The following is a 72089-nucleotide window of genomic DNA, read 5'->3' as shown; positions in this document are numbered from 1 at the left end:
AACTGAACTACCGTCAGACATTTGACAGCCAGTGTTTGTTTCCGGTCACACAGCTAACACACAACCTCGTTGTCTGTTCCTTCTAGTTCATGGATAAAAGGGCGCCCAGGAATCCAAAATATCAACATGTCAAAACCAAGTGTAGTAGTGGTCACGGATTACCCGTGATCCGTACGGATCAACCCTCACTGGTCGGGATGGACGTGATCCGCGGATCAGCTGACAAATAATAGTTGCGCGTTCACGTGATCGGCACATGCATAATTAATTAGGCTACTTAACATTTAGCGTGGAAGCATGGCGAGCGGCGGAGCGGAGTTGGAGAAGCCTCCTGCCTCATTTAAATCCGCTGTATGGGAGCACTTTGGCTTCCCTGTGCACCATGAAAACGGGAAAAGGTTGGTGGACAAAACGGCCACGGCTTGTCGGCACTGTGGCACCAGAATGGCCTACGAACACGGCAACACCTCGAGCATGGCCAGCCACGTGAAGCTACATCATCCTGGCGAGTCGGGAGTAAAAAAAAAAAAGACGCGCAGCAACCGCTTCTCCGCGATGCATTTAAGCAGTGCTTTGTTTCAAAATATAACCATCCTTTAATAAAATCACTTTTTTTTTTAACAGTTTCCGTAATCCCTCTGCGATGTGTCTGTCGTCTCTCTTCATTAATTATTGAGCGTTTCATGATGTGTAAAACAGCGCCCCTCTAAATGTTACGGGGTGAATGAGCGTTGAAAACATGTTACTGCACCCTGTGCCTTGGTGAAAAAAATAATTAATTATTATTATTATTATTATATTATAATTATTTCTTTTTATTATTTTTATTTGTAGGAGAGAGGCGGAGTATCCGCGTCTCTGATTGGCCAGTGAAACAGCGCTGACAAACCGCTACTGAGATCATTAAACTTGGACGTTGACGTTCGCTTTAGGTTTGCAAGGATGTCGTTCTACCATAGCATCGGCAGTAACGGATTACCCGTGATCCGTACGGATCAACCCTCCCGGGTCAGATGGACGTGATCCGCGGATCAGCTGACAAATAATAGTTGCGCGTTCACGTGATCGGCACATGCATAATTAATTAGGCGACTTAACATTTAGCGTGGAAGCATGGCGAGCGGGGGAGCGGAGTTGGAGAAGCCTCCTGCCTCCTTTAAATCCGCTGTATGGGAGCAATTTGGCTTCCCTGTGCACCATGAAAACGGGAAAAGGTTGGTGGACAAAACGGCCACGGTGTGTCGGCACTGTGGCACCAGAATGGCCTACGAACACGGCAACACCTCGAGCATGGCCAGCCACGTGAAGCTACATCATCCTGGCGAATCGGGAGTAAAAAAAAAAAAAAAAAAAAAAAAGACGCGCAGCAACCGCTTCTCCGCGATGCATTTAAGCAGTGCTTTGTTTCAAAATATAACCATCATTTAATAAAATCACTTTTTTTTAACAGTTTCCGTAATCCCTCTGTGATGTGTCTGTCGTCTCTCTTCATTAATTATTGAGCGTTTCATGATGTGTAAAACAGCGCCCCTCTAAATGTTACGGGGTGAATGAGTGTTGAAAACATGTTACTGCACCCTGTGCCTTGGTGAAAAAAATAATTAATTATTATTATTATTATTATATTATAATTATTTATTTTTATTATTTTTATTTGTAGGAGAGAGGCGGAGTATCCGCGTCTCTGATTGGCCAGTGAAACAGCGCTGACAAACCGCTACTGAGATCATTAAACTTGGACGTTGACGTTCGCTTTAGGTTTGCAAGGATGTCGTTCTACCATATCATCGGCAGTAACGGATTACCCGTGATCCGTACGGATCAACCCTCCCGGGTCAGATGGACGTGATCCGCGGATCAGCTGACAAATAATAGTTGCGCGTTCACGTGATCGGCACATGCATAATTAATTAGGCGACTTAACATTTAGCGTGGAAGCATGGCGAGCGGGGGAGCGGAGTTGGAGAAGCCTCCTGCCTCCTTTAAATCCGCTGTATGGGAGCAATTTGGCTTCCCTGTGCACCATGAAAACGGGAAAAGGTTGGTGGACAAAACGGCCACGGTGTGTCGGCACTGTGGCACCAGAATGGCCTACGAACACGGCAACACCTCGAGCATGGCCAGCCAACCGCTTCTCCGCGATGCATTTAAGCAGTGCTTTGTTTCAAAATATAACCATGCTTTAATAAAATCACTTTTTTTTAACAGTTTCCGTAATCCCTCTGTGATGTGTCTGTCGTCTCTCTTCATTAATTATTGAGCGTTTCATGATGTGTAAAACAGCGCCCCTCTAAATGTTACGGGGTGAATGAGTGTTGAAAACATGTTACTGCACCCTGTGCCTTGGTGAAAAAAATAATTAATTATTATTATTATTATTATATTATAATTATTTATTTTTATTATTTTTATTTGTAGGAGAGAGGCGGAGTATCCGCGTCTCTGATTGGCCAGTGAAACAGCGCTGACAAACCGCTACTGAGATCATTAAACTTGGACGTTGACGTTCGCTTTAGGTTTGCAAGGATGTCGTTCTACCATAGCATCGGCAGTAACGGATTACCCGTGATCCGTACGGATCAACCCTCCCGGGTCAGATGGACGTGATCCGCGGATCAGCTGACAAATAATAGTTGCGCGTTCACGTGATCGGCACATGCATAATTAATTAGGCGACTTAACATTTAGCGTGGAAGCATGGCGAGCGGGGGAGCGGAGTTGGAGAAGCCTCCTGCCTCCTTTAAATCCGCTGTATGGGAGCAATTTGGCTTCCCTGTGCACCATGAAAACGGGAAAAGGTTGGTGGACAAAACGGCCACGGTGTTTCGGCACTGTGGCACCAGAATGGCCTACGAACACGGCAACACCTCGAGCATGGCCAGCCAACCGCTTCTCCGCGATGCATTTAAGCAGTGCTTTGTTTCAAAATATAACCATCATTTAATAAAATCACTTTTTTTTAACAGTTTCCGTAATCCCTCTGTGATGTGTCTGTCGTCTCTCTTCATTAATTATTGAGCGTTTCATGATGTGTAAAACAGCGCCCCTCTAAATGTTACGGGGTGAATGAGTGTTGAAAACATGTTACTGCACCCTGTGCCTTGGTGAAAAAAATAATTAATTATTATTATTATTATTATATTATAATTATTTATTTTTATTATTTTTATTTGTAGGAGAGAGGCGGAGTATCCGCGTCTCTGATTGGCCAGTGAAACAGCGCTGACAAACCGCTACTGAGATCATTAAACTTGGACGTTGACGTTCGCTTTAGGTTTGCAAGGATGTCGTTCTACCATAGCATCGGCAGTAACGGATTACCCGTGATCCGTACGGATCAACCCTCCCGGGTCAGATGGACGTGATCCGCGGATCAGCTGACAAATAATAGTTGCGCGTTCACGTGATCGGCACATGCATAATTAATTAGGCGACTTAACATTTAGCGTGGAAGCATGGCGAGCGGGGGAGCGGAGTTGGAGAAGCCTCCTGCCTCCTTTAAATCCGCTGTATGGGAGCAATTTGGCTTCCCTGTGCACCATGAAAACGGGAAAAGGTTGGTGGACAAAACGGCCACGGTGTGTCGGCACTGTGGCACCAGAATGGCCTACGAACACGGCAACACCTCGAGCATGGCCAGCCAACCGCTTCTCCGCGATGCATTTAAGCAGTGCTTTGTTTCAAAATATAACCATGCTTTAATAAAATCACTTTTTTTTAACAGTTTCCGTAATCCCTCTGTGAGGTGTCTGTCGTCTCTCTTCATTAATTATTGAGCGTTTCATGATGTGTAAAACAGCGCCCCTCTAAATGTTACGGGGTGAATGAGCGTTGGAAACATGTTACTGCACCCTGTGCCTTGGTGAAAAGAAAAAAGAATGATTGACCAATCAGGTGAGGCTATTGTCACAACACTGCTCCCCTGTGATTGGTCAGGACAGTGTAAAGGGAAGCCGCAAACTCTTTGGCATCAGGCCAATCAAATCGCAGTATGTGATCGACGTCAACGTCAATGAATGAAATAACGGAAGATTCGTTGCTTTGTGTTCATCTCTTGATAAGCTAGCTACTTTTTTATGGATTTGTATTATTATTATTATTATTATTATTATTATAATTATTAAATTATATCATAATTATTTATTTTTATTATTTTTATTTGTAGGAGAGCGGCGGAGTATCCGCGTCTCTGATTGGCCAGTGAAACAGCTGACAAACCGCCACTCAGATCGTACACTTGGACATTGACGTTCGCTATTTGGTTTGAAAGGATGTCGTTCTACCAGAGCATCGGCAGTAAGGAGGTACGGTTGACAGCATTTCTTGTTTTATGTACCCGCTAACTGTAGATAATAAAACGTACTGTCAACACAGCGAAACATATAGCTTTCCTAGCGAGCTAGCTAGTTAGCTATGATCTATGCTAAGTTACCATGTTGCCATATCAACGTCAATGCACCTGTAACAAAAATATCGTTAGCTAAATGAGCTCTTTCGGGAGGCTCCCATGATTGCAAGCTAACTGAACTACCGTCAGACATTTGACAGCCAGTGTTTGTTTCCGGTCACACAGCTAACACACAACCTCGTTGTCTGTTCCTTCTAGTTCATGGATAAAAGGGCGCCCAGGAATCCAAAATATCAACATGTCAAAACCAAGTGTAGTAGTGGTCACGGATTACCCGTGATCCGTACGGATCAACCCTCACTGGTCGGGATGGACGTGATCCGCGGATCAGCTGACAAATAATAGTTGCGCGTTCACGTGATCGGCACATGCATAATTAATTAGGCTACTTAACATTTAGCGTGGAAGCATGGCGAGCGGCGGAGCGGAGTTGGAGAAGCCTCCTGCCTCCTTTAAATCCGCTGTATGGGAGCACTTTGGCTTCCCTGTGCACCATGAAAACGGGAAAAGGTTGGTGGACAAAACGGCCACGGTGTGTCGGCACTGTGGCACCAGAATGGCCTACGAACACGGCAACACCTCGAGCATGGCCAGCCACGTGAAGCTACATCATCCTGGCGAATCGGGAGTAAAAAAAAAAAAAAAAAAAAAAAAGACGCGCAGCAACCGCTTCTCCGCGATGCATTTAAGCAGTGCTTTGTTTCAAAATATAACCATCATTTAATAAAATCACTTTTTTTTAACAGTTTCCGTAATCCCTCTGTGATGTGTCTGTCGTCTCTCTTCATTAATTATTGAGCGTTTCATGATGTGTAAAACAGCGCCCCTCTAAATGTTACGGGGTGAATGAGTGTTGAAAACATGTTACTGCACCCTGTGCCTTGGTGAAAAAAATAATTAATTATTATTATTATTATTATTATATTATAATTATTTATTTTTATTATTTTTATTTGTAGGAGAGAGGCGGAGTATCCGCGTCTCTGATTGGCCAGTGAAACAGCGCTGACAAACCGCTACTGAGATCATTAAACTTGGACGTTGACGTTCGCTTTAGGTTTGCAAGGATGTCGTTCTACCATAGCATCGGCAGTAACGGATTACCCGTGATCCGTACGGATCAACCCTCCCGGGTCAGATGGACGTGATCCGCGGATCAGCTGACAAATAATAGTTGCGCGTTCACGTGATCGGCACATGCATAATTAATTAGGCGACTTAACATTTAGCGTGGAAGCATGGCGAGCGGAGTTGGAGAAGCCTCCTGCCTCCTTTAAATCCGCTGTATGGGAGCAATTTGGCTTCCCTGTGCACCATGAAAACGGGAAAAGGTTGGTGGACAAAACGGCCACGGTGTGTCGGCACTGTGGCACCAGAATGGCCTACGAACACGGCAACACCTCGAGCATGGCCAGCCAACCGCTTCTCCGCGATGCATTTAAGCAGTGCTTTGTTTCAAAATATAACCATGCTTTAATAAAATCACTTTTTTTTAACAGTTTCCGTAATCCCTCTGTGAGGTGTCTGTCGTCTCTCTTCATTAATTATTGAGCGTTTCATGATGTGTAAAACAGCGCCCCTCTAAATGTTACGGGGTGAATGAGCGTTGGAAACATGTTACTGCACCCTGTGCCTTGGTGAAAAGAAAAAAGAATGATTGACCAATCAGGTGAGGCTATTGTCACAACACTGCTCCCCTGTGATTGGTCAGGACAGTGTAAAGGGAAGCCGCAAACTCTTTGGCATCAGGCCAATCAAATCGCAGTATGTGATCGACGTCAACGTCAATGAATGAAATAACGGAAGATTCGTTGCTTTGTGTTCATCTCTTGATAAGCTAGCTACTTTTTTATGGATTTGTATTATTATTATTATTATTATTATTATTATAATTATTAAATTATATCATAATTATTTATTTTTATTATTTTTATTTGTAGGAGAGCGGCGGAGTATCCGCGTCTCTGATTGGCCAGTGAAACAGCTGACAAACCGCCACTCAGATCGTACACTTGGACATTGACGTTCGCTATTTGGTTTGAAAGGATGTCGTTCTACCAGAGCATCGGCAGTAAGGAGGTACGGTTGACAGCATTTCTTGTTTTATGTACCCGCTAACTGTAGATAATAAAACGTACTGTCAACACAGCGAAACATATAGCTTTCCTAGCGAGCTAGCTAGTTAGCTATGATCTATGCTAAGTTACCATGTTGCCATATCAACGTCAATGCACCTGTAACAAAAATATCGTTAGCTAAATGAGCTCTTTCGGGAGGCTCCCATGATTGCAAGCTAACTGAACTACCGTCAGACATTTGACAGCCAGTGTTTGTTTCCGGTCACACAGCTAACACACAACCTCGTTGTCTGTTCCTTCTAGTTCATGGATAAAAGGGCGCACAGGAATCCAAAATATAAACATGTCAAAACCAAGTGTAGTAGTGGTCACGGATTACCCGTGATCCGTACGGATCAACCCTCACTGGTCGGGATGGACGTGATCCGCGGATCAGCTGACAAATAATAGTTGCGCGTTCACGTGATCGGCACATGCATAATTAATTAGGCTACTTAACATTTAGCGTGGAAGCATGGCGAGCGGCGGAGCGGAGTTGGAGAAGCCTCCTGCCTCCTTTAAATCCGCTGTATGGGAGCACTTTGGCTTCCCTGTGCACCATGAAAACGGGAAAAGGTTGGTGGACAAAACGGCCACGGTGTGTCGGCACTGTGGCACCAGAATGGCCTACGAACACGGCAACACCTCGAGCATGGCCAGCCACGTGAAGCTACATCATCCTGGCGAATCGGGAGTAAAAAAAAAAAAAAAAAAAAAAAGACGCGCAGCAACCGCTTCTCCGCGATGCATTTAAGCAGTGCTTTGTTTCAAAATATAACCATCATTTAATAAAATCACTTTTTTTTAACAGTTTCCGTAATCCCTCTGTGATGTGTCTGTCGTCTCTCTTCATTAATTATTGAGCGTTTCATGATGTGTAAAACAGCGCCCCTCTAAATGTTACGGGGTGAATGAGTGTTGAAAACATGTTACTGCACCCTGTGCCTTGGTGAAAAAAATAATTAATTATTATTATTATTATTATATTATAATTATTTATTTTTATTATTTTTATTTGTAGGAGAGAGGCGGAGTATCCGCGTCTCTGATTGGCCAGTGAAACAGCGCTGACAAACCGCTACTGAGATCATTAAACTTGGACGTTGACGTTCGCTTTAGGTTTGCAAGGATGTCGTTCTACCATAGCATCGGCAGTAACGGATTACCCGTGATCCGTACGGATCAACCCTCCCGGGTCAGATGGACGTGATCCGCGGATCAGCTGACAAATAATAGTTGCGCGTTCACGTGATCGGCACATGCATAATTAATTAGGCGACTTAACATTTAGCGTGGAAGCATGGCGAGCGGGGGAGCGGAGTTGGAGAAGCCTCCTGCCTCATTTAAATCCGCTGTATGGGAGCACTTTGGCTTCCCTGTGCACCATGAAAACGGGAAAAGGTTGGTGGACAAAACGGCCACGGTGTGTCGGCACTGTGGCACCAGAATGGCCTACGAACACGGCAACACCTCGAGCATGGCCAGCCACGTGAAGCTACATCATCCTGGCGAGTCGGGAGTAAAAAAAAAAAAGACGCGCAGCAACCGCTTCTCCGCGATGCATTTAAGCAGTGCTTTGTTTCAAAATATAACCATCCTTTAATAAAATCACTTTTTTTTTAACAGTTTCCGTAATCCCTCTGCGATGTGTCTGTCGTCTCTCTTCATTAATTATTGAGCGTTTCATGATGTGTAAAACAGCGCCCCTCTAAATGTTACGGGGTGAATGAGCGTTGAAAACATGTTACTGCACCCTGTGCCTTGGTGAAAAAAATAATTAATTATTATTATTATTATTATATTATAATTATTTCTTTTTATTATTTTTATTTGTAGGAGAGAGGCGGAGTATCCGCGTCTCTGATTGGCCAGTGAAACAGCGCTGACAAACCGCTACTGAGATCATTAAACTTGGACGTTGACGTTCGCTTTAGGTTTGCAAGGATGTCGTTCTACCATAGCATCGGCAGTAACGGATTACCCGTGATCCGTACGGATCAACCCTCCCGGGTCAGATGGACGTGATCCGCGGATCAGCTGACAAATAATAGTTGCGCGTTCACGTGATCGGCACATGCATAATTAATTAGGCGACTTAACATTTAGCGTGGAAGCATGGCGAGCGGGGGAGCGGAGTTGGAGAAGCCTCCTGCCTCCTTTAAATCCGCTGTATGGGAGCAATTTGGCTTCCCTGTGCACCATGAAAACGGGAAAAGGTTGGTGGACAAAACGGCCACGGTGTGTCGGCACTGTGGCACCAGAATGGCCTACGAACACGGCAACACCTCGAGCATGGCCAGCCAACCGCTTCTCCGCGATGCATTTAAGCAGTGCTTTGTTTCAAAATATAACCATGCTTTAATAAAATCACTTTTTTTTAACAGTTTCCGTAATCCCTCTGTGAGGTGTCTGTCGTCTCTCTTCATTAATTATTGAGCGTTTCATGATGTGTAAAACAGCGCCCCTCTAAATGTTACGGGGTGAATGAGCGTTGGAAACATGTTACTGCACCCTGTGCCTTGGTGAAAAGAAAAAAGAATGATTGACCAATCAGGTGAGGCTATTGTCACAACACTGCTCCCCTGTGATTGGTCAGGACAGTGTAAAGGGAAGCCGCAAACTCTTTGGCATCAGGCCAATCAAATCGCAGTATGTGATCGACGTCAACGTCAATGAATGAAATAACGGAAGATTCGTTGCTTTGTGTTCATCTCTTGATAAGCTAGCTACTTTTTTATGGATTTGTATTATTATTATTATTATTATTATTATTATAATTATTAAATTATATCATAATTATTTATTTTTATTATTTTTATTTGTAGGAGAGCGGCGGAGTATCCGCGTCTCTGATTGGCCAGTGAAACAGCTGACAAACCGCCACTCAGATCGTACACTTGGACATTGACGTTCGCTATTTGGTTTGAAAGGATGTCGTTCTACCAGAGCATCGGCAGTAAGGAGGTACGGTTGACAGCATTTCTTGTTTTATGTACCCGCTAACTGTAGATAATAAAACGTACTGTCAACACAGCGAAACATATAGCTTTCCTAGCGAGCTAGCTAGTTAGCTATGATCTATGCTAAGTTACCATGTTGCCATATCAACGTCAATGCACCTGTAACAAAAATATCGTTAGCTAAATGAGCTCTTTCGGGAGGCTCCCATGATTGCAAGCTAACTGAACTACCGTCAGACATTTGACAGCCAGTGTTTGTTTCCGGTCACACAGCTAACACACAACCTCGTTGTCTGTTCCTTCTAGTTCATGGATAAAAGGGCGCCCAGGAATCCAAAATATGAACATGTCAAAACCAAGTGTAGTAGTGGTCACGGATTACCCGTGATCCGTACGGATCAACCCTCACTGGTCGGGATGGACGTGATCCGCGGATCAGCTGACAAATAATAGTTGCGCGTTCACGTGATCGGCACATGCATAATTAATTAGGCTACTTAACATTTAGCGTGGAAGCATGGCGAGCGGCGGAGCGGAGTTGGAGAAGCCTCCTGCCTCATTTAAATCCGCTGTATGGGAGCACTTTGGCTTCCCTGTGCACCATGAAAACGGGAAAAGGTTGGTGGACAAAACGGCCACGGCTTGTCGGCACTGTGGCACCAGAATGGCCTACGAACACGGCAACACCTCGAGCATGGCCAGCCACGTGAAGCTACATCATCCTGGCGAGTCGGGAGTAAAAAAAAAAAAAGACGCGCAGCAACCGCTTCTCCGCGATGCATTTAAGCAGTGCTTTGTTTCAAAATATAACCATCCTTTAATAAAATCACTTTTTTTTTAACAGTTTCCGTAATCCCTCTGCGATGTGTCTGTCGTCTCTCTTCATTAATTATTGAGCGTTTCATGATGTGTAAAACAGCGCCCCTCTAAATGTTACGGGGTGAATGAGCGTTGAAAACATGTTACTGCACCCTGTGCCTTGGTGAAAAAAATAATTAATTATTATTATTATTATTATATTATAATTATTTCTTTTTATTATTTTTATTTGTAGGAGAGAGGCGGAGTATCCGCGTCTCTGATTGGCCAGTGAAACAGCGCTGACAAACCGCTACTGAGATCATTAAACTTGGACGTTGACGTTCGCTTTAGGTTTGCAAGGATGTCGTTCTACCATAGCATCGGCAGTAACGGATTACCCGTGATCCGTACGGATCAACCCTCCCGGGTCAGATGGACGTGATCCGCGGATCAGCTGACAAATAATAGTTGCGCGTTCACGTGATCGGCACATGCATAATTAATTAGGCGACTTAACATTTAGCGTGGAAGCATGGCGAGCGGGGGAGCGGAGTTGGAGAAGCCTCCTGCCTCCTTTAAATCCGCTGTATGGGAGCAATTTGGCTTCCCTGTGCACCATGAAAACGGGAAAAGGTTGGTGGACAAAACGGCCACGGTGTGTCGGCACTGTGGCACCAGAATGGCCTACGAACACGGCAACACCTCGAGCATGGCCAGCCAACCGCTTCTCCGCGATGCATTTAAGCAGTGCTTTGTTTCAAAATATAACCATGCTTTAATAAAATCACTTTTTTTTAACAGTTTCCGTAATCCCTCTGTGAGGTGTCTGTCGTCTCTCTTCATTAATTATTGAGCGTTTCATGATGTGTAAAACAGCGCCCCTCTAAATGTTACGGGGTGAATGAGCGTTGGAAACATGTTACTGCACCCTGTGCCTTGGTGAAAAGAAAAAAGAATGATTGACCAATCAGGTGAGGCTATTGTCACAACACTGCTCCCCTGTGATTGGTCAGGACAGTGTAAAGGGAAGCCGCAAACTCTTTGGCATCAGGCCAATCAAATCGCAGTATGTGATCGACGTCAACGTCAATGAATGAAATAACGGAAGATTCGTTGCTTTGTGTTCATCTCTTGATAAGCTAGCTACTTTTTTATGGATTTGTATTATTATTATTATTATTATTATTATTATAATTATTAAATTATATCATAATTATTTATTTTTATTATTTTTATTTGTAGGAGAGCGGCGGAGTATCCGCGTCTCTGATTGGCCAGTGAAACAGCTGACAAACCGCCACTCAGATCGTACACTTGGACATTGACGTTCGCTATTTGGTTTGAAAGGATGTCGTTCTACCAGAGCATCGGCAGTAAGGAGGTACGGTTGACAGCATTTCTTGTTTTATGTACCCGCTAACTGTAGATAATAAAACGTACTGTCAACACAGCGAAACATATAGCTTTCCTAGCGAGCTAGCTAGTTAGCTATGATCTATGCTAAGTTACCATGTTGCCATATCAACGTCAATGCACCTGTAACAAAAATATCGTTAGCTAAATGAGCTCTTTCGGGAGGCTCCCATGATTGCAAGCTAACTGAACTACCGTCAGACATTTGACAGCCAGTGTTTGTTTCCGGTCACACAGCTAACACACAACCTCGTTGTCTGTTCCTTCTAGTTCATGGATAAAAGGGCGCCCAGGAATCCAAAATATGAACATGTCAAAACCAAGTGTAGTAGTGGTCACGGATTACCCGTGATCCGTACGGATCAACCCTCACTGGTCGGGATGGACGTGATCCGCGGATCAGCTGACAAATAATAGTTGCGCGTTCACGTGATCGGCACATGCATAATTAATTAGGCTACTTAACATTTAGCGTGGAAGCATGGCGAGCGGCGGAGCGGAGTTGGAGAAGCCTCCTGCCTCATTTAAATCCGCTGTATGGGAGCACTTTGGCTTCCCTGTGCACCATGAAAACGGGAAAAGGTTGGTGGACAAAACGGCCACGGCTTGTCGGCACTGTGGCACCAGAATGGCCTACGAACACGGCAACACCTCGAGCATGGCCAGCCACGTGAAGCTACATCATCCTGGCGAGTCGGGAGTAAAAAAAAAAAAGACGCGCAGCAACCGCTTCTCCGCGATGCATTTAAGCAGTGCTTTGTTTCAAAATATAACCATCCTTTAATAAAATCACTTTTTTTTTTAACAGTTTCCGTAATCCCTCTGCGATGTGTCTGTCGTCTCTCTTCATTAATTATTGAGCGTTTCATGATGTGTAAAACAGCGCCCCTCTAAATGTTACGGGGTGAATGAGCGTTGAAAACATGTTACTGCACCCTGTGCCTTGGTGAAAAAAATAATTAATTATTATTATTATTATTATATTATAATTATTTCTTTTTATTATTTTTATTTGTAGGAGAGAGGCGGAGTATCCGCGTCTCTGATTGGCCAGTGAAACAGCGCTGACAAACCGCTACTGAGATCATTAAACTTGGACGTTGACGTTCGCTTTAGGTTTGCAAGGATGTCGTTCTACCATAGCATCGGCAGTAACGGATTACCCGTGATCCGTACGGATCAACCCTCCCGGGTCAGATGGACGTGATCCGCGGATCAGCTGACAAATAATAGTTGCGCGTTCACGTGATCGGCACATGCATAATTAATTAGGCGACTTAACATTTAGCGTGGAAGCATGGCGAGCGGGGGAGCGGAGTTGGAGAAGCCTCCTGCCTCCTTTAAATCCGCTGTATGGGAGCAATTTGGCTTCCCTGTGCACCATGAAAACGGGAAAAGGTTGGTGGACAAAACGGCCACGGTGTGTCGGCACTGTGGCACCAGAATGGCCTACGAACACGGCAACACCTCGAGCATGGCCAGCCAACCGCTTCTCCGCGATGCATTTAAGCAGTGCTTTGTTTCAAAATATAACCATGCTTTAATAAAATCACTTTTTTTTAACAGTTTCCGTAATCCCTCTGTGAGGTGTCTGTCGTCTCTCTTCATTAATTATTGAGCGTTTCATGATGTGTAAAACAGCGCCCCTCTAAATGTTACGGGGTGAATGAGCGTTGGAAACATGTTACTGCACCCTGTGCCTTGGTGAAAAGAAAAAAGAATGATTGACCAATCAGGTGAGGCTATTGTCACAACACTGCTCCCCTGTGATTGGTCAGGACAGTGTAAAGGGAAGCCGCAAACTCTTTGGCATCAGGCCAATCAAATCGCAGTATGTGATCGACGTCAACGTCAATGAATGAAATAACGGAAGATTCGTTGCTTTGTGTTCATCTCTTGATAAGCTAGCTACTTTTTTATGGATTTGTATTATTATTATTATTATTATTATTATTATTATTATTATTATAATTATTAAATTATATCATAATTATTTATTTTTATTATTTTTATTTGTAGGAGAGCGGCGGAGTATCCGCGTCTCTGATTGGCCAGTGAAACAGCTGACAAACCGCCACTCAGATCGTACACTTGGACATTGACGTTCGCTATTTGGTTTGAAAGGATGTCGTTCTACCAGAGCATCGGCAGTAAGGAGGTACGGTTGACAGCATTTCTTGTTTTATGTACCCGCTAACTGTAGATAATAAAACGTACTGTCAACACAGCGAAACATATAGCTTTCCTAGCGAGCTAGCTAGTTAGCTATGATCTATGCTAAGTTACCATGTTGCCATATCAACGTCAATGCACCTGTAACAAAAATATCGTTAGCTAAATGAGCTCTTTCGGGAGGCTCCCATGATTGCAAGCTAACTGAACTACCGTCAGACATTTGACAGCCAGTGTTTGTTTCCGGTCACACAGCTAACACACAACCTCGTTGTCTGTTCCTTCTAGTTCATGGATAAAAGGGCGCCCAGGAATCCAAAATATGAACATGTCAAAACCAAGTGTAGTAGTGGTCACGGATTACCCGTGATCCGTACGGATCAACCCTCACTGGTCGGGATGGACGTGATCCGCGGATCAGCTGACAAATAATAGTTGCGCGTTCACGTGATCGGCACATGCATAATTAATTAGGCTACTTAACATTTAGCGTGGAAGCATGGCGAGCGGCGGAGCGGAGTTGGAGAAGCCTCCTGCCTCATTTAAATCCGCTGTATGGGAGCACTTTGGCTTCCCTGTGCACCATGAAAACGGGAAAAGGTTGGTGGACAAAACGGCCACGGCTTGTCGGCACTGTGGCACCAGAATGGCCTACGAACACGGCAACACCTCGAGCATGGCCAGCCACGTGAAGCTACATCATCCTGGCGAGTCGGGAGTAAAAAAAAAAAAGACGCGCAGCAACCGCTTCTCCGCGATGCATTTAAGCAGTGCTTTGTTTCAAAATATAACCATCATTTAATAAAATCACTTTTTTTTAACAGTTTCCGTAATCCCTCTGTGATGTGTCTGTCGTCTCTCTTCATTAATTATTGAGCGTTTCATGATGTGTAAAACAGCGCCCCTCTAAATGTTACGGGGTGAATGAGCGTTGAAAACATGTTACTGCACCCTGTGCCTTGGTGAAAAAAATAATTAATTATTATTATTATTATTATATTATAATTATTTCTTTTTATTATTTTTATTTGTAGGAGAGAGGCGGAGTATCCGCGTCTCTGATTGGCCAGTGAAACAGCGCTGACAAACCGCTACTGAGATCATTAAACTTGGACGTTGACGTTCGCTTTAGGTTTGCAAGGATGTCGTTCTACCATAGCATCGGCAGTAACGGATTACCCGTGATCCGTACGGATCAACCCTCCCGGGTCAGATGGACGTGATCCGCGGATCAGCTGACAAATAATAGTTGCGCGTTCACGTGATCGGCACATGCATAATTAATTAGGCGACTTAACAATTTCCAGCCAGAACCAGGAGCTATCAGAGTGCACCATGGGAAGGCAAATGATCCAGATGTTGCCAGTCATCTTGTTCACGGCATCAGCACCAAACCTTCCCTCACTAGCAGAAGCTTGCTAAATCCTCCCCAGAAGACCTTGTTCTGGAAGCATGGCGAGCGGGGGAGCGGAGTTGGAGAAGCCTCCTGCCTCCTTTAAATCCGCTGTATGGGAGCAATTTGGCTTCCCTGTGCACCATAAAAACGGGAAAAGGTTGGTGGACAAAACGGCCACGGTGTGTCGGCACTGTGGCACCAGAATGGCCTACGAACACGGCAACACCTCGAGCATGGCCAGCCAACCGCTTCTCCGCGATGCATTTAAGCAGTGCTTTGTTTCAAAATATAACCATGCTTTAATAAAATCACTTTTTTTTAACAGTTTCCGTAATCCCTCTGTGAGGTGTCTGTCGTCTCTCTTCATTAATTATTGAGCGTTTCATGATGTGTAAAACAGCGCCCCTCTAAATGTTACGGGGTGAATGAGCGTTGGAAACATGTTACTGCACCCTGTGCCTTGGTGAAAAGAAAAAAGAATGATTGACCAATCAGGTGAGGCTATTGTCACAACACTGCTCCCCTGTGATTGGTCAGGACAGTGTAAAGGGAAGCCGCAAACTCTTTGGCATCAGGCCAATCAAATCGCAGTATGTGATCGACGTCAACGTCAATGAATGAAATAACGGAAGATTCGTTGCTTTGTGTTCATCTCTTGATAAGCTAGCTACTTTTTTATGGATTTGTATTATTATTATTATTATTATTATTATAATTATTAAATTATATCATAATTATTTATTTTTATTATTTTTATTTGTAGGAGAGCGGCGGAGTATCCGCGTCTCTGATTGGCCAGTGAAACAGCTGACAAACCGCCACTCAGATCGTACACTTGGACATTGACGTTCGCTATTTGGTTTGAAAGGATGTCGTTCTACCAGAGCATCGGCAGTAAGGAGGTACGGTTGACAGCATTTCTTGTTTTATGTACCCGCTAACTGTAGATAATAAAACGTACTGTCAACACAGCGAAACATATAGCTTTCCTAGCGAGCTAGCTAGTTAGCTATGATCTATGCTAAGTTACCATGTTGCCATATCAACGTCAATGCACCTGTAACAAAAATATCGTTAGCTAAATGAGCTCTTTCGGGAGGCTCCCATGATTGCAAGCTAACTGAACTACCGTCAGACATTTGACAGCCAGTGTTTGTTTCCGGTCACACAGCTAACACACAACCTCGTTGTCTGTTCCTTCTAGTTCATGGATAAAAGGGCGCCCAGGAATCCAAAATATGAACATGTCAAAACCAAGTGTAGTAGTGGTCACGGATTACCCGTGATCCGTACGGATCAACCCTCACTGGTCGGGATGGACGTGATCCGCGGATCAGCTGACAAATAATAGTTGCGCGTTCACGTGATCGGCACATGCATAATTAATTAGGCTACTTAACATTTAGCGTGGAAGCATGGCGAGCGGCGGAGCGGAGTTGGAGAAGCCTCCTGCCTCATTTAAATCCGCTGTATGGGAGCACTTTGGCTTCCCTGTGCACCATGAAAACGGGAAAAGGTTGGTGGACAAAACGGCCACGGCTTGTCGGCACTGTGGCACCAGAATGGCCTACGAACACGGCAACACCTCGAGCATGGCCAGCCACGTGAAGCTACATCATCCTGGCGAGTCGGGAGTAAAAAAAAAAAAGACGCGCAGCAACCGCTTCTCCGCGATGCATTTAAGCAGTGCTTTGTTTCAAAATATAACCATCCTTTAATAAAATCACTTTTTTTTTTAACAGTTTCCGTAATCCCTCTGCGATGTGTCTGTCGTCTCTCTTCATTAATTATTGAGCGTTTCATGATGTGTAAAACAGCGCCCCTCTAAATGTTACGGGGTGAATGAGCGTTGAAAACATGTTACTGCACCCTGTGCCTTGGTGAAAAAAATAATTAATTATTATTATTATTATTATATTATAATTATTTCTTTTTATTATTTTTATTTGTAGGAGAGAGGCGGAGTATCCGCGTCTCTGATTGGCCAGTGAAACAGCGCTGACAAACCGCTACTGAGATCATTAAACTTGGACGTTGACGTTCGCTTTAGGTTTGCAAGGATGTCGTTCTACCATAGCATCGGCAGTAACGGATTACCCGTGATCCGTACGGATCAACCCTCCCGGGTCAGATGGACGTGATCCGCGGATCAGCTGACAAATAATAGTTGCGCGTTCACGTGATCGGCACATGCATAATTAATTAGGCGACTTAACATTTAGCGTGGAAGCATGGCGAGCGACGGAGCGGAGTTGGAGAAGCCTCCTGCCTCCTTTAAATCCGCTGTATGGGAGCACTTTGGCTTCCCTGTGCACCATGAAAACTTTGAATCACTTTTACAAAACCCATTCATGTAATACCAAATTGGCACACAATAATTAAAAGTGAGTAAACAAAAGAAAAGAAAATTCAAATAAAACATATGTATCAAAAATACAACTCAATCAGATCTCACAGATCAATATAATCAATAACTCAGATTTCTTCAGTTTGATATATGACCAGTCTTCTGGTTAAGTCCTTTCCCAGTCCAAATGAAATTCACTGTGTTGCTGCAAACCTGTCCGTTCTGTCCTGCCACGATCCCAGTGTCAGAATCAGTGTCTCTTTCCCCGTGTGTAGGTGAGTTTTGCAGCACAGGTGATCCTCCGCTCAGACTCTCTCTCCTATGGGTAGCTCGCCATCTTGTTTCCACAGCAGGTGTATTCACACACCAGCGATCCCGACTAAAAACCTGGCCTGCCATACAACAAGGCAACGCCCATGCAGGCATTTTAGCTTCACATAATCCAGAAAATGAAATGAAAATAAAGTACTAGTACTGAAATACAGATTAACTAGCAACTTAAATACAAACCGCGCCCTAAAATGGCGGCTCGTTTCTCGCTCGTTCTCCACTGTGAGACAACTTGACCGTGTAAGCTGTTTTTTTTAGCTCTTAGCTACACATTACACAAATGAAAACACGAAATACACGACATAAAAGTTGTTCGGGCTGCTTTAGCTTAGCTGCGAGTAATATCGTCTTCACACTGAACTTATTTGACAAAGGGGTACCTACTAGTGATGTTACGAGATGCGCCGAGGCTTCGAAGCGTGTGTCGAGTAATGGAGGGGGCGTTTCCGCGAAGCGCGTATCGAGGCTTGCTTCATTTAGGGGAGGGGCCAAAAATGATGACGTCCGAAGCCTCGCTGCCCGGCTGTACCACGTGACTGCTTCGGAAAGTGGTTCAGAGTTTGCCGCGAGGTTTTACAGCTATATAGAACCCTCAGGCTCCATTCAAAATGTGGGTTTTGAAGCAGAGTTGCGGTCAGTTGAGAGTTTGGATAGTTTGGATACTAGAGGTTGAATAGCGTTTATATAATTTGAAGATAGTTTGGAGAGTTTGGGGAGAGAGAGAGAGAGAGAGAGAGAGAGAGAGAGAGAGAGAGAGAGAGAGAGAGAGAGATTTAGGAGAGTGATGATTTTACCATTTGGGGAAAATTTACACACAGAATACATTCAAACAATTTATTATACACATATGTAATTATTTATGTACAGAAATTATTTCATCATGGAGCGGCCAGTGGCGCAGTGGATAGGGCAGCCGCCTCATGTACAGTGACTCAACGTCCTCGACGCGGCGATCACGGGTTCGACTACCGGTCCGGGATCAGTTTCCCCTAATGTCTTCTCCCTGTTACCACACTGTCTGTATAGAGTAATATAACAGCTTGAATGATCTTTGAGTAATTATTTGGTTATCCATTTTTTGTAATTCATAGTCATTCCCAACAGACATAACAGACACAAAAATTCAATGCATCACACATTATGTGGTTCAGATACAGCTGCCTGTGATTATACACTTGGCCAGTAGGTGGTATCGTGTGCACATGAAGCTTCGAGAAATGAACCCTTTGTCGAACCAATTGGCTCAAGTGGTTCGATGCCTCATGAGGCTTCATCTCGCCATCACTACTAGAAACACTGTGCTACAATGGAAGAAATAACAGTAATATAATTTTGTGATTTGAAATAATAAAGAGGCCTTTGGCTGAAACCGGAGAGAGTAGGCTCGTTCGACTTGATGTAGCCGCCTGCAGCGCGCCACCTAACGTGATGTATTGTGGGTTGAAAGCGATGCATGATGGCTAGAATTTGGGTGCAGTCGAATAGTCTTTTTTGCTTAGGAAGGTTCCTAACTGAAGAAGTGACCCGGAAGTAAACAAGTGGCCGCCATGATAAGAGCTGTTCGAATTCTCTAAATGCATAGGAAAGGAGCTCCAATGCTTCCTTTCAGAGCTCCTTTAGCATAGGATGCAACGGACCTTCCTATGCCATAGGAAAGGAGATTACGCCGACCCACAATTCTTTGCGAGAGCAACATTTAAAGTGCCGCACACCTCGGCCGTTCATGAAAACAAACGATAGGTGCATTTACATATTTAACAATGACTTTCATGCAGACAGAGTAATTGGAATAGTGATGATAAATGTGTGGACAGTGATAATAATTTAATGTTTTTTTTTTATTTATTTCAATCATGTTACAAATGTTTGACAAAAACGAAACTAAAACCACAAATGAAAAGTAAATAAAACAACGGTCAAACAGAAAGGAGGAGCTGCTGGACCTGAAGCCGGTCAGTGAACCAGCTGTTGATAAAACCAACATGTGGAGAAGTGGAAGATGCGCTTTTTGTAGTCCATTATTGTAGTTTCTCCAGCGCAGACGCACGTCAATCGCCGGTGCCGATCATCAGCTGTCAATCATCAGCGGCCGCGATATAATGACGTAGCTTAGTGAAAGTCCGGTCGGATTCTCTGAACACCGCGGTCGACTATTCCTAAATCCTTTTGAGTTCTCCTATCGCCTTTCCTTGACCCCGTGACGTTTTCCCCAGAGGTCAAGGAATAGGAGATAGGAATAGGAGTTAGGACCTTATTTTTTGACTATTCGACTGCACCCTTTGTGTCCGACTTAGCAGCCGACTGCAAAGACGTCACAGGGTCGCGACCATATCACGTGACCCAAAACATCGCGAGAACAAGTTTTTAAGAGCCGCTTCTTGCGGCGCTTGGCAGCGCGGTGAACGGTGGCTGCAACTGGCTTGTCCACACCTCCGCTACAGCGGAATGGTTCTCATTGGTTAAAAGTTCAATGACGTATGTTCAGGTCCGCACTCGGCGGCCACCTTGTGGTGAGATGATACTTTTTATTTTGGTCGCATTGATCTCATGGCTTGATCTAAAGTTCCGTGCATTGTGTTGTGAGTAGGCCTATTATATGTGAGGTCTGGTTAATACAAACATAGAATGATAATAAAAATATACTGGGAAAAAAGAATGCCTTCCACATGTTGCCTTGCGTGTGTGTGTGTGTGTGTATGTATTTATTTATGTATATATGTGTGTGTGTGTGTGTGTGTGTGTGTGTGTGTGTGTGTGTAATATATATATATATATATATATATATATATATATATATATATATATATATATATATATATAAAACATATCTCTTTGGTTTGCTGCTGTGTTCTATCGCTTGAGCACTATAGTCACGTTGACTTTGTTGTCCGACTTGACGGCGTTTGGCTGCCGTCTCTTTTAGAGCCCGCCCCCTCAGACACCTGCAGCTCTCGTCGGCGTGGTAAGTCAAGTCAAGTCAAGCCAAGCCCATCCCGAACGAGCCTATGGTCTTGGCTTGACTTGACTTGACTTATCACGCCGACGAGAGCTGCAGGTGTCTGAGGGGGCGGGCTCTAAAAGAGACGGCAGGCAAACGCCGTCAAGTCGGACAACAAAGTCAACGTGACTATGTTGCTCAAGCGATAGAATACAGCAGCAAACCAAAGAGGATATGTTTTATATATATATAAAACATATATATTACACACACACACACACACACACACACACACACACACACATACATATATACATAAATACATACACACACACACACACACGCAAGGCAACATGTGGAAGGCATTATTTTTTCCAGTATATTTTTATTATCATTCTATGTTTCTATTAACCAGACCTCACATATAATAGGCCGACTCACAACACAATGCACGGAACTTTAGATCAAGCCATGAGATCAATGCGACCAAAATAAAAAGTATCATTTCCCCACAAGGTGGCCGCCGAGTGCGGACCTGAACACACGTCATTGAACTTTTAACCAATGAGAACCATTCCGCTGTAGCGGAGGTGTGGACAAGCCAGTTGCAGCCACCGTTCACCGCGCTGCCAAGCGCCGCAAGAAGCGGCTCTGAAAAACTTGTTCTCGCGATGTTTTGGGTCACGTGATATGGTCGCGACCCTGTGACGTCTATGCAGTCGGCTGCTAAGTCGGACACAAATTCTAGCCATCATGCATCGCTTTCAACCCACAATACATCACGTTAGGTGGCGCGCTGCAGGCGGCTACATCAAGTCGAACGAGCCTAATGCGTGTGTCCGCCACGGAACGGATCCTAATTGACTTTCAGTGAAGACTGTTTGCGTGGTGATCACACGGAATTCTTACACAATGCGTGCCAGGAGCACGCAATGCGTTATTAAGAGGTCGTGCTTCTTTCACGCATTTCTGTGAGATCAGGTTGCACAAAAGCTATGACACCTTGTTTGCAGGCAGTACAGGCAGCTGCACTCAGTGTGCAGAGTTCTGCTTCTATAGTGTTATTTCACCCACTGACACTTATGGTGTCACATGCGGTCTCAGCACTTCTATGCAGAACAAAATAGCCTTTATGTCACCAGCGCGACATCTTAGTTGTATGACTATCCTACTGTCACAGCCACATCTCACTATAGAGAGATGCACTACATTAAACCCATCAACCCTGCTACCAAATGAAACAGATGGAATAGCACATGATTGTGTAGGAGAAACTAGTGCTAGAGTTTTACCAAGACCAGATCTCACCGATGTACCACTTGATGCTGCTGATATTGTGATATTTGTAGATGGCTCATGTAAAAAGAATCCTGACGGGACAAATGTAAGTGGATATGCTGTAGTAACATCTGACAAAGTTTTGAAGTCAGGCTCCTTACCGTCGCATTTCTCTGCACAGGCAGCAGAACTTGTTGCACTTACAGAGGCGTGCAAAATAGGGAGAAATAAAGATATAACTGTATATACAGATAGCCAGTATGCATTCTCGACACTTCACGTGTTTGCACAACAGTGGAAAAATAGAGGCATGGTAACATCTACAGGGAAACCTATTACACATAAAGATCTCATTTTGCAGCTACTGGATGCCATTCAACTGCCAAGAAAAGTTGCAATATGCAAGTGTGCTGCACATACTACAGGTAAAGATTTTATTTCAATGGGGAATAAAAAAGCGGACGAGGAAGCAAAACGAGCGGCTGCTACTCAGAAAAATGTAGATGACATTTATACTACTGAGACTACGCTTACACATATAGATCATGACATTTTGAGAGACATGCAAAATAGTTCACCTGAGACTGAGAAAAACATGTGGCGAAATAAAGGAGCCACACAGACAGAAACGGGGATTTGGGAGAGCCTCGACGGAAAGCCTATACTACCAAAAAATTTATTTAGATTTGCTGCGATATTGAGTCATGGGATTACCCATGTCTCAACAGGAGGGATGGTATCCACAATAGAGAAATTTTTTACTACATATGGATTTCACAATTACACAAAGAAATTTTGTGCCTCATGATTGATATGCTCTAAGCATAATGCTCAAGGTAGACTACGTCCTAAACCAGGTAAATTCCCAGAAGCGACATACCCATTTCAATGTATCTGTATGGACTTTATTGAATTAAACAGAGCCGAAGGAAAGAAATACTGTTTAGTGATAGTGGATATGTTCTCCAAATGGGTAGAAATTACACCAACAGTGAACAATGATGCAATAACTGTGGCCAAAATTTTAGCTACAATAATAGCTCCAAGGTATGGTTTTCCAGAAAAGATTTATTGTGATAACGGTCCTCATTTTAGGAATCAAGTAATACAAAAGCTATCGGAAATATTTTCAATCCAACTCAGGTTCCATTGTAGTTATCATCCACAGTCAGCAGGACTGGTGGAAAGAAACAATGGAACTATTAAAGCAAAACTGAGGAAGGCTATGGAAGAAACAGGGAAGAGTTGGGTAACATGTCTACCAGCTGTAGCATTAAGCTTACACATTCAACCTAACAGTACAGGATTATCACCATTTGAAATATTATATGGAAGGCCATTTAGGGTACCGCTAATAGATACGAAGGGAGATGATACAAGATTGACTGAAACAATCGTTGACTACGTGTCAAAAATGATGAAGAATAAAAGTGTTATCTCTACAGTATCTCCTCCTACAGATCCAGCACCAACAGGAGGGCCAATAAACCCAGGAGATTGGGTGTTTATCAAAGTCCTGAGGCGGGGGATTGGTCAGCTCCCCGCTGGGAAGGACCCTATCAAGTGTTACTGTCTACACCCACAGCAGTCCGCATAGCTGAAAGACAGACTTGGATCCATCTCACACACTGCAAAAGAGCACAAATACCACTGTCAGATAAGTAGAAACATTCACCATGCCGGATTTAAAGCTATGCTTGATAACTGTTTTATGTGTGACCACAATTGCATTCCTTATTTCAAATATAGCGACACAAGGCCAGGTACATGATAAAATGAGGGAAAGAGCTATAGGAATACAATCGTGGTGGGACACTAGTAGAGGTGTAGTGATAATAAAATGTACTGAAGGGATGAATTGCATTGCTCAGATTGATGCATGTAAGGTTTTTCCCTGTTCAGGACAACACTTTCACTGGCCGGAGACAGAAAATTATATCTGTGTCACCACAGAGGTATGCAGCACATATAGAAAAGCGTGGGGTAGAGCTGTTCATATAGGTGGGTGTGCGTGCGAGAAGTGGAGTTGGGTAATTGCTAATTGTAATGGGAATTTTGGATGTTTGTACTTTATAATCAGAATATTTGTCAGGCTGACGCCATCCGCATCTCCTCATCTGACTGTTATGCTATGACGAAAATGAATGTCTGTTTGTAGATGATATGAACATGAGTGCCACATTGACATAAGATACTTTCAGGACTATGACGCCTGTGTTCTGTAAATCTTGACCTTGCCTGTACATCTTGTCTTTGTAAGATAGGACATGATCCGTCCTTTGGTTCCTCCTCCTTAAAAGGGAGACTGTTGTTGGACTCAGGGTCGTTCCTGCTGAGTCTGAACCATTGTATCAGAAGGCAGGGGTGAACAGTACTTTCTTCTGCAGATTAGAATACTTAGTGAAATAAACCTCGGAGAAAGAGCTGATCCTGGTTGTTGATCTTTATTGGGCAGATTCATTTTTCCACAACATAATACAGGAACACGGGATTCGGGATACAACCCAAATTCTAACTTGAAAAACCGACTGAAAATTATCAAGATATTTGCAAAACAAAATATTTGCAAAACAAACAATTGCATGCCTGTAATAATAACACTTAAGACTCCTAAACGCACTGATAACAGAACATATGTGTTGGGAGCATGGGGGAGTGGAATAAACAAGGTTGGGATATTCCATATAATAGTGTCCCCAAGCCCGAGAAATCAGACAACATCTGTAACAGCCACACCAACCAAACCGACTTCGATGAAAAATAATCCTGTAAAATATATAGACATAAGAAATATGAAGGAAACGTATGCCCTAGAAACAGGATTCACAGACTCAAATGTATGGCTACAATGGATCGTTCACACAGCCCGAAACAGCAAGTCATCCTCTTCCAATTGTCTAGCATGTGCAGCAGCCAGGCCGGGGTTAGGCACAGTGCCTTTTCCCCTTAATCCAGATAATGATCCAAAAGGTTTTCGTTGCATGCTAGATTTATACAAATCATAGAATGCTACAAACTGCACCACTTTGAAACTTCTGTTCCCCCCAGTGTCATCACAGATTAAACCACCTTGGTTTACACCATACACCGGGAATTATACCTGCTTGACACGAAGCAGAGGTACTGTGTCAGTAGGAGTATTGACAACCTGTAAAACCATCATTGATGTAATTAAGTGCGAGAGCAATGTCACTGATGACATAGTGAATGATCAAACCATGGCCAGAGCTGATGTATGGTCGTTCTGTGGAGGTAAGATACTCAGAGCAAAATTACCAACTGATTGGAAGGGAACTTGTGCTATGGTACAATTATTAATGCCGACATATATTTTACCATATGACACAATGGCATTAGAAAAAGTGACGATACATAATTTACGAACAAAAAGAAATGCACCAGCAGGATCTTTTGACAACAGAGTTTATATAGATGTAATTGGTGTTCCTCGAGGTGTTCCTGATGAGTTTAAAGCCAGAAATCAGGTTGCTGCAGGGTTTGAATCACTCCTGGCTTGGTGGGTAACCCTTAATAAAAATGTGGATTGGATAAATTACGTCTATTATAACCAACAAAGATTTTTAAATTACACTAAGGAAGCAATTGGGGGCATACATCAACAGTTAGATAAGACTAGTTTAATGGCATGGCAGAATAGGATGGCGTTAGATATGTTGTTGGCTGAAAAAGGAGGAGTATGTAAAATGTTTGGAGATATGTGTTGTACGTTTATTCCTAACAATACAGCACCTGATGACAGCATCACTAAGGCATTGAATGGATTAACCTCCCTATCTGCAGAGTTAGCTGAAAACTCTGGTTTTGAAGATCCTCTGACAGGATGGCTCCAGGACATTTTTGGAAAATGGGCAGGTTCTATAAAAACTATGATGTTATCTGTAACCGTAATGATTACCATTCTAATCGTTTGTGGATGTTGTTGTATCCCCTGTTTGAGAGGACTGTTACAGAGACTCATAGACACCGCTGTGACTAAAACAACTATGCTGTATGAAAGGATCCCCATCACCGATGATCACCGAGGGGACTATGAGAATGCAGCACAAGAAAATGTTACTTCTGATCTGACAGATGATGATTTATATGGTAACCTCTTTGATGAAGATAAGGACACTACGGACTAAGGATATGTTTATTCTACTGATTATGATGAGACTACAGAAAATCTAACTGAAGTTGTAGTTTTCTGAATTGGCCGACTAGAGACACTTAGGAGAAAAATATTCACAGCATTTGTACATATTGAAGGAGACCCCATTGTTTTTGTTCTTTTTACGTGCAAGGGATAGTTTAACTAGGTAGGGATAGGTCCTTAGCCAAGCCCGATAGGTTGACTAGCTTGGCGAGGACATTTATGTTTTGTTTTTGGGGCAACAATGTAATCAAAATGCTTTTGAATTCATGCTTATTTTTATATAATTTCTGTGCCTTGTTAAATGGAGTACCTGCGGGTGGTTGCCGGGGCAGCGGGACCGTGAGAGAGTTTCCCTTTCTAGAAGGATAATGGATAATAAGAATGTTTTGAACTGCCTGATAGGGTTTTCGCTCTCACACTTCACAAAATGTATGTTATGATTATGCTTAGAATCAGCATAAACAGGAGGGATATGATATGGAAATTTTGTACTTCTTGATGAGAGATATCTGAACTGAAGACTTACACATGAGAAGGTTTGGTGTGAATGTAAATGTGTCCTGTGACCTGTGACCTGTGGCCTGTGGCCATTTGTGTGTGTTTTGCAACCCATGTGTGTTTTGCGACATAGTTGTGGTTTATGACCCAGGTGGGGTTTGCGACCCATGCAAGGTTTAGATAAACATCGGAGTTTACGACTTCCATCCCTGTGAACTGAGTGAAAACACACCCACAGAAGATGGATAAATACCATGTTGTCTCACAGCACAATGAGTCTACACATTGTAACAGACCAGCATGTTGCTCTCTGAATTCTCCTCTTGATCAAGATTAAATCCCTGTTTGGACCTTGAGCTGACTCCGATCTCCTTCCTCCAGTTCTAAACCATCGGGTAATTATTTTAACAGAATGGAATCAGAAGAACTGGGAGTCCTAATTGGAGGAGACCAGTACTGGAGAATTGTCACTGGTAAAATGGAAAAGCTGGAAGACGGACTTGTTGCGCTGGAAAGTGTGTTTGGATGGCTTGTGCAAGGAGAGGTCACCACACTGAATATTGTCACCGAAGCTGTTGACGTTGAACTGCTGCATGTCTGTGTTGAGCAAGATCAAACACTCTCCAACCAGTTGCACAGTTTTTGACTGTGTCACTTGAAATAGGTAAGAAAGAATTACATTCCGAGACAGATGAAACAGTTCTGAAAAGATTTGAAGAAACTGTGAAGTTTGTTGACGGCAGCGAAGTCCGACTGCCCTGGAAAAATGAGCATGTAACTATGTCTTCAAATTATGTTACAGCTAAAAACAGATTTGATAATCTAATGAGAAGGCTTAAAATTAATCCAACTCTTTTTGATAGATATGACGCTGTTATTCAAAACTATTTAAGAGAAGATATAGTGGAAATGGTCAATGATAATGTGACAAATGACCCAGTGTACTATTTACCACATCATCTGTGGTGGAAATCCGTTTATGATCACCTGATGAGAAATAAGAATACAACTCCTAACAGCGCTTTTAGTAATTTATTCTATAAAGAGTCCAAAAACAGGCTAGCAGTCGCTACAGACAGACTGTAAACAGACAAAGTCTAATAAGTCAAAGCCCTCGCAAACAGGGTGTCCAAGCGGACCGCATCACCGACATACAGCTTCAGAGCAAACTATCTGGCCAGATAGGGGCAACTCCTTAAGAGTCTGACCAAGTATTCAGTCTTGAGAAGGGCTTTTTATACAGTTGTTTGTGATGTGTCATCAGAGAAGCTTTGTTCCGTTGTTTGTGTAGACGGAGAACTTTGTCCAGAATGTGATGTTTGAACCACTCATCAGTGTCCATAGATCCATATTGACTTGCCAGCTGTGCTGGTGTCACAAGATGCATTTTACAACTCATGTAACACATGACATGACATAAGTGCAGAATACAGGTTACCTCATGACACACATGGAATAGTATGAGTTAAAACTACTCAAACTACTAATTATACTATAAGGAACTACTAAATGAAAAATTCCCATCACATTTCTCCCTTTTTGTCATTCTCTGACAAACACAAAAGACAGTTGAACAGCTAAGCATACAACTTCATTTAGTACACAAAGACTTTAAGAGCGAGACATCAATGATGTAAATTCACAGTGATTTAAAACATCACATCATAATAACTCTTAGTCCTTGAGAGCTTTTGCTGTCCTTCTAACTCATAGAAGACACATGATTTCATTCTTTACAAACAATCCTCATCACTATCTTTGTCATTCTTAGCTTTGTTTGCAGAAGTCTTCTCATCCTCTACATTGATCTTCTCCTTTTCTGTGGGCTCCTCCAGTGAAGACTCTCCATCATGTGAGAGAAGGTGATGGAGCTCGGTTTGTGCTTCACCATGCGTAGGAGATCCAGGACTTTCGGCCCGAAATCAAGAACAGTTGCAAGGATAGTGAGTAGAGGACTGGAGTCCAGATTGAGAATAGGGCACAGATCCTCCGCTTCATGAACCTGTGGACTTGGGTCCACGGGTGCTCTGCTGAGAATGAGTGTCCAGGCTCCTGCAAGCACACAGCTTCCCGCTTGTGAATGTCTTCATCCAGTTCCCACAGTGAGCTTCAGGGAGACAATGATTCCCTCTGTCTGGTCTTTGGAGAACTCGCTCATTCAGGGCTTGTTGTAACGTGGACTTTGAAAAAGCATCCTAGGGTGCAGGGTGTGTCAGAGGGGGAGGAGTTTGCACTCAGAGCTCCCTCTATGTCTAGATTAAGGTGGTCCAGTTTCCTTATCAGCTGGTTCATTGACTCCGACCATGAAGACTTGACCTGCAGAGACTCCTTCTTACTGCTGGTCTCCTCCTCCATGTCATAACCATACCTCCTGGTTGTGCGATCGATTTCTATACTCACAGTATCTCTCCTCCTCTGTTTGTCTTTGCCTGTGTTCCTTTGTCTGCCATTGGCAAGAATATCTTGCCCTATATAGAGGCAGTTCTGGGAACACATCATCGTCGTCACCATCTTCGTGGATGATTTTGTTGTTGTGGAGGACTTTTCCAAAGGCTGTAATTCACAGATGAGGAAAAGTGCCATTACTAGTTAGTGATAGTAACACACATGCTTTTTCGCTCAAACTCCAACCATGCAACCTGAAAGTGTGCCATGGCTTCATTGTTGGACAGAGAACGTCTCCTACGTCACCACAACTGTCACACCTTCTTGACGTGTATTGAAGCTCGGAGTGCGGGCAGAACCCAGTCTGCACTCCTCCCCTTGCACCGGAGTGTTAGGTTGTGGTGATGCGATTGACTACTCACTGTCGGTGGTGACACAGCTGTCACTTGTTGGAGCTTGGCATGCTACTGGTGGAGGAAGGCGTTATTACATCATGGCCTCTTAGTTGAACCAGGGACAGGATCTTCTCCCTCCAGACTTGGAATGTGTTTGCATTGAATGCACTGCTGTCTTTGTGGTCAGGAGAACTTGGAATGGATCTGTGTAGTGTTTTGCTTCCAGGGTTTTCTCCTGTGATTTTTGATGATCACCCAGTCTTCAGGTGATGCTGGAATGCAGTAGGTGGTGATGGAAGTGCAGCTTTCACCTGTGCATGAAGGCCATTTCCAACAACGTTGTGTGATATCCAAGCCATCTTTGAGCAGATTGATGAGATGTTTTCTCCATCCATCCATCCATCTACCACTTATCCTGGATTCAGGATCACGGCGGGCTGGAGCCGATCCAGGCTGACATTGGGCGAAGGGTACACCCTGGACAGGTCGCCAGTCTATCACAGGGCCGACATGTAGAGACAAACAACCATTCACACTCACATTCACACCTATGGGCAATTTAGAGTCATCAATTAACCTATCCCCATCCTGCATGTCTTTGGACTGTGGTAGGAAGCTGAGCATGCAAAATATGGGAAACAGCAAGTGTTACGTCTGAGTAGGGTTTTGGTGTACGTGGCTAAACCTATTTAATTTATGCAAACGGTTGAACCGCATTTGTCCTTACAACACATTCTGCAAAATTAAAAACATCAGAAACCTATGCCGACGGCATCACGGCACTAAATGCAACTTGTTTTGCATTAGTAATAAGCAACAATAATGACAAGTGATTAAATTAATATTGTGAGTATTTATAAACGGATCTGCGAGTTTCCGAGTTGGCCGGTGCGCCCCGCTGCCAAGCAAGCCGAGGCCCGACACACATCACATTTCAGTCAAGGTGGGAGGGGGAGATGCGTGCGCCGTACCTTGTGTTTATTTACGTCAACGTTTTGAAGATGCGTCACCTAGAAACACGCTCTCCTGAGAAGGGGAGAGAGTCACTGACACAGCAGAACATTCATCTGTCCAATAGAAATGCTTCAAACATAACTTTTCTGGTTCTTTCTGTACTTCATACCATACTTTCTCAAAATCTCTGTCTATCCCTACGTTTACGTGCAAGGTGCAGTGTAATGACTGCTCCTGCATGTAATCTCCTGCTGCATTACTGTGTGTGTGCAAATGTGGTGAGATCATTATTGATAAAAGCTGCGTTGTTGGACATTAGTTTCCACTCGTATGCATACAGGAGTGGGCTTGAGCTATCTTTAATCATTTGAAACCAAGTTCTGTCTTTTTCAATACTTTGATACCATCTGGTTCTGAACACAATACAATGCCAAAATTACACATCAAATCTCTTCCCATCAGATTTACAGGGCAGTTCTGTAACATAAAGAGTGTTTTGTCACTTGGTCATCTAACTCACATCTTTAATGGAACCGAACAGCTCTCTGAAATGGGAACGCCGCTCGATCCCATCGTAAGACTAGTTCTTCCACTCTTCTTTGGTGGATCAGGAAAGGCATCTGTTCTTAAAACCGAACTAGCCCCTGAGTCGACCAAAAATGTTACAGGGTGTTTAGGAATCATCAAAGTTAGGCGTGGGAGTTTCTTATACCCCTCTACGCTATTGTACATGGTTAAATAGGGTGTTTGTGTGAGTGTCGGGTGTGTTACTTGTATTTGCTTGGAAAGATGGTCCGCCTCTGGGGTCCGCCCTCCCCTGCACCTTTCTCAGTCAGACTTATGAAAAGCCGGTTTCTCCTTCCATGGCTCTGTACAATCTGCTTGCCAATGTCCCCGCCTTCCACAGTTGTGACACACAGTTGGATCATAGTTGCCTCGAGCCCAGTTGGGTCTGCCTCTACCCTGACCTCTACCACAACCTCTGTTTCTCCCAGTTTGGTCTCGGGCTGGTTTTGAAGTTGGATCTGCACATGTGTTGAACATTGTTAGCTGTGCATCTTCCAACTTCTTTTGTCTTCCCTGTTTCTTCTGTTCTTCTCTTCTGCGTAACTCATGTTCAGCATGTTCAGCGTGCTGTAAGATATCTGCAACTGTGCACATCTTCCAGGTTATGCAGGATCCCTTTACCATCTGCATTAATTCAGGCTTCATTCTGCTTAGGAAATGTTCTTTCAGATGGACTTCATATGGCTGTAGAGGTTGTGTGCCCATAGGGTTGGGTCTAGAGGCCACTGTGAGTATCAAAGGCTGATGTTAGGCGTGCCAAAAAGGAACTGCATGTCTCTTGTGGTGCTTGGGTCATTGAGGTGATGGCTGACAAGTTCAATCTTGAAGGAAACTGTGCTTTTACCGTGGCTACAAGTGCATCCACAGCATCTCTAAAATCTGCATTGTCCCTGTGTCCATAGGCTGGATTCACCAGGCGGAAGTACATTTTTGCCAGTGTAAACACACTTTGGACCTTGTGATAGTCATTTGTCAATAATCTATTGATCATACGTCGTAGTTCTGACATGGTGGATTGTCCTTCGGGCTGCAGATGTAGTTCATTGCTTCAGCCACGTCTGAATCGAACCAGGGTCTGAACACCAGTATCGGGCCCTGTGCCCCTGCTACTTCCACCATAGGCATGGTGGTTATTGGAGGAGGAGTTCCCATCCTGTTCCGGATTCTGTCCAATCTCCGTTGAGCTTCTCCACGGGTCATGTGAGGTGAAAAAGTATGCTCGTCAGTGCCAGTGGATGAATCTGGAAAGACTTCCTCTGAGCTGTCTTCTGGAGAAGGAGAGGCGGCCTGTGCTGGCAGATTTGATGAAGCTTGCTGAGATAACCGCTGGGTGACATAGGGTGGAGGCGCAGTGGGGGGAGCGGAGTCCAGGTCGGAATCCACCGATTTCTTCAGTACCTCAGAAAAACGAGGATAAAGTGTTTTAGGGTGGGAGGTTTTCGCAGTCTTTTCATTTTTCAGTGTATTCACAGCCTTTTCAGTGTTAGGTGTATCACAAGCTTTCTCTTTCTGTCTCTCTCTTTTCTCTGACTCACATTTCCACATCTCAAATGCCCCCCAGTCTGCTCTGAATGGCACAATCTTTCTCTGCTTTCTCTTGGACAGAGTTGTGTATTGAGCTGCACAAGTTATCTCCATTCTCCTCAGTTGAACCTTCAACTGTATTAGTTGATTATTACTTACACCGCAAAGCAAAGTTATTTATAAATGGTACGATCGCAGCATATTTTCTCTCCTTTCTGTGCAGTTGGCACAAAATTGATGTAATGTAACAGTCCTTCTGGTCTATAAACTGAGTGAACGATCGTCATCAATTGTTTTCAGCATGGATTGAATTGCTGCAATACATTTGGGAGGGAGGAATTTGCCCCTCTTGTGATCACATGTCCCAAATAGATTACTTCTTTGGTAACACTTTCTATGAAGACCACATCTATAGTGCATTATGAGCACATTCATAGTAAATTATAATGCTCATCATAATCAATCATAATGCATTACAACTACACTCATAGACACACATAAAGCTTTATGATGCACTATATCAACAGTTATAAATCTAGCTTATACTGACTTATAAATCCAAGGGCCTTATGAGTGCTCTTGACCGGTTATAAACTACAGGCTGGCTGCTGGGACTTATAATACATTATAACTACTTATACCCCTCTATACACACACTCAACAATCAACTGTTATAAGGACTCATAGGATGCCATAAGTATATATAAGTTATCAATGTATTCTTTAAGTAAAGTGAGGTTCATATTGATGCATCTATAATGCAGTATACCTAATCATGATGTTTCATTGTTGGCGTTAAGTAAAGTGTAACACATTTGCATGCATTTAAAAGAAGCTATGCTGCATCATAAGTCATTTTGTCAGATACCAAATATAGAGAATTACACTAAGATTAGGAATATAACTGTAAAGCTTGGTTTCAACCTGTAGGGGGCAATCCACGTGCATATTTTGACCACAAAATGTATATTTTGAAGATTTACAGATTTGGACCTGAATCAATCACCAACACTACTAAATACAGACATAATAGTTTACAGCTGAAAACATTGGTTTTGGGGTTTAGTTACTGTTTAAGGTATAAAACACAAAAAGGGAGAAAAAGACATAGTACATTTTTCAAGCTTTATTTTACCAATGAAAACAGTTGTGTTAATTTCACTGTTAACTGTTCTACCATCTTAAACGTTAAATGCGTAGGATTTAGATGCATCTACTTGTGAAACTATGCAGCCACTGGTCTCTATTTACATTCATGAGTGTTGAATTTCCTCCTATCACGAATGAGCTGGCGGTGAGAAGGTGAAAAATCCAGGTTTTAACTTCTTTCTTAATAAACTGTAAAGTGCAAACATGGGCATGGAAACTACTTCAAGCCACTGCTACAAATATACAAATGTAACATACTACATACTGTAGGTGTGAACTGCCAAACTAATCTTTAATACAACAATTCACATTGTTTGGGTGGCAATTGGAAGCAGAGAGCCCTCTTGCTTCATTTTCAAAATCTTTTCTTTGACCTCTGGGGTCATGGCACTGCGGCACCTATCAATGAATGTTGACAGCTTTTCTCTCCGCTCATCCCGGGCCCCCACATTTCTAAATATCTCCGGTGCAGCAATGCTGAGTTCAGCAATAGGTGCTGTTCTGGACACGGTGTTTCTGTCAGCACCAATGGTCTCAAATGCTGCTTTCATCGAACCCCCTCGGTTGAAGGCATCCAGGGCCATCTTGTATCGTGCTACGATGCTCCTGGTGTTTCTGGCTGTAAATGGTACATTAAAACCAGATTGTGTTTAAAAAGCTTGCTGTCAAAATGTGCAACCTTGTTAAAACTGTAATGAGCAATTACCTCTTCTTCTTCTCATCAGGTCATCAGTGGGTTTAACTTTGCGGGAAGAGGAGGAAGAGGGTGGAGATTTCATTCGGTAGCTCTTCATGGATGAATCTAGGAGAGAAATCAAGGGAGGATCAAAACAGATCATGATAGTGTCAACTTTCAAAATATAAACAAATGCCATGGAATAAGCTGCTTAGCTAGAGATTGTTTTTGGCAGTCAGGCTCAGGTAATAAAAAAAAATGCATCTGAATGTGTCAATTAAATGAAACAGGTTTGAGGTGAGAGAGTGATAAACATGGCCTCTTCCAACCAACCAAAACTTGTTGATAAAGCAGATGCACTAAGGGAAATATGACATTATTGCCTGCAGAACTGACAGTGAAGGCAAAGCCCTTCTGTCAAGCTTTCAGTGGACAGCAGATCACTGCATAACAAGTAAAAGCTAAAACGAAGAGTGTGACCTACCGCTAATTATTCATTAATATATCAGTATAACTGTTAATACCGATACATCGCCTAACCCTACCAGACAATGAGAAAAAATGTGGGATTTGATTCATCTGTATGTGCCTTTGTTACCTTCAGATGAATCAGAAAGAACAGAACTGGAGTCTTCATCTTCCTTGTCAGAAGCAATGCTCATTAATTGCTTGGCTTTCTTCCCATGCTTGCATTTGACACCTGCAAATAACAAAACAAATTCTGTGGCTAGTGATCTAGTTGTGAGAAAGGAATAAATATGAAAACACATTTTGTCTGTGTACTGGAGAAAACCTGAGAGTGAAAAAAATATACTTGTACTGTATGAATGTGAATGGATAATTACTCACCTGACTTGCCAGACATGATTGTGGAATTATCTTCATCCTTCTTGGAGAGTAGCTGATGGATGAGCTCATCCTTTTTCTGAAGTTCTCCTTTCAGGTAAGTCTTATCATCTTTGAGGAGGGAGATGGTTTCATCACGAAATTGCCCCTTCTCTTTCTCTGCCTCCAGGAGTTCTTTGAGTTTTTGAACCTCCATAACTTCATTTGGTGAGACTGTTGAAATAATTACAAATGAAGTAACACTTACATAAGAATTTCTCTTACAATAATAACAGGAATAAATCATAATAATAACAGGAGGTATGTATAATTGCAACACATAAATTAAGAATCCCTGATTGTGTATCTATGTGTGCCAACACAAAGGTCTCAAAGATTCTAAGATGTAACTAATTGTGTGCTGCAATTGGGTCATTGTGTCACTGTACGCTCTTTGTAATTGCTGTGCATGTAGAATCTGTGTATCACCTGCCTGCCCTCTCAGTTTTGCTTTTTTTTGTTTTTTATACAATGTATAAATACAAAAATGTAATACAATATGACTATTGCTTATGTGATGTTGATGCTGAAACAATGTATTGAACAGCCACGGCATCAGCCATAGACATGGACCATACTGAGAACCTACTTTATTGGTCCCAAACTGGGAAATTCTCTTGTGACAGCAGCAAGACACAGTGTACAGTATAAAACACTATACAGTATTGTAAAAACCTTGAGCCACACATTATTAAAAACAATGCTGTTATTAATATTTGGTAGTCAATGACCCACATCTCGACAATTAGTTACAATACCAGAAAAAAAGGATATTACCAGACCTTTTATGCTGTTCTGGGGAGATGACTCAGCCTTGGGATTGGCTTTCACATTGCGACGACTCATGGTTGAAGCGGGCTAGATTAATAAAAAGCAAGGCACATGTTATGAGTTTCAAGAAAATGCTATTATTGTTACAATAATTTCTGCATTATGATATCTATTACAGATGCATTAGCCTACCTGTTAATTATTAACTTGCATATACATAATAATAATTTACATACTGTACATGCAGCAGTCAAAAACATGAGGGATGCACTTCATGAATGAAAATTATTAATACCTATGACAATCTAAATATAGAAACAATATAAAAGATGCCAATAAAAATAGTTGGCTATTTATGCCAGTTTTCTTTTGCTGGGACATGTCCACTTTTTACAACCCTGGGGCGGCGGGTGGGGGGAGGGGGTCAACATAGTCCTATTTTTTTGGAAATCGAATTATGGTCATCCTAGTTAACATCTACCCAATAATACAATTTTGAGCTTTTCAGCTATTTTGAAAAATAACAACAGCTATAAAATGAAATATCCTACAACAAGCTCATCACAGGAGAAAATATGTGCAGTGTCAGTTAGCAGGTTCCTTGCTAGCAAGCAAACTCAACGTTAGCTCGGTCTGTTGTATGTTCGCAGTCTGTATTTGCAGGTGATTTTATTTTTCGTTTATCTTGAGTCACATATTTAATTTGTCTTGCTACTGGTTTTTTTTTCATCTCTTACCAATACAACCAGTCAATGCACCTTTTTCAAGTTGAACACGTGCAGGAAAGTAACTCAAATGTGACAGGAGGTCAGACTTCACCAAAGACTAACCATGAGAAAGGGGGGGGGGGGAAAGGAAGTTACCTGTCTTGGCTCCTTCCTAAAAGCAAACTGATTTTTTGAACTAACAGTAGAAAGTAAAGTTTGTGGCAAACAAAAAAGTATGACACGTTTTTCAGCTCACAAACGCACACAGCTCAGGTCTGCGGTCTCGGGTCTGCAGCCACACGACGCCAGAAGTGAAGAAGAAGAGAGAGCTGTTCCTGATTGGGCGCAATGCGCATGCGCGAGGAGAACCTCCCGCAACTTTCAAACTGAGCGCCATTTAGGTGGTGTCAGTTCAGAGAGTGTAGAAATAGAGAATGGAACCCCACAGGGAAGTGTTATTAGTCCAGTTTTATTTAATATAATGATTAATGACATTTTCTGCAAAGTAGAGGGAGCATTTGGGTTGTCTTTGTTTGCTGATGATGGGGCTATTTGGAAAAGAGGGCGAAATGTTGAGTTTATTTTAAAGCAGATTCAAAGAGCATTAGTGTCAGTAGAGGAATGGGGGAACACATGGGGTTTCAAAATATCTGCCTCTAAGTCTAAATATATAGTATTTGGCTTTAAAAGGAAGCTGCCTAATATTGGATTGCATATGTATGGATCCCCACTGGAGAAGGTCAAAGCTTTCAAATTTCTGGGTGTTTGGTTTGAAGAGCGGATGACTTGGGTTGTGCATGTCAGAAAAATTTTGCTGAAATGTGAAAAAGTTTTGAATATTATCAGAAGTCTGGCTGGCTGTGAGTGGGGGGGCTGACAGGGAGACAATGCTATTAATTTACCAGGCCATGATCAGATCCTCTCTTGATTATGGGTGTTTTGTGTATGGGTCTGCATCTAAATCTGTTCTGGCAAAGCTAGATGTGTTGCAGGCCAGGGCTTTGAGGCTTTGCTGTGGGGCCTTCAGAACATCCCCAGTCCCTGCCCTGCTTATTGAAATGGGAGAAATGCCCTTATGGTTAAGGCGCATTAAGTTAGGGTTACAGTACTGGGTAAAACTAAGTGGGTGTCATCAAACTTTTCCAGCAAGGTGCCTGTTACAAGAGTCTGACAGAGGCAACAAGTATAAAACATTCTTTGCAAATATAAATCAGTGGGCTGGGAGGCTGGGTTTGGAACAGGTAAGCGTAGCGGAACATACAAGCTGGCATAACATACCTATGCCATATTGGGTGCTGCCTGAGCTGAACATCGAACTGGTCTTTTTACAAGAAAAAGATAAAAAGCGGGTAAATCCAAAAGTAGTAGAACATCTCAATTCAATCAGAGACAACACTTTGATTATTTTCACAGATGGATCTAGAGATCCAGTTAGTGGGAGAGCTGGGTTTGGGATGTTTGTGGAGCAGATTGGGGTGAAGATTGGCCGGTGCATCTCTAATGGGAGCTCTGTTTTTACATCTGAGTTGATGGCAATCTTATGGGCATTAAACTGGATTGAGGAAACCAGATCTAGAGAGGTTATCATCTGTTCAGACTCTGCAGCTGCTCTGGAAGCCTTAAGAAGGGGAAAATCTAAGGCTCGACCTGATATTATTATTGACATCTTAACTGTGTTTTTTAGAATTGGGTTTAGATCTAACATCACCTTTTGCTGGGTTCCGGGACACGCAGGGGTTGAGGGGAATGAGCAGGTGGATCAGATTACAAAACAGAGTTTGAATAGAGAAGTAGATGTCCATATATCCTGGGGGAGAGCGGAGCTGAGAGAAATAATTAAAGAGGGCTTAATGAAGGAATGGCAGAAAGGGTGGGAAAAAGAAAGTAGGGGTAGACACTATTTCTCTTTACAACCTCTTGTTAAAAAAAGATGTACCTGCACTTTTCAGTCCCGTAGGGATTCAGTTAAACTGTGTAGACTAAGACTGGGTCACTGTGGGTTAAATCACTCCTTGTTTATTGTAGGGAAACATGTGTCTGGTCTATGTGAGTGTGGGAGTCCTGAGACAACAAAACATGTTCTTCTGGAGTGTCGAAAATATAGATCAGAAAGACATACATTATTTGATAGACTGTTAGGACCTGGAGTTCAGGCTTTTTCTGTTTTTTCTTTGCTTGGACATCGTGAGAACCATGAGTTGATCTCTAAGGCAATTTTGCAATTCCTGCGCAATACAGGATTATATGTGAAAATATAGTTCACCATCGGACCTGCGGAGGGCAGTAATACGCTAAATAGCGTTTAAACTGCCGGAATTGCACAAGAAGAAGAAGAAGAAGAGCGCCATTTGGGGAAACGAAAAGCGAGGGTGGTCTCAACTAGAGCACTTTTGCAGTGCTCTAGTCTCAACATGGATGAATTAAAGCAAGGATTAACCTATTTATTGCGTGCAAGAGATACTGTTGACAATCGAAGAAAGATTGTTCTTTGGATGCAGAGGAAGGGACTCTTGAAGCGCCAAATGATGTGTAAATCATGTGATACTCCGATGACTGCTGTGCAGGTTTCAAGACAGGACGGCTTCCACTGGTAAGAAAAGCTAGCTAGCCACTTTCAACAAGACTAACGTTAGTGGAAATGTTTTGCTCGTGTTTGTAAAATATATTGTCTTGTTTTTGAAAAAAAAATGCTATACCATATTATTTACGCCTTGCAGTCTGACCCGTTTTACGTCAACCTCCACTGAGAGTGCTGACTTTTGCTTTTTCCAAGCCCTCACCTGACTGCCATCAATATTAACCCTCTGAGACCCATTGTGGCGTATACGCTACAAATAATCATGTTGTCTTTAGAGCGTCATAACTCCGTAATGGTTTGCGCTAGAAACATGCGGATTATTTCCTCTTAATCTAGAGAAACGGGGCTAAGCAACGGTACCCTGCTTGTCCATGTGAGCGATTTATTTCTGACAACAAAATGAATGCGTAAAGTAGTAAAATATGTGAATCGATGTCTCCTCGTTTCCGCGGCGCATTTCTCCGTTTTGTTTATGTATATCGATCACTTCTCATCCGCCATCTTGCTCGTGACGTATAGAGTCACGTTTATGCATCGGACATTCGCATTGGCTCCCGTAGCGGCTTTTACAGCCAATCGGAAAGCCTGATTTACGCTTGGCCGTGAGTCGTGTTTGCCCAAACGGGAGACACGGAGGAGTTCAGAGCAGAGAAAAGAACGGTCAAAAAGTTACTGTAGTGATAGAGAAAGTTAAATACATAAATGGCACATAAGAAGTACATTATTACGGAGCCCCTTAGGGGACATGGGGGGGAAAAAAATTGGTGGGTGAAAAAAAAAAAAACCTGTACTAAGGTTTTGCGAGATCCTGCAAAGGTTTTTGCGAGATCTCGCAAAAGTTTTGCGAGATCTCGCAAAAGTATGTCAATATATATCCGGGTCAGGGAAACCGGAAACAAAACAAACAAATGCAAACATGGAGCGCGCACACCCGTGGGAGAGGATTATCGAGTTTTATTTTGAGATTGGCCTCAAATATAAAGACATTAAATCAGTGCTTGGCAGTAGACACGGTTTTCTCATAAGTGAGAGGCATCTGAAGAGACTACTAAACGCAAGGGGACTCTTTCGTCGTAAAGCGTTCTCTGATCTTGCGGTCCTGGTTGAATTCATAAGCAACCAACTGCAATACTCTGGACAGCTTCACGGATATCGTTGGATGTACGCCAAATGCAGAGAATATGGACTACGAGTGAGGAAAGAGGATGTGCGCTTGGTGTTGAAGGAGCTGGATCCAAGAGGAGTGTCATTAAGACAAGCAGGACGTCTCAGACGACGGAGCTACTTCTCAAAAGGGCCGAACTTCATCTGGCACTTGGACTCGTATGATAAACTGAAGCCATATGGCATTTGTGTCAATGGAGCTATTGATGGCTACTCAAGAAAAATAATCTGGCTTAATGCGTACACAACAAGTAGTGACCCAAAGTTGATCGGAGGTTATTACATAGAAGCAGTGCAGCGTTTAGGGGGCTGCCCTAGAATTGTTCGAGGCGATCTTGGAACCGAAAATGGCTATGTCAGAGGCTTTCAGCGTTTCCTCATCCCCGTTGACCCAGACGACACCCTTGATAGTTACATGGAGGGAGCCAGCACCGCCAATCAAAGGATTGAGTATTGGTGGGGTTTTCTTCGCAACCAGTGTGTGGAGTTCTGGTTATCCTTGTTTGCAGACCTCAGAGACAACGGGTTCTTCGATGGTGGATTTCTGGACAAAGGCCTCCTTCAGTTTTGTTGCATGGGACTCATTCAGGTGAGTGTGTGTGTGTGTGTGTGTGTGTGTGTGTGTGTGTGTGTGTGTGTGTGTGTGTGTGTGTGTGTGTGTGTGTGTGTGTGTGTGTGTGTGTGTGTGTGTGTGTAAGAGAGGAGGGGTAGGAACAGAAGGAAGGGAGGAAGAGATACAGAGAGGGAGGGATGGGAGAGAAAGAGGCAGAGAGGATAGGAGAGAAAGAGGATGGGAGGGAGAGAATACAAAGGCAGAGAGGGAGGGGTAAGTTTATATGTATGAACAGTTCTTCCTATAAGTATTTGTATCTCCTTTTTAACAGGATGAGTTGGATGACACTGCACAGGTTTGGAACGCACACACCATCAGGCCATCGAGAAACAGAAACGTCCCCAGCGGTCGGCCCAATGTGATGTATGCATTGCCTGAACTCTACGGAACAAGAGACTTCCTGTCCCCAGTTGATGATGAACATATCCAACTGTGCAAAGATCAATGTGTCTTTCGCCGGACGATTCCATGTGATTCAGATGTATATGAACTATGCAATATCTTTATGGCCGAGTCCCATCAGACTCTACCGACAGATCCGTATCAGGCTGTGAACTTGTATATGCACCTAAGAGAAACCATTAGTGCATCTCTGTAAGTCGGAAGTATTTTTCCTTGCTGTCATATCCCTTTTTAAAGTTTGTTTTTAATGATATTCTCAGTGTTGGTCAACACAGAAGCATGGGGTCTCCTGGAAAATGTAACCATACCATCCCATGCCATATGTTCATCTTCTATTACTTTAAATTATTGGATTGATGTATGGATCAAGGTACAACAGCAATGAACTGGTGTTGCTTTAGAGATAAAGCCTATCAAAAGTGGAATCAAACCTGTGTAAACTTCAGAACTAATACTAAAACATACTGTCCACTTATAACTCCATCAATTGATGGAAAATAATGTTAAAATTGTGATAATTATTCAATTGTAACTTTTTATGCAAAAGAGCAATAAAGTTAGTGCTGAATGTGAATATTTTCTGTTTTTCTATTCTTTTATGAAGATTCATGAATATCTTTGGGCTCCAGGAACTTCTGATGACTTCTTCACTTTTGTAAGTGATAGCATGTGTTTTAGAACTTGGACACAAACATCACCTCTGTGAAAATGAATAGGACTTTTATTACTTCTCGAACCAAGTAGTACAAATATCAAGTGACAGTAGAAAAGCACAGGAAAATATTGTGCAGGAACAATCTGGGTTGCCACTAGCCAAACTGCTGTGATGTGACTTCTCTAACACCTCAACATCAGCAATTCATTAACAGTTCTACCTGTGATAGACAACTCCATATTCTATCTTTTTTATTAAAACAACTTTTGCCTTCAGCTGAACTCAGCTCAAATTGATGGAAATGAAATGAAAACTGCAGTCATTTTCAAAGGATAATAAAAAAAAATTAAACCAATGTGAAAACTATGGTGGTGTACTATTGCATCAACAGAAAATAGAATTTCAGACTGCTCACCATATGGTTCAGTGCATCAATGACAAAACAAACAACAAAAAATGTAATATAAATAAAATATAATCAGCTATGCCACGATGAGGCTTGTTACTATTAGGCCTGAACAGGACTGCTCTCAAGTTCACAGGATGTCCATTTCAAAGTAGTTGCTGGACAGGATGTTGTCAAACTCTGTGCGAAATTCAGGGTAGGAAGTGTATGTACATGGCACTTCAAGTGTTGCCCCACAGGTATGAGCAACAGGCCTTCTGTTGAGCCCAGTTTCAGCATTAAAGCATATCAGGATTTTGTCAACACATATGACAGAGGAACCAGTGCAGAAGCACAGGATTTTTTCAGCTTTGGTTTGGTCAGCGTTTTTCACATAACGTTGAAGATGGTTAAAGGTTGACTGTTCGCTCGGAGACAGTACCACCTTTGTAGTTTCAAACATTTGCAACACTCTTTTTCCTGTGGCCTTCTTTGACTCATACAGAGACAACAAACTTTCCTTGTTTGACAGTTTGAGCTGTACAAGTGACATGGGTGTGGAGAAGCAATTGACTATATATTTTGGCTCTTGCAGAATGGCTTTATGAGCCATTGATTCTATGGCAGGCTTCATGCTGTTCTTTGGAGGTAGGAAATGGGAACCCATCCTTGTAAAAAGGTCGAGCAAGTCCTCTTCATCACTTTCCTCTGTTGTGCCTTGGAGAGCCTTCTCAACAGCAGATCTCTCAACTGGAGGAAGGTAGTTGAGAAACGATGTCATCAGGATGTCTGCATCAACCGAGTCAATTCCATGTACGCAGGCTAAAATGAAAGCCTTTGATAGCCTCACTGGCATGACACCGTAGTCAAGTAGTCCTTTTACCCAGATCCGTCCAACTGCTTGCCATTCAGCCTCACAGAAATCTGGCCTCAGCCTCGGAACTCGCTCCGTTTCCCCTTCACACTGTTCAAGAAATTGCTCCCAGAATGCAGTGTAAACCTCCCTTGACACTCCAGCATCATCGATAGCTTTTTCATTTATAAAGTCCATCTTTAGAGTCAAATTCATTATGCTGCTGTCCATAAATACTGCCAAAAGATCTTCAACAACCTTTATCCTGCAAATTGATGCACTTCGTTGGCTCAGTGGATTTCCTGGGTTGCTGGCTGAGGCTGATGGGGGAAGCTGGCTGCTTGAGTTTAAAGGCAAATCTTGTAGTAAGGAATCCAGTCCACTGTCCTGCTAGAAGAACAAAACATACACATAATAAAAACAGAGTGGTCAATGAAAGAAGTAGAGGCCAAAGTATGCTAACTTCTAGTATGTTTGTGGGGGTTAGAGTTAGTTTATAACACATGCTTTTTATTCAAAATATGCTATCTCCTATCCCAAGACAAGTTAACCCTGACAACATCAGTATGACATCATCACAGTTACTTTTTCAGACTTGACAGAGTTCCTCCAGAGCCTCACAGGACATGATATAAATGATATACAAAGCTCCATTGCATCACATCTTTACAGTTATGTGAAATCATACAGTAGTTAAAAGCATGTGTTCAGGGTTGCTTACCTGTGCAGTTTGCAATGCCTGCTCATGTATGGACTGCACATCTAGTGTAGGCAGGCCATTAGCTGAAGGCAATGGGAGTTGTAAATCCTGGATAGGTACTCCATTCACCTCAGCACTCTGAAGAATAAAATAAGTTACATATTAGTTGACAGCAGACACTTTGACCCTACAAGTCTATGATGTCATTGCGGACTGTAGTTTATAAGTCTTTCTAAATGAGTCTTCTACATCAAATTAACTTCTAGTTAAAACCAAGGACACTCAAGAGATAGTCTGTAAAACATCCACTTTTTTGGAGAAATGCAAAGAAATTAAACCTCTCAAATTTCAGAGAGAGAATTATAATAAAGTCACAAATCAGTGTTTCAAAAATTGCTGCACAATCCCAGGAATTAGGTCAAAAGGACTCTGTTGACTTCCACTACTACAACTATTCTGCAGCTTGTTATATCTAACAACTGGTATTTGTTTTTAATACAATTTGTGCATGTCATACCACTATACATTAGAAATTGAAGTTCAGGAAAAAAGACATTTGATAGAGAAATGTGAATTGTTGAAGTTGTGAAAGCAAACATACCTGGCTGAAGAGAGTAAATTCTTACACTAAGATCATACAGTGGAATTCCACAGGTTTTCCATCAGCTCTCAATTGATTTTTTGCTATTCAAATGCTTCAAAGTAGCATAATCAATTATTGTTGCAGCAAAATGAAGCTCTAAATAAACATGGAGTGAACTAAGTACAGTAGGTGTTCCCCAGCACTTTAGGTTATTTCATTAATGTGCCCATGTAATACTGGGGGAACAGAACACTGCATATGTCATAAAAATATATAACATGGTGAATTTTTTTAAAGTATGAATGCACAATTGAATTTTTTAATTAATAGAATCAAATTTACTATTAATATAGCACTACATTTCTGTATTTTGTCTTTTTCTTTTCTTTGTTTTTACTGGTTTTAATACCTGTATTAGTATTTCTACCTCCTTACCCCAAAACATTACTGATCTTATCATATTACCTGTGTGACATCCTCATTGTTGACGTAATTAAATGTTATCACAACTGTCTCGTCACCATCTGCTCCGCCAAGGTCATAGGGATCCCATGCAATTGTATCTGCCTCGTCTACTTCTTGAACATCTTCACAGGTGTCATGACACATGTGCTCAGGCTCTGTTTGTGGGAAGTCTTTGGGAACTGCGCCGGTCAGATCAATGATTTCAAAGCAGGAGCCCAGGAAATCATTAGAAGGCAGGAAATGATTCCAAACTTTATCATCATCATCATCCCTTGCGTTGCTGTCCTGCCCTTGGCCAATGAGAGTTTGTTTAATGTCTGTTGAATGAGAGGGATGTGATTTTCCTGGCCCTTGTGCTGTCACAGTCTCAGATATTGCTCTTGGTTTTTTAGATCTTGGTTGCATCTGGAAATGCAGATTCTGCAACAAATAAGACACATGTTTTCAATGTTGTTGTCAGCAGTAATTTAAAGTCATGGCAAGGAGAAACACATGTTCCACATTTAATATTAAACGGTGTTCCAAAAAATACATATGGCTCAGAGAAGCTCCACTAAAGTCAATTAAGAAGAAAGGACAACAATTTTTTAGATTTTCTTTCATTTTCCCTCAGTCTGTATGATACATTAGCAGCAAACATATACATACAGTATATAAAGGGGATATTCTGTCATTTATAAAATGTTTCTTACTGGTGAAAAAAAGGTGTGTACCACACTCAGCCAATGTATTAATGAATACAACTGAGTAAGCATTGTATTAATATAGTAATCCAAAAATTAAAAAACATTAAAAATACATGTGTTAAGTTGCAACAAAAAATGTATCTGACCACAAATGTAAACAATAAAGTCCTAGTAAAAGTGTATCCGACAGAGGTGCATGTATATGTAGATGAAAGTTTCTGACACACTGGGTGACTGTTGGCACACAGAGGAACCTCTCTCTCTCTCTTATGGAATACATGTGCATTACCTTCTAATTAAGTTATTACCTTAAGTGCAATCTCTGAGGAAATTGTCTTTCCATCGGTCCCTGTCATCATTATCATAACTTTATTTATTACAAATATATTTCCTACTGCCACAAACCTGTTCACTGTTGTCACTGTCAGATGAATGCGTATGATCCAGCAGATCTGTAATCGAATCATCTGCATCGATGCAAGATCCATCTTTAGTCAGCTGTGAATCTGCTCCTTCGGTGATGCTGCCAGATAAATCCTCAGATAAGGAATCTTCAATACATTCACCCTCTTCACATGAGGATCGATCTGTTGAAGGTTCTTCTTGTTTTGTGCAAATGTAAAATCTAAGCAGCTTCAGTTTGCTTTTTTCATACAGTCTGCCAACAGTGTCATCAAAGGGGATCTTGTTCCTTTTAAAATCACAGATGTCAAAGGTAAACTCATCAGCTCACCCTTTTGTTGACTGTCCATCTGGGAAAAATAGGTCCTTTCCCATTTCCAAAATCTGAGCAACAGTTGTCTTTTTTTCCACAGTTGCATGTCTTGTTCCTCCGCCATTGCTGGTCCTTACTTGATGGTATTCATCACTGCCAAAATGAAGCCATCCAATTTCAATCTTCCTGGTGGTCTTTTCTCCTGCAGCATTTTTTTGTCTTGCCATCCCTTCACCTGTCTTTTTCGTGCTCCTATTTTATCTCTTAATCTCTGTATAAGAGTATCTTTATCAGTGCTGCACTTTGTTTGTTGACAGAAAGAGAGGACAGCTACTCGGTCACCATATGAAGTGATATATCGTGCCATTTGCTCATCAGTCATGATGGATAGCACTGCCTTGTCAACCTGCAAACATAATATAGAAGAAAAACTTTGAATGCTTACTTTGAACATGAATGATAAACACACATGCACGCACACACACACACGCACGCACACAGATCAAAAACCAGGACCCTTCTCATTCAGCACATTTATTTAGTCTGCTGCAGAAAGGTGTTCATGCCATGGTAACCACTTTTGATGGCGATAAAAGACACATAGCTTGACATAAAGCAAAGTAAAATTCATCACATATAACCCTAACGACTTAACGTTATGATTTTTTGACTGGTATAACTTACATTAGGGCAGGAAAGCGTTGAGCGCTGACATTAGTTTAAGCTAGCGTAACGTTAACGCTAACTCCATTTCCCCCTAACGTTACATTAGTCACTATCCCAGGCTCTGTGTTGTAACGTCAATTTATTGAATGACTTTTAAGCCCACCTTGTCTCTTTGCATACGCATAATGTCCTCTTTTGGGACATCTCTTGACTGCAGGAAGTGCTCCAAATCCTCCTCCATGACTCATGTTTTTGCTGGTCCCCAAATGGCCAAGTGACCGGAAGCGACCAGCATTTTTACAGCTTTTGCGAGATCCCATTAAGGTTTTGCGAGATCTCGCCAAAATCTTGCGAAAAAAGAAGTCATTTTTGCGAGATCTCGCAAAGGTTTTGCGGGATCCCGCAAAGATTTTGCGAGATCCCGCAAAGAGTTTTGCGAGATCCCGCAAAAATGACTTCTTTTTTTTTTTTTTCACCCATCTATTTTTTTTCCCCACATGTCCCCTAAGGGGCTCCGTACATTATATACACACATATTTAGGGCAGGGAGAGGAAAGGACGATTGCTGGCAAAAAAAAACGCCCATGGACACTACTCAAAAGAATATCCATATGTCCTAGACAAAAGCAGCTAGAAGCTTCAAATAACTTCTAAAACAATCCAAACAAGTGTGCTAAACTTTCTATGTTGAGCTTTTCTTTCGTTATAATGGTTTACAGTGCTTTTTTTAATAAAATGTTTAAAGATATAAGGTGCGTTATTATTTATTTTTAATTGATGGGCTAAAATCCCCTATTATAGTGTATATAAGTTTTTATTGAGTGATACACACAGTTAGCTGAGGTTGTGCTGATTCTGGGGATGTGTATAACTTGATGATACTCTAAAAAATGACAATTTTATAGGCAATACACAAAAGTATGACAAGACGGAAAGTTCTCTATGTGGGTCTCAGAGGGTTAAAATGCCTCACAGCGTGTTCCCCGATATCACTGCAGCATATTTCAAAGCCTCAACTTTAAATTTTACAGTGAATTTGCTCATTTTGTCTGTCTGAGAGTGCGCATACACGTGGATGAAGGGACGTGTGTGTTTATCGCTTGTTTATTTATTTAGACCTGTTATTAAAAGAGGCCGGTTGCTAATTTCGGCCGTCTTTAAATTGAGGAAATACAATATTTTTTTCTCTTTTGTATTTTTTTTAAATTTCTATTTAAAATATTCTACATTTTTAGGCTGCTGTCTGTGTTTGTAATGGATACATGATCAAGTACATGACCAAGTTGTTTTTACAGGATTTGCAGGCGACACAGAGGAAGAAGTGTTTCAGTTCACCAAGGATCCATGTTTTACAAGTCCCGCAGATCCCTCCAGAACCACCTGGAATTCATTTACAGGTGGGTTTGTTTTGTCTGTTGCTGATGGAACTCAGTTGAAATCAGACCAATGACTAAATAAAGCTATCTTGTCTGCGCAGTGTTAAGATATCACTTAAAGGTAAAGAGTACATGCAGGTGTTTTATTCTGAAAGTGACAGGACATAAAAGTGGTAACTTGAAGACCGAGTAAACTGATATCCAACCAGGATACCACCACTACTATGCTTCAATATGCAGTTTGCTATGGACTGACTCAATGGGTAAAAGTATGTCAGCTCTGTAAGAGGGAGGAGACAGAGACAATGTGTTACCATGGTAACTGACCCAGAGTTTACAACAATGCATTTATGTTATTACTGTGCAGCACTTTAGTCAACCTTGTTGTTTCAAAATGTGCTCTATTGAAGTTGGTGGTATATAATTGAAAACCCAGAGTTTCTCTCCTCTCATTTCTACTTTCTGGAATAGGCCTTGGGCTCTTAGAATTAAAAAAAACAATCAGTGTGAGTTTTTATATTCAGTTTTTATCCATTGGGCTAGTGATCTGTTCTTGTTTTCATGTCTTTGTAGATTTTCCCAGGGACTGCGCTTGAGACAAGTTGACCTTATCGAGGACGGTGTTGCAGCAAGTAGCAGAACCTTAACAAAGATGGCTTCGTCTCTGAGAAAAGTATGTCACACCACATTTTCCTTTAGTAAAATTAGAAATACCATTGGTAAACTGGCTTATAAGCCACATCAAGGTAATTAGAGATCCTTCATTGCTCAAAAAATATGGTTGGCTATACATTATTCTCTTATGTCAGAAACCAGACTTTCCAGTTAGTATTTAGCAGTTAGTAATGTTGTGCTTTGTGTTTTCCTATATGCAGGTCTGCAGACGTGCTATTCACAAGTTGCGCAGTCAAGGTAAAATGAAAGTTGGCGGCCGACATAGCTTTGTTATGCTGGATGAAAGTAAATTCTCACACAAAAGGAAGGTAAGATACATTTGCTCAATATGTGGAACTTTATTTGATAGAACCAGTTTTCAAATGACAAAGTAAATCATCCCATTTGAAATTGATAGTTGATTGTACTTGTGCTGTTTTTTGTTGGTTATGGCTGTTAGACTGAAATGAGTAAACAAATAATAGACCTTATGATTTATTCCTTGACCAGCAAAATTAATAATCCATCTGTGTACTATGAAGTTAGACTCAAGTCTTTTGAACACCCATGTAAATTGAATTTCAAAGTGCTTGTATTAATTTGATGTACTATATCCCTAACAATGTTTGACAGTACAACCGTGGGAGGATGGGACCAGCATGGAGACGGAATAAAAAATGGGTCTTTGGCATCTTGGAAGTATCACATACCACCAGGAGACCCATTCTCAAGATTGTGAGGAGGCGTTCCACAGACCAGCTTCTGCCTATCATAAAGCACCATGTTAAGAGAGGATCAAGCATTGTGACTGATGAGTGGAGAGCTTACAAGAGAGCACTGTCAGAGGAAGGATACGATCATCATACTGTCTGCCACAAGAGACACTTTGTAGATCCTGTTTCCAGAGGTCACACACAGAATTTAGAGAGAGCCTGGCAAACCTTTAAATGTGATGTTTGGCGTCATAGAGGAAATAGGAGTACAGGGCTTTTAAAAGAACATTTACGAGTTATTGAGTGGGAGTATTGGCTTGGACGATGTCACAGATATGGCATCCTTGGCCGGCTCATTCATGATCTAAGGGAATTCAACATTCATGAATGTAAATAGAGATAGACCTTTACAGTGGCATAGTTTCATGTGGGGGCCTGGAATGAGCAGGAAAAAAAGCTGTCAACATTCATTGATAGGTGCCGCAGTGCCATGACCCCAGAGGTCAAAGAAAAGATTTTGAAAATGAAGGAAGAGGGCACTCAGCTTGCAATCGCCACCCAGTTATAAACATGTGAATTGTTTTATTAAAGGTTACTGTAGGTTGGCAGTTCACACCTACAGTATGTAGTATGTTACATTTGTATATTTGTAGCAGTGGCTTGAAGTAGTTTCCATGCCCATGTTTGCACTTTACAGTTTATTAAGAAAGAAGTTAAAACCTGGATTTTTCACCTTCTCACCGCCAGCTCATTCGTGATAGGAGGAAATTCAACACTCATGAATGTAAATAGAGACCAGTGGCTGCATAGTTTCACAAGTAGATGCATCTAAATCCTACGCATTTAACGTTTAAGATGGTAGAACAGTTAACAGTGAAATTAACACAACTGTTTTCATTGGTAAAATAAAGCTTGAAAAATGTACTATGTCTTTTTCTCCCTTTTTGTGTTTTATACCTTAAACAGTAACTAAACCCCAAAACCAATGTTTTCAGCTGTAAACTATTATGTCTGTATTTAGTAGTGTTGGTGATTGATTCAGGTCCAAATCTGTAAATCTTCAAAATATACATTTTGTGGTCAAAATATGCACGTGGATTGCCCCCTACAGGTTGAAACCAAGCTTTACAGTTATATTCCTAATCTTAGTGTAATTCTCTATATTTGGTATCTGACAAAATGACTTATGATGCAGCATAGCTTCTTTTAAATGCATGCAAATGTGTTACACTTTACTTAACGCCAACAATGAAACATCATGATTAGGTATACTGCATTATAGATGCATCAATATGAACCTCACTTTACTTAAAGAATACATTGATAACTTATATATACTTATGGCATCCTATGAGTCCTTATAACAGTTGATTGTTGAGTGTGTGTATAGAGGGGTATAAGTAGTTATAATGTATTATAAGTCCCAGCAGCCAGCCTGTAGTTTATAACCGGTCAAGAGCACTCATAAGGCCCTTGGATTTATAAGTCAGTATAAGCTAGATTTATAACTGTTGATATAGTGCATCATAAAGCTTTATGTGTGTCTATGAGTGTAGTTGTAATGCATTATGATTGATTATGATGAGCATTATAATTTACTATGAATGTGCTCATAATGCACTATAGATGTGGTCTTCATAGAAAGTGTTACCACTTCTTTTTACAATTTTTACGAGTTTTTTTGAGGCTAGCCTTGTGTCTAAAATTTTAAGTAGCGCTACTGTGTCAATTTGGTTTTTGTCACAAATCTTTTAACTAGGAAAATAGGTGTGCACACACATGGAACAATAATGCCTAATTTGAATAAAGATTCCAATATAATTTTTATACCATCGAAGGCTTCTTGTTTGAGTGGGTATTGTTTAAGGCATGGCCTATAATAACATTTGGGGTGCACTATCAATAGTGCGGCGCCTTTCATGAGTCCCACATCATATTTATGAGTGGTCCATAAGGAGGAACCTGGGACAGCGCAGGGTTTTCTATCCACTGGTATCAGTGAATACAAATCCGTGCTGTTCTTTACAGTACTGTTCTCATTCCTGCGGTTTTCAACACTTTACCGCTATATGGGATCCCTTGCAGCAACCGGTCTGAACTCTATAAGGCCAAGACAACGCTGCAACCACGGCTCCCCGTTTCATTCTTCGCGCTTGTCTCCCCTTACAACGACGGTTGCCCATCCCTAGTTATCTGGCTCATTACCCGCTGTGCACGTCAATGAATTACCAGGATTCACCGGCATATACTAACGAATAAATACAGGTTTAACTATGACACGTCTGTCAACAACTCTCAATGGTTGTGAGAAATACGTATTCAACAATCTTTTGCTCTGACTCTGTAGGCTGTTTTAGACAATTAAAAATTTCTCACCACGTTTTCTGTTGTCCTTTCAACTGGATTGGATCGGCAATCGGGGCTCCGCTGGAGGGCAGCTTCTCACACCTTACGGCCTCCTGTCCATCCAACGGAGTCCAGATTACACGTCCAATCCCATCCTCGTCGCCAAGTTTGTGGTGGAAATCCGTTTATGATCACCTGATGAGAAATAAGAATACAACTCCTAACAGCGCTTTTAGTAATTTATTCTATAAAGAGTCCAAAACAGGCTAGCAGTCGCTACAGACAGACTGTAAACAGACAAAGTCTAATAAGTCAAAGCCCTCGCAAACAGGGTGTCCAAGCGGACCGCATCACCGACATACAGCTTCAGAGCAAACTATCTGGCCAGATAGGGGCAGACTCCTTAAGAGTCTGACCCAGTCTTCAGTCTTGAGAAGGGCTTTTTATACAGTTGTTTGTGATGTGTCATCAGAGAAGCATTGTTCCATTGTTTGTGTAGACGGAGAACTTTGTCCAGAATGTGGTGTTTGAACCACTCATCAGTGTCCATAGATCCATATTGACTTGCCAGCTGTGCTGGTGTCACAAGATGCATTTCACAACTCATGTAACACATGACATGACATAAGTGCAGAATACAGGTTACCTCATGACACTTGGAATAGTATGAGTTAAAACTACTCAAACTACTAATTATACTATAAGGAAATGAAAAATTCCCATCACATCATCCAGTCATAAAAGAAGACAGAGCTACGACGAAATTGAGACCCTACCCTAACCCTTTTTGGTTGGAGGACGACTGCAAAAAACAAATTGGGCTTATGGCCAAAAACATCCATGGATTTTGCCGTCAGAGGATACGTTTTCCGAGTTGTTAATAAAAAGGTCCCACGATGACGTCATGCACTCTGGTCTACAGGACACCTCTACCCAAGTCAGAGAAAGGTATTGGCTTGTAAGAGGCAGACAAATCACGAAGAAAATTTTGGAAAAATGTTTGATATGTCGTAAAAGTAAGGTCAAAGCTGGCCAACAACCTTTTGCACCATTACCACGTGATCGTATTACAGAGGCTCAGCCATTTGAAGTGGTCGGTGTAGATTTTGCCGGTCCCTTACTTGTTAAACCAGATAGACAGAAAACGTATGTCGCTCTGTTCACATGTGCAGTTACGCGAGCAGTCCATCTGGAGCTAGTCTCTGACTTATCCACAGATACGTTTTTGCTGTCTTTTCGAAGATTTATTGCACGAAGAGGAATCTGCACTACTATCTATTCTGACAATGCTAAAACCTTTAAGCGAGCAGAACAGGATTTAAAGGAATTGTGGAATGTGATGAAAGGAGAAAATATGAAAAAAACTTTTTTTCTGGAAGGAAAATCACATGGAAATACATAGTAGAAAGAGCTGCATGGTGGGGCGGGATGTGGGAACGTCTTGTTCGCTCCATCAAAACCTGCATCAGGAAAGTCCTTGGGAGGGCCTATCTGACGTATGAGGAGATGCAAACTTTGTTAACAGAAGTGGAAGCAGTGATCAATTCAAGGCCGCTTACCTATTTGCATACTGACTCTCAGGATCCATCACCCCTCACCCCAGCTCATTTTTTGATTGGACAAAGAATAACCACTTTACCCTCTCAGCCTGTTCAGGTCACAGACAATAGGAAGGTGGATGGAGAACAGCTGACGAAGCGCTGGAGCTACAGCCGCAAACTGGTGGGTGAGTTTTGGAACAGATGGAAAACAGAATATCTGATGGAGTTGCGTTCCGCTCCCTGTACCAGAAATGTGAAATCGACTTTATTCAAGGTTGGAGATTTTGTTCTTGTTCATGATGAAAGGCTGCCACGTCACATGTGGAGGATGGGTCCAGTGGAGGAAGTGTTTCAAGGCCGTGATGGAAAAGTAAGATCATCTATTCGATTAACTTTCAACATTATTCTAAGACCTATTCAACTGCTTTATCATCTGGAAGTAGAGTGATGAACGTGTTAAACGTCCATCGGCCCGGAGTTTGTTGCGGTTCTAACCTGTCACCTTCAGCACCCTGGACAGTGCCGCAGAGGAGCCGCGGAGAGGCCGCAGTTGAGTGCGTCTGCGCTCAGAGCTCATTAGGACCTGATGTGCGTCACCTGGGAGACAACAGGCGCTCGGCTATCTACTGCTAATGTCTACGGGGTGATTTGAGGTGAGTAACTTCATGCTAAAACACACATATTTATGTCGTTTTGCAACACTATTTGAGCGCCGTGGTGTCTCGTACGGACCCAACCTGTGTTGCATAGGTCTTGGAATTGTTTTCTGAGGCCCAGGAAAGCAGATAAAAGTTGCCCCAATGGGTTAGCATTGGAGCGAGTCTGGAAGGCTGCCAGGCAGGTACAGATCTCAGGCTAGGCAACGTCAATTTTTGTCGGGTTTTTTGCTTCTAATAAGTCGGGATGACCCTGAGGACAACGGAAATGGGGTCAAAAATGACCGGATTTCTCCTTTAACTCTTATGATGTCTCTTATGGGAGCAAATCAAATAAATATAAAAACATAATTCAAAGTGGTAAGTAGGCTGTACGCTGACAAAGAAAAGTATTTCCCTCCGATGAGAATCTGTTTGTATATAAATGTAACAACATACAAGTACATTTTTGATGAAAATTGCAAAAAAAAAAATTATTCATATATTTATGGACTTATATTACATTTATTTAAAACGAAATGTAATTGTGAGAATAGTCATTCAGTGGCGCTGCCAGCCGGAATCCTGTACGCACTGTGCGTACTTTTTTTGAAGGTGGGCTGGATATTTAAATTTCAGCGGGTGACACCAAACAACGTCTGCCCAAGCAAGTCAGAGCTTTTCTTTCGCTCACACAGTGACCTGGAGAGACGCAGCCGCATTTGAGAGGACGATCGCGCGTGTGTGCGCTATTACGCGTAGCGTGTGTTGGCCCCTCTCCACTACACAATAGCCTACAGCTCGGCTCTAGTCTCGTCACCTCTCTGCTGCTGAGCACTGTGGGCCGAGCCGATGCATGTCCTCCCCGGGCCGGGAGAGTTATCATACTGTACTGTGCGTGTGTGTCCAACCGTGTGTGCGCGTGCGTGGAGTGCTCACAAGCGTGCGCTTGTGTTTAGGGCGGGGATGGAGGGCACACAAAAAAATATTTGCACCGGGGCCTATACCATGATATACGTTGTATTTTGCCGTTTCTGTGCGTACATTGAAATTGAATCCTGGCGGCGCCACTGGAGTCATTTATATATAAATCACAAAATACATTTGTGAATCCTTCTCTGTGCATTCATTATTAATGAGACTGAACTGACCCCATACACACACACACACACTGGAGATTAATCATGTTAAACATATTTCATATATGAAAGCAGTGTCAGTGTCTTGAAGACAAATACAGGCAGATTTGACATAGTTTGACTGACAGTAACTTCATTTCTGCGGCAGGTGAGTGGCAACTGCCTCAAACAGCTGTAGCTGCCGCAGCAGGTCGGTAAATGCTGTGGTAGCTGAGTGGCAGGAGGGGAGGAGAGAGAGAGGGAGAGAGAGAGAGAGAGAGACTATACCCCCCCCCCCCCCCCCCCGTGATTTTGGCATTCTTCAACAAATATTTAGTGCTCTGATAATGCTACAGTCTTATGTGCCAAGTCTTTATGGTTAAATCACTTTTTATTATCATTATTTTTTTATTCAAAAATATCCCACAGCCACTTCATCCTGTGGCAGCTCCTTCAAAAAGCTGTAGTTGCCGTGGCATGTCGGTAAATGCCTCGGCAGGTCAGTGGTAAGTGCCTAAAACAGCCTCAGGTGCCGTGGCATGTCGGTGGCACCTGAAGATGCCACCTGAAGTGCCACAGCAAACAGCGACAGCTGCCGCGGCACCTCGCGGTGCCACCGGAAGTGCCACGGCTAGCTGCCGCTGCCACGATTTGCGCTTGCCCCTACTGGAGTTTCTTCTCTCCGGATTGGCGTACGTGCCACAGAACCCCAGGAACCACACCCATGAATATCAATGCACCCCTTTGTGAACGTTCACATTTGAACCACTTCTCTTTCGGCTAGTCTTCAATCCGGTCATGTGTCGTAATTAAATACGAATAAAAACGTTGTATGTATTTCTTCATTAACGTCTATCCTTTTGTTGATTCCGATGGTCACAATGTTTCAGACCCAAAAGGTTCATTTTTAAATGCATAATGGGTAGATTATACAGTTACCAAAGTTCTGTGAAAGACTCCTATTAACCACCATTAGGACATTAAATACCTGAATATTTAGTTATGTATCTTTTCCAACAAAGTCACAAAAAGGCATCTTATCAAAAGTGTTTTTTAATTGAACTCAACAAACTGACAGCTGTCTATAGATGTCTTCATACAGGACAAGACCAAACAAACAAAGGACAGAAAAAAAGAGCTAAAGAGCTGCTGATCATTCTGACTATACAGTGAAATCTCTGAACATTACCTAATTGTTACAGCAGTGCTGAGAGTGGGGGGGGGATGTGGAAGAAAGAGGGTGGGGGATGAAGACAGACTGATGCCATGTCTGATGTCAGCTAGTAATGGAAAGACAGACGAAGTAAAGAGGACGACCACCCTTCCTTAACCTCCTCTGCTTCAGCCATTCTCTGCTTGAAGTGATGGTGAGGATGAACGACAGCAGGAGGGAGGAGAACAGTGATTGAACAAGGTGGGAAACATGGAGGGACAGACAGGACCAAAGACAGACAGAGAGAGGACAAACAAGGTGGTGACCACTACTCCATGGCCTCCTGGTTCTCTTGGTCTGCGCTGATCTCCTCGCTGGCCTCTTTGCCCTCCTTGCTCCTCTTGCTCTTCTTGTGTTTGTGCCTCCGGTGGCTGTCGCCCTCCTCGCTGTCGTGCCTTCTCCTGCTACTGCTGCTAATCGAAGGAGAAGTATAGGAGTGTTGAAAGGGCAGAGGAGGTGACGAGAGGGGAGATTCGAGAGGCAGAGGAAAGATATCAAAGGGAGAGTAAAGGGCATGGAGGGAAGACAATAGGGGAAGGGAGATAAAAGGTTATGTCGGAGACAAGAAGATCAATGGGTGAAAAAAAGAAAAGGTGAAGTGAAACGGAGACAGACAGAAGGGTTATTAAAATGGCAGAGAGGCCAAATCAGAATAAAGGAGGTGATGTGAGGTGAAAGACAAGAGGTAGAGACGACAAAAAGAAAGCATTTCTGATATATATATATATATATATATATATATATAAAAGGTTTATATAAAAGGTTTTAATTATTACGATAGCATGAAATCATGCTAAAAGACATGGAAATAAAGTAACAGCACTGTTCTCATATTGCAATGTAGAGCTACTTAGTATGAGATGGAAATATGACAAGGAAAATGGAGGATCAGACTCTTTGAATACAACAATGCTCAGCCTTTAAGATCCCAAGCTCATTCACATCTTCACATCTTTAGAGTTGCTGCAATGATTCTGGGGAAGGGTTTAGCGTGCGTTTACGTACCTGCGAGAGGACTTGTGGCGTCCCTCCTCCTTCTCTCGGTGCCGTCTCTCTCTGTGCCTTTCCTCTTTCTCTCGGCTCGACCTTTCACGATGCCGCTCCGCATAACCGCTGCGTTCTTGGTACTCGCGGTAACGATACCGCTCCTCGTCGCTACAGGAGTTGAAAGAACAAGAGCTTTCACTTTACAATGTCATGTTTTCATGCTGCCTATGCTCTGATAAAAAAAAATAGGCCCTTTGATGTTACAGTAGAGTAATACTGAATGCAAGGACTTATCCCTCCGTTTGCTTATAATATGATTTTCAGTGTCTTCCAAGGGTAAAATTGTTTTCAAAACACAAAATACTGAAGACAGAAATCCTATGATACCTCTTCAAATACCCCAACTCCGGGTATCTGCTAATGCCAGACACACTCTGATATCTTTACTCTCTTTTCCTTCATTTATAAACTGTATAGTTCATAGTGTTAATCATGTTCATGTATGGGCAGCCCCTATGCTTTGTTGCTTTGTGACATAGCTGGCATGTGAGCCACTGACGAGCTCACAGCGCCGCTCTGCACTCCTCTTCTAAGGCGGTTACAGCTGATAACGCAGTCCAGTGAAGCGCAGTGCCATCCTCCAGTTCCCCCTCTGGTTCTGACGGTTAGCTCGGTCAGAATGTTTGCCATATTTTATATAGTTCGTGGCGTTAACACCGTCGGCTACGAGTCACAGGCGTCGACCATGTTGAGAGCCATTAAAGGAGTCATCACCTGGTTTTATACGTATCCAGCCCCCCTTGGATCGCTTTGGATCAATTCGTAAAACTTATTAGAAAAAAAAAAAAAAATTTTAATCAAACATTGAGCTTGTTCTGACCCTTTTTCGTACCGCGATTTTATCACGCGAGATTACGCGCGAGGTTTTGACTGGTCCGGATGTGCATTGTATAATATGTAATGAGGCGCGCGTTGATTCGCCGCAGGAAGGACAGAGCCGGGGGGGCTTGCCTGCATGCAGACTCCAAAACATAATGGCGGCGCTTCGGCGATTTCAGGTAGCGGACGGGGCGGGGTTGGGTGGTGAAAGAGGGGTGGGCTTATGCAAGTAGCCGCCACGGTGACGTCACCGAAGGCGCAGAATCAAAATCTCGTGCTTTAGGAATGCACACCCTTGTGTGCTATTCCTGTTCGGAAAAAGAGCAGAAGCGAAAAAACGGCGCCACTTTCAAACTCCAGCCTTTCAGGCAAGTTTCAACTGAGGTCAAACACAGATATGCATGTTTTAACAAGAGAAATTGCGATTTCCAGGTGATGACTCCTTTAAGAAGCATTCAAAATGCTCCCAGTCTCATATTCGCACCTTGAATAATAATAATTTGAATTTAAACGTTATGAATGAAGCCCTACTTTGTCATATTTTCTTTGGATTTACCATCACTGAGCACGTCGACTCGCAAGCAACATCTGGTCTTCTTTTTGTTCCTATTAAATATCCCTCCATTCTGTAAACCTACAGACTTTTATGTCTGAATGCACCCCATTGCTATTGTGATAGCCAATTTGTTCACTGTTCCGCTCATACGAGCACACGCTGATCACGCTCACTGGAGCGTAGACTTCAGACACCGTCTATTTCTTCCCCACCTCCAAGGTCTCAAAAATCAACCTCACAATTGAGAGAGTGCAGTTGGGACCGTATTTGTGCAGACAGGGCAGAAATGCTCCCTCACAAAGATGTTTTCTTAATTCATGATCACTTATTACTGAAGTACTAAGATGTTAAAAAAGAACTCTGTAAGTATGATCAAGAAAATGTACTTGAAGCAAAAAGTAAATGTGCTCAGTATGCAGCCAAATGGGCTCTTTAGTTGTTGCATTATTATACATTTTAATAGATTATTATTAATGGAGGATGCATTTAAGTGTTGCAGCTGGTGCAATATTCCCATCTGAAATGTAGTGAAGAAGAAACGCCACACAATTAAAAACACTAATATAGTACCAGTTTAAGTACCCCAAAATCATACAGTACTTGAATACAAGTACTGAGTTACTTTCCTCCACAGACTTCTATCCCATGCTGTTCCAAAAACAGGGTGGGAATAGATCAAGAGCTGCTGGTCGCACCAGTGCTGCCACTGGGAAAGTAAGTCTGGAGCCCTAATGACACTAACAGACAAACTACATCAATATGGATCCGTCATGTAACGACTGACCCACTTATCGACACTTTATGACAACAACTGTGCGATTCTGTCCATCTCACCTGGTGTAGCTCATAGCTGAAGGGCTGTGCTCCCTCTCTCTCTCCCGCTCATGTGTCCTCTCTCTGGGCCTCTCTCTTTCCTTCTCTCGCTTGTCGTCTCGACGGGAATAGTAGTCCCAGGGTTTAGAGTTCTCCATCATGGGGGGCCAAGGAGGAGGCACACCTCCAGTCATGGGTGGCGGGTATGCTCCTGAAAGGCAAAGGGGAAGGTACCCGAAGAGATAGTTATTAGAGATGACAAATCTGACCTGCTAATTTGCCAATTCTTTCTAAGAACTAGAATTGCAAGTCTCCAGACCAACTCTGTTTTTCCACCACTGTCCCAAAAAAAGTCAGTGTAACCTGTCAAAAAAATCTAAACATTATCTTTTACTAAGTATCTGTAGTGATAATTTGTATAAAACACAAAATTTGAAATCATTTATTTTATTTTTATTTAAAAAAGAAAACGGCATTAGTAGTTTTAATTATGTATCACAAACTGCTCGGAGCTAGTGTTAGGACGTTAAACAGGTCATAATTTCTATATATATATATATATATATTAGGGCTGTCAAAGTTAACGCGTTAATAACGCGTTAACGCAACATCCTCTTAACGGCGTTAATTTTTTTAACGCGCGATTAACGCTCGGTATTTAAAAAAAAAAAAAACGCTCATTGTATGATTTATGGCCGTCGGTGGCACCTGTAGTCTTGATCCAGAGGGAAGGTGCCTGTCCACAGGCAGCGGTGTTTCCCCGCGTCCCATTCATTGTCTATGTGAAAAGCCGTGCAATGCATTCTGGTAGCGTCGCGGCGAATGTCGAGAGACGGCGCGCGAGTTGGCCGCTCCTCATTTGCCTAAAGTAAAGTCGAATCTACTTTATGCTAATCAGAGGCGCCGGGCTCGACTCGCCGCCTCGGGAACGCTCGCGAACGCTCGCAAAAAGTTGTTGTTTAAAGGAGAGCGCCTGTCAATCATCCTCTAGTGGCAGCCCACCAAGCATGCAATACTGGGAAGCGGCGCGTCCACACGCGTTTAAAATCGATTTGTGAACGGCAAATTCACCTTCAAAAGACTGCCAGATGGTTCAGTCGATAAGACCAAAGTCATCTGCGCGTACTGTGGGTATGAAATGAGCTACCATAGAAGCACGTCCAGTCTGAGATATCACTTGCAAGCCAATGCACAATATCCTAACTGTACTTATGTCCTGTTACACTATCTCCTGTGACATGTTCACTTTAATTGTTTGTGATATATTCTTATAACCCTGTTTTGATCCCATGTTTTGGTAAGGGGATATTTGAAGTGTTAAATAAACATTTTCATAAATCAAGTATATTTGCCCTTATGTTGTCAAAAGTATTAAGAATATGAAAAAAATACATTAAGGTACATTTAGAAGAAGAAAAAAAAATGTGCCAAAAAATAACTATGGACAAAATGCGATTAATCGCGATTAAAAAAATCAATCTTTTGACAGCCCTAATATATATATATATAATATCTATTTTATATTTCTGATGAATCGTTCAAACAACTGAGGGACATTTTCCAAGATTATATGATATATGAACTCTCATTAATGGACAAAAGTTTAGAAAACCAGATTCCTACCTTGAGGGAATGGGTATGGAGGGACAGAGCGTCCATCATAACCTCCAGGGTGGCCACTGTGGAAAGAGAAGAAAGGCAACATGTTACAATACAGCATGAAATATATCTACCCTATCTAGAAAAATGTAATTGGTAAATTTGCTATCTAGCCTGCAAAAAAAGCACACTTTTCTCTGATGAATGTTTGTCTGGTGACCCATTTAACAAGCTACAGTGGTTGACAGATAAGATGGAGACTTCAGCAGGAGAGCTTATGCAGATGTTGTGCTGTGTGTGTGTGTGTGTGGCTCGTGGGCTGCGTAGCTGGCAGTAAGCCATTGTGACTGTAGTCTCGCTGTAATAGAACGGTGACATGCCTGCTTTAAAAAGGTAATATTGATAGAGAAAGGTGCCAAATAAAAGTATTGCTTCTTTCTAAAAAAATACTATGATTGTGAATTAATAATTTTAAAAATGTTGACAGGTCCAAAATTAATGTTTTGTACATCTGACATTTGGTGTTTGTGAGCCAACCTCACCAACACAGACACAAGTGTCTGACTGCTCTCCATCAGGCTGCAGAATATGTGAATAGTTATTGTGTGACAACTGAAGTTAGCACATATCTTAGCTTAATCATCCTCAAATCAATAACCCATAAAGCAATAATTTGGTATACTTCAACAAAACCAACAACAACTACCAACAGTCATATTCCTTCAAAATGGACGAATGCATTGTCCCCGATTAGATTGTGAAAAATAAGTAGGAAGAAACTACACCACTTAGACCACAAGAAAAACGTTATCTAAAACCAGATAGTTATATCCTAAGATTACGTTACATGAATGTAGGCCTAAAGCTACATGTGGCACGATGACTTCATTACTCGAAGGTTTCATCACTTGACTGACTGCCTGACTCTCACTCCACTTGACCAGATAACATGCAGGTTTTGCAACAAACTTGTCAAGTAATGAGCCATTGTTCTAGGTTGGTTTCAGTTCATGAAAATTGACTGTAACCACTTTGGTCGCCTAAAAATGTCTAATCTGGTGTTCGGTTTTACTGAGTTCCACCATATCATGTCACTGCTGGTTGCAAAAAAACAACAACAAGATGGCGCAGTGAAAATGCTCAACTTGTGGCTTTAAAACCAATAAGTTACTTCATGGTTGACTTCTTATACACAGTCTACTGTGTGTGTGTGTGTGTGTGTGTGTGTGTGTGTGTGTGTGTGTGTGTGTGTGTGTGTGTGTGTGTGTGTACCTGTCCATAGTGGGGATGATAGCAGGAGGGGGGCCACTCGGTGGAGGAGGGAAACCAGGAGGAGGGACAGTAATGGGCAACCCTACGAGGCAGACAGAGAGAAATAACAATAAAACGGAGCAGATGCGAGGTAAGATAGGATGGCTGCTCCAAATCAAATACACCAAGAGACCAGTGTAGAAACAATAAACCTACTGGGTGGGGGGATGAGTGGAGGTGCAGCGTTGACGTTGGGCGGTGGAGGGAGGAAAGGAGGCGGGGGTATGTTTGGAGGAAGCGGTCCAGGAGGAAAGAAGGGGGGAATCTTTGCTGCAGTTGGCTCAGCATCTGACTGTTCAGCAATCACCTGCAGAAAACAGGCAAGATGACAAAATACACTCGCAACAGTTTCTTTTGGTGTTAACTATAGTGTAGTAGGGGTAACAACATGTTTTCACCAGGAAAAATGAAATCACATACAAAAAGTGTGTTTTTTGAATTCAGAGTGACTATGTTGCTTCCGCGTACCTGGATATTGTTGCCTTCTAGATTATGTCTGCGTCGCCCTTCAACCCTGCTGATGGTGGCCGTCCCTCCACCAATCACATCTATAGTTCCACTCGTCTTCCTGGGAAAGGAATACAAAAAAATAAAATCAAGGCACTGAGTATGCACCACGTCTACATCTACACTGGATAAAGACCACTTAGATTTAGAACTGTGACCAATATACATACTGAGTGGGACCTCAAACCTAACGTAGGTGATATATTTATTGGCCTGGCTGATCTAGACATTTATTTAAATATACCAAAGTTAACCTTTATGAAAGTAAGGATGTCTTTTAACGGATACACTACAATCCTAGTGTTAAGGTTGCATATCTAAGAAAGAAAAAAATCCTATTTATAATCTCTATAAAAAGGTTTTCAATTTACATCAAGAAATTCTCAGTTATCAACAAGCCACCGAACCAACGAGCTGTGGATTCAGTTACAATGGTGATATTCTAGTGTCAGAGCTCTAACTTATATTAACTTTCCAGCCCCACATCAATACATTTCCCATCAGGAGCATTTCACCAAGTGGGGACAAGGCTATGGCAACTTACGTATAATAGGACATGTCCGGGGGCGGGCCAGGCCACTGAGGGGGAGAGATCCTACCATTGAGAAACAAAGGACAGGGGTAAAGGAGATGAGAGTAACGGCCTAAACACACACATACATGGGATGACCTGCTCTAACCACAGGGACACTCCTCTTACAGCCCTCCCTTGTCGAGATACAAAAGCCAAGTTTCCATCCAAATGTAGTGCACATTTCAAACCATCTTGCAGGAAACCAGGAAAAAGAAAATGTGAATTACTGCATGTTTCCATTTACTACGTTTACGCGAGATAACGAGCTAAACTGTTGGTGTCAATTAGGCTCCTGCTGACTGGCAATCGGATCTGTATCGAAGTTTGAAGGGACGATTAACAAAGGTTTTTCCTACGCCAATATTAAGGAAATGTTCAGTAACTATTGGAAATGAGATGTTATTAAAAATGATCTCTCTAGATTCAGTGCCCTGCTTTGCATTCAGAGATGATTCTGGTGGAGCGGCATGTCCGTCCAACCAGTTTGCCGTCTCTTTTTTCTATGGATCTGTTCAACAAAACTTTGCTCTGCATTCCATAAAAATAGTTAATGTTATGATATGTATCTGTTCAAAGCTTTAATTGACATATGCACATAGACACACAGTCACAATGCAATGAATAAAAGTCATGTTTAAATTATTAAAATGAAAATGTTCACTCTCCCTATACTCTTTAAATGTTCATTTATTTCAATGCTGTGTCAGAAGCTGGGCCTCAGCGGACGTTTAAGTCACATGCTTCACCTTTTATTGATATAGAACCGACAACATTAATTTGCATATTTCAACATTTTGTTAATTTCAAGCATTTTCACTCAGGTTTTTAATACTTAATTTGAAAATGCACATAAAACACGTGGATGGAAACACACTTCCGTTCTTAGCTTATCTACTTTTCTGTACACATCACTTCTAGGGGAAGGTGTTATATGAGCAGATATATTTATAAGTGAAGATAGAAGCAGAAGTGTTACCTGGAGACCTGACTGACAGCAGGCTTGTACAGGCTGACAGGAGATGTGAAGTCTGGCTTTGAGGTGTGAATGGGTAAACTGGATATGTCCTTTTCATTGCCCGTCCTGCCTTGCTGAACCTAAGGAAGAGCCAAAAAATAAGCTTGTTAATACATTTCATGTGTTAATCATAGTATAGATAGTTAGTAATGATTTTTAAATGTAATGTTTTTTGTCTTATTATATATATATATATATATATATATATATATATTAGGGGTGGGACGATACGGGTAACTCACGATTCGATACTGTGACGATATTTGGCCCACGATAACGATAATATCACGATACACGATATCTGCGATATTCGATATATTGCAAGAAATTTCATCAACGATATATCACGGTATGTGATTGAAAAAGAAAAAATATGCATAAAAAATAAATTCCAAAACTTCGTACAATGTACAAATGAATAAACACTGTCCAGCTGGACACATTAAAGTGCATGAACATTAATAACATGTCTTATGTAAACCAGGACAGTGCTTTCTGATACTGAAAAGTCAGTAGCAACTTGTTTTATGTAAACTTGGGCCCGTTTTAGTTTAACAATAGCTAAACAAGATAAGAATAACATCAGAATTAAATGAAATATTGGGCACATTTCAGTATGCAACCAATTATGTGCAGAGTTATGTTCACCCATCCAGTACCTGGGAAGTCGGGCCTCAAACCGCTTGGAGCTCACAGCAACACCGGGCAGCACATGGCGTCGCGGATCCACACATTCGGCGGACGGTAAACACGCGACGCCCGGAATCCTGCCCGTAAATAGGCAATCGAGCCCGGCCGAAAAGTGGGTCCGCATGCCCTCAATGCTGTGTGAAAAGCGCTTGAAGCTCACAACAGCACCGGCCAGCACACGGCCACGCTTACAATTACGCACCGCAAACCCGCAGTTCTGCTCCGTCCGGAGAACCGTAAACTCTAGCGCGCCGCTCGGAATCCTGCCCGTAAATAGGCAATTAAACCCGGCCGAAAAGTCGGCACTCATGCCCTCAAGGCTGTGTGAAACCCACTTGGAGCTCAGACCGACCCCCGGGGAGTGGGCGGCCCCCGCGGATCCGCTCCGGAGAACCGTAAACTCTTAGACGCACCGACGGGAGTCTAAAAAAACCCGTAGACCCAAAATATCGATATTTGCCGTCAGTGTATCGATTTATTTATTGCGACCGAGAGCACAACAATATATTGCAATATCAATTTTTTTTCCCACCCCTAATATAAATATAAATATAAATATAAATATATATATATATATATATATATATATATATATATATATATTCAGTCCCTTATCAACAATATAGACATTTAGGAGATATACATGTATAAAATGACACTACAGTTTTAACTGTTGTTAATGTTCCTCTGGTCAAAAAAAGGGGGGTAAAGCATATCTTATAATGTAATCTTTCTGTTTAAACCATTAAGAAAACTACTTGATTCAAACTAACTGATGAGAGGGAGAGGGCGTCGACAGAAAGAACAGAACAAGGACAGAGTAAGTACTGGTCTCGCTCACAGTGATCTTGCTTGCCACCGAGCCAACAGTAGAGACCTCCAGGCCCATGCGCAGTCTCTTCTGTTTTTCACAGTAAGCTTTCCATGTGTCTTCATTGAAGCCGTAGTTAAAGTAGTCTGACAGATCCGCTCCTACACACACACACACACACACACACACACACACACACACACACACACACACACACACACACACACACACACACACACACACACACACACACACACACACACACACACACACACACACACACACACACAGAGAGAGAGAGAGACAGAGAGAGAGAGAGAGAGAGAGAGAGAGAGAGAGAGAGAGAGAGAGAGAGAGAGAGAGAGACAGACAGACAGACAGACAGACAGACAGACAGACAGACAGACAGACACACGTTAAGCATGACATCATGATATCTTCCTCTCATCCGGGGCCAGGTCACAGGGGCAGCAGGCAGGTTTTCCAGCCCTTCCTAGTGGACTCTGTGGCTAGGCCCGAGGAGATATATATAATCTCTTACCAGTTAGACCACAACAATGCACACTGAACCCCGTTTGTCAATGACACCACACATCCTGAAAATGCACATAACTGTGGTGCCTACAGGAACTGTTGCATATCGTTATGTTTTTATACAGCTACACACAGACCTGGCTTCCTCCAGGGTTTCTCTTCAAATGACTCCACGTCTGCCTCCAGCACTGGGACCCCGTTGATGTTTCCAGGACCATCCAGATCCACTCCCTTCATCTTGGAGGCTGCGGATAATAAACATCATAACCTGTTAACTGGAAATGAACATCATGTTCAAACTCTCTGTGTATGATATGTATGTGATCAGTGTTTTGGACAGAACAGTGCAGAATAGTGAAGAAAAGAAAAAGCTGTAAGAAGCCACAGAAAAGGGTTCAAGATAGAGCATGACACGGGAGTGGATTTTCACTCCCGTCCCATCCCACTCCCAGAGGAAAAATCCCATCCCATCCCAATCCCGGGCCGGAGTAAAAAAAAAAAATCCCATCCCGTCCCACTCCTGTAGAATGACTCCCGCTCCCACTCAAAATTACTCCCACTCCCATCCAACTCCGTTTTTTTGTTGTTTTTTCATCACATTCAACTCGCATGAATCTATGCAATATTTGCGACTTCCCAATAAAGTCAGTTAATCTCACCGACGGATCATTGTGTCGGACTTTAGTCTGTAGCTCTCGCCTCCCTCCCCGCATTTAACTTCCGGTAGTGGCCGGCCCGGCCGGAAGTCAAAGCACTGTTGGATGTGTAGTTCTTTTGACTTGCTAAGGCAAGTCAAAATAGTTTTGGCTCACTGAAAGATGACTACAAAAATGGACGTGTCTGTCCTTTTGGTTGTTTAACACGGCTGAAAATCATCATCTATTAATGGCGTTCCCGCTCCTGCCCGCTCCCGTTGATTTTTATTCCCATCCCGTCCCAATCACGGGATTAATAAAACTTTGACTCCCATCCCGCGGGAATCCCACGGGAATCACGTGACCCGCAGGAATTCCCGAAAAATGTCATGCTCTAGTTCAAGATGAGAGGGTGATACCTTGTCCATAAGGTCTGGAGCCCGTTGTCTTTATGTTGAGATTGACAGGTGGAGCTCCATAAGTTCTGGGAGGACAAAAATTGAAAAATCCTTAAACACTGTCATTGATATCACAGGGTCTCCTCTAAATTAGCTGTCAAATACACCACATATACAGTATAGTATAATAGTGTATACCGACAAGATCAATGCCAGTTTCAGTTCACTCCAGTTCATATGTTGCACTCCAAAGTTTGAGCATCCTCAGTTTTTTTTGTGGACCATACATGCTATTTTAGCCTCATATTAAAGCAACAACAAACCTATAAATACAACAATTTGAATTGTAAAAATAAATACTAGGAGCTTTACTTTTTGATTAGGAACAAAAAAGCATCTGGTAGGAATACCCAATTTCTGTTTGTTTACTAACATAAACACATTGACTTTCTTTAAAGTAGCAAATAACAGTTAAAATAATCCACAAAACACCTAAAAAACCTACGTATACTGTGGTGCTCCAGTTTTTATGTCTCCAATGGTGACTCGGACATCGTCGTCGTCATCATCACTGTCGCTGTCACTGTCGACATCCTCGCCTGCAACTGCACCATCAACCTCGCCATCACCTGTTGCCTGACAGTGAGGGGAAAAGTATGAGACATGAGCAGGAGGTAACTGGGAGGTAGGTCAGCACACAAACAAAACAGACAACAAAGCATGGAAAATGTAACAACACATACTGTGACTGTGTGCACACACACTACAGCTGCACTCACCTCGGAGGCCACTCCGTTCCCTGTAGCGTGTGCAGCGGCATCCTCTGTTGAAGCATCAGCAGGTGCACTGGAGAGAAAATGAAACAATAAACATCAAGTTTCTTTGAAATGTCTTTTAAAGATCTGGTGAATTTTCTTTAACCAGCTGCATTTAAGCACCGAGTCAAAAGCGTTGCATGTCAACACCTGCATGCTCTTAGATATGTCCCCTGCTCCGAATTAAGTTCCACTTCATTCATGCTTTCCAACTTCACGATTACCATGCAAATGCCACACAGAATTTAAAAAGGTGCAATTCGACACAAACAACATCTAAGTCTTTTTATGCTATTATCTTTTTCTTTCCTTTATCTGCAATATGAAGAATTCGAATTCACTGCAGAATTATGTAATTCTAGATGTGTGTCTTCCTTTGCATTGTTTTTTATCCCTGTGAGGATAACCTCTGTCTGTAAAACAGCAGCAAACAGTTGTAAATCATGTACACAAAGCCAAAGTGTTTAATATGGGTGAACAGAGATGTTAAATACCTGACTGCAGCGTTTAGTTTGGCTTCCTCGTCCTCGTCTTTGCTTTCAGTCTCATCTGAAAGAAGAAAAACATTTTTTAAACCATTACTAGCTAATTTAGGTTGATTATGCTGAATTCTCATTCAAAACATATTTTTATATATTTGCATATGTTTGACTCTTTTTGTGTGTTTTGTTTTATATACCCACATATTTGCGATACTTTTGGTTACTTATTTCTTTTATTTGTATACGTTTCTCTTGCCTCTCATAATTGTGCATATGTATTATATATGGAGGTTGTCTTCAATAGGCAGTTGGTGGGGTGAGGGAGCTTTAGCGAGTGTGAATGCATCTCTAGAGGATATCCTCTAAACAATACATTTCGAAAAAAAAAAATGTGTGACAGGCCGGTTAAAGCAAACGGGTGCTGCTAGATTAGCTTACATGCTAACTCTCTCATCCTCTCATGCTAGCAGAGTGTTGTTGGTTAGCACTTCGTTAACAGAGCAACACACCGAGTCTCTTTCGGTAAAGAAGAGCTGTGTTTGCGGACAGCATGGTCCACGTTATTACCTCCATAAAGCCATTCCTCCTCCTCGTCTCCAGCACTGGCATCAGTGGTGGTTGTTTTGTCCGCCTCCTCCGCAGACATGTTCAGCTAACACTGAGCTCGATTAGCCAAACCAACAGCAGCGTCACAAAAATGACGTTCAAATAAGCTTCTTTATTCCGAAAAGTAACCTACTAAGTATCGTTTCAGCGGGGAAAACGCAATTATGTAGTCAAATTATGCCTTCGTTAGATTCATCCCCGACCTCTGCTGGTGAGCGTAAACCCGGAAGAGGTTCGTCGGCGTCCCGCTAAGGTGAACGTATCTGTGCAGAAAACACAGCGCCCCCCAGCGGCCGAAACACACCACGCTGCACACCTTTAACTACGCCAGAGGTCTTCAACGTTTTTCTGGCCAAAGAGACTAAAAGTACTTTGTAATGATGTATATATAAATAATAATTGTTGACAGATTCATATATTTATAGAAAATTGTATTTATGTATTGGCATTTCTACATCACAATTTCACAAGATTTATATTTGCTTATTATAGGTTGTATTCATGTTGATATGTATTTTTGAAAAAAAAATCTATTTCGGGGACCCCTGAAGTGCATGGCTTTCAAATATGCTACTGATGGATTTAAATACTTGGGGGTGCATGTTACTAATTCAATCAATCAACTTTTCTCCAAAAATTTTGCTCCTCTCCTTGAGAGGTGTAAACAAGACTTTGACAGATGGTCTGGTCTCCCTCTATCCTTAGTAGGTCGTGCTAGTTTAGTTAAAATGGTTGTTTTACCCAAATTTTTATATCTATTTTCACATATCCCTGTCCTTATTAAAAAGTCCTTTTTTAGATCGCTTGATCAATTAATAAGCTCCTTCCTCTGGGGCAAAAAAACCCCACGCATTAGAAGATCAGTCCTGCAGCTCCCAAAGGCTCTAGGTGGCTTAGCGTTGCCCAATTTCTTACACTATTACTGGTCCTGTAATGTTAATAAACTTTTATACTGGATTAACAACACAGCAGATGAAGAGCGCCCTGCTTGGGTAGATATGGAACTAGCATCCTCTAAACTTTCCCTTCATTCCCTGGCTTGCTCCCAACTCCCCTTGACTGCCTCCAATTTTACCTTAAACCCAGTAGTAAGTAACTCCTTTAGAATCTGGATTCAATTTAGGAAAAGCCTAGGCCTCCATAGAGCCTCAGACCTCTCCCCCATTGTAAACAATCACCTATTTCTGCCCTCCTGCACCGACTTGGCTTTTAGGACTTGGTTTGACAAAGGGATAACTAAATTCAGGGACCTTTACAACCAAGGGACCTTTATGTCCTTTTCTGAGCTCTCAACAAAATTTGACCTGCCTAAATCCCACCTTTTTCGTTTTTTCCAGGCAAGGCATTTTATTCAGAACCAGAACCCCAAATTTCCTAGTCGCCCCCCTGAAACTTTGGTTGACTCATTACTGGCTCTTGATCCTAAACAAAAGCGGCTAATTTCTAATATTTACGGTCTCATTAATTCTGCTATTGACACCCCAGCTTCCGGTCCCAAAGAGTCATGGGAGCAAGAGCTTGGGACCACTTTGCCCGATGATTATTGGCAACAAGTTTTACGGTTGGTTCACTCCTCTTCAATCTGTGCAAGACACGGCCTCCTACAGTGTAAAGTTGTGCACAAAGCTCATTACACCAATTTGAGGCTATCTCGGATTTATCCCAATGTAACTGATTCATGTAATAGGTGCAAACAATCTCCAGCTGACCATTCCCATATGTTTTGGTTCTGTCCCAAGCTTGCCATTTTTTGGTCTGAAATCTTTAATACTCTTAGCACAGCATATAACACTATCTCCTGATCCTCTCTTGGGCCTATTTGGTTCCCCCCTGCAGCCTCTTGCCTCTAAAGTTTTCCGTACTGTTCTTCCCTTTGCCACCCTGTTGGCTAGGCGACTCATACTTCTTAATTGGAAACACCCTCAACCTCCATCTCATAGTAGGTGGGTGAAAGAAGTGCTACTGTCCATTAAACTTGAAAAGCTTAGA

The 72089-nt window shown here is 42.2% G+C and overlaps 1 protein-coding gene and 1 long non-coding RNA gene across 3 annotated transcripts; one reads left to right on the top strand and one right to left on the bottom strand.

The window, feature by feature from the left end:
• The first annotated feature begins 39236 nt into the window (after positions 1–39236).
• On the top strand, positions 39237–50398 carry LOC311010913. The gene is made up of 4 exons (XR_014596839.1): positions 39237–39417; positions 48588–48689; positions 49242–49341; positions 49544–50398. It is a non-coding gene; the product is annotated as an uncharacterized lncRNA (long non-coding RNA).
• Positions 50399–56728: 6330 nt separating this feature from the next.
• Positions 56729–70329, bottom strand: LOC311011500 (pre-mRNA 3'-end-processing factor FIP1-like). 2 transcript variants are annotated; one of them, XM_084006474.1, is made up of 16 exons: positions 70062–70329; positions 69507–69561; positions 68977–69043; positions 68703–68833; positions 68219–68283; positions 67302–67409; positions 66661–66791; positions 65091–65209; positions 64085–64135; positions 63502–63601; positions 63190–63340; positions 62995–63076; positions 61747–61802; positions 60145–60334; positions 57894–58043; positions 56729–57301 (listed from the first exon to the last, which is right to left on the bottom strand). In XM_084006474.1, exons 1-16 carry the CDS (start codon positions 70138–70140, stop codon positions 57157–57159), a joined length of 1680 nt encoding a protein of 559 aa, XP_083862600.1. In that variant the 5' UTR covers positions 70141–70329; the 3' UTR covers positions 56729–57156. The 2 variants fall into 2 exon arrangements, with proteins under 2 accessions (XP_083862600.1, XP_083862601.1); XM_084006475.1 differs by having other exon boundaries at positions 56731–57298.
• Positions 70330–72089: the final 1760 nt, after the last annotated feature.

Source organism: Eutrigla gurnardus (assembly GCF_963514095.1).
Source record: "Eutrigla gurnardus genome assembly, chromosome: 3".
NCBI classification, from domain to species: Eukaryota; Metazoa; Chordata; class Actinopteri; order Perciformes; family Triglidae; genus Eutrigla; species Eutrigla gurnardus.
This window is presented reverse-complemented; position numbering and strand designations above follow the sequence as displayed.

What these genes read in the sequence shown, in the direction of transcription:
- LOC311011500 (XM_084006474.1), bottom strand. Translation starts at nt 70,140, where the DNA reads ATGTCTGCGGAGGAGGCGGACAAAACAACCACCACTGATGCCAGTGCT. An exon ending in CGGTGGCAAGCAAGATCACT is followed by an intron (nt 65,210 to 66,660) that starts GTGAGCGAGACC and finishes GCTCTTCCTTAG; the next exon opens with GTTCAGCAAGGCAGGACGGG. An exon ending in CGCCACAAGTCCTCTCGCAG is followed by an intron (nt 57,302 to 57,893) that starts GTACGTAAACGC and finishes TCCTTCGATTAG; the next exon opens with CAGCAGTAGCAGGAGAAGGC.